This window comes from Budorcas taxicolor, chromosome 11 (genome assembly GCF_023091745.1).
Source record: "Budorcas taxicolor isolate Tak-1 chromosome 11, Takin1.1, whole genome shotgun sequence".
Classification (NCBI taxonomy): domain Eukaryota; kingdom Metazoa; phylum Chordata; class Mammalia; order Artiodactyla; family Bovidae; genus Budorcas; species Budorcas taxicolor.
This window is the reverse complement of record NC_068920.1, coordinates 26,220,777-26,292,865: the sequence shown is the minus strand read 5'-3', so window position 1 is coordinate 26,292,865 and position 72,089 is coordinate 26,220,777. Positions and strand designations below refer to the sequence as shown.

The 72,089-nt window shown below is 37.9% G+C and overlaps 1 pseudogene; it reads right to left on the bottom strand.

The window, feature by feature from the left end:
* Positions 1–12,142: 12,142 nt before the first annotated feature.
* On the bottom strand, positions 12,143–58,222 carry LOC128055514 (regulator of nonsense transcripts 3B-like; annotated as a pseudogene).
* Between the last annotated feature and the right edge of the window lie 13,867 nt (positions 58,223–72,089).

Below are 72,089 nucleotides of genomic sequence, written 5' to 3'. Positions count from 1 at the left end.
TAAGTTTTGGTATCTTATATAGTTCATTTTTTACATGGAGACTACAGACATCAAGGAAATGTGTGAGCAATAATCACGATAAAGACACTTATGTGTATGAGAGTTGTTTTAGAAAGGCAGGCTTTAAGAAAGGACATCATAAATATAATTAGCTCCAAATATTTTTTTAAAGCACGGTAGGAGATCAGTCAAGGTGGAGTAACAGGACATGCGATTCACCTGCTTCCATGAACAACTTTAAAAATACATCTGCATGTGGAACAGTTCTCACTGAAAGTTAACTAGAAACTGTCAGAAAGACTCTTGTACATTGAAAGCTGCAAGAAAGATTCACACATAATCAGGTATGAAGAGAAGAAAGGCAATACAGACAGGACCTGTGCCCCTGGGGGGAAATCTAAAGAAAAGAGAGAGTATGTGAGTGGAGATGCCCCTCTCACCCTCCCCCCATCCCCGCTACCCTCACCTCACTGTAGGAGTGAACAATGAGAACCACAGATTGAGTGCTTCCATCCTGGGTTCCTACACTTGGGAGAGGAGTCACTTTTTTTGGCTAGAGGACTAACAGGAGGGCTGTGGGAAGCTGGAGGAGTGTGTGGGGGGCTGATTTGCCCCTGAGGCAGAGCAGAGAGGGTGGTAGAGAGAGGACTGCTCTAGAGACTCCCTGGTTTCTGCCTACCACCTCAACAGAAGCCCCACCCAAAGCCAAGTAAATGCTGCAGCCCTGCTCATTCTGCATCCTAGCGCAGCACTGGATCTAGGGTGGTCAGACTGGGGAGAAAGCCAGCCCATGGGCTTTCTCAGCGGCAACTTGATCTCTTGGGGGCTGAGCCCAGGAAGAGCAGCTATGGCCATTGTTGGTGCTTATTCAGAAAAGTCATTCGAAGCAGCCCAGAACTCTACTATGACTGATCCCCCAATGTATGCCAAGAGTTGATGGGAGCCCCACCTGCCTTACAGCATGGCTCCACAACAGGGCAAGGGTGGTAGAGGCTGGGCTCAAAGATTGGCTGCAAGGAGCAAAGGGAACTTGCACTCAAGGCTCTGTCTGAGAAAAAGCAGAGAAACAGCTCGGGGCACCCGCATAGGCAGTTGCATCAGAAAGTGCTCAGGCCTCTATCTGTGGCTGATATGAGCAGATAACCTGCATGGGCCTCCTTGTTGAGGTTCTCCCACATCTGGGGCAAGGGCCCCAGTGCTAGGAAAGGGAAAGGCATAAACTTAAAGGGAACAGAGCCACCGTGCATGGGCTCCACACTCAGGGCTTCTTCTCCAGCAGCTTGGGATCAGACCCCACCCCAAAAGGGTAATGAGAGCCACTGAGCAGTGGGGAAGTTCCACCTTACACCTGTCTCTGCTCTAGCCCCTACATCTCCAGCCCCACCACCTGCCAAGGTGATACCTGCCGGGATACCCTGCGAAAAGATGTGACTTGCATCCATGTCAACGTAACTCTCCCACCAGAAGCATGAACACACACAGTCCGTGTCAGGACACCCCTTCAAGACCATGTTAGGTAACTGCTTCACCTAAATTCATAGAGGCAGAGAAAGTTAAACAACATGAAAAGGCAGAACCATTCTCAGTTGAAATAACAAGAGAAAAACCCTGGGGAAAAAAATAATGAAACAAACAATTCATCAGATAAAGAAGTCAAAGCATTGGTAATCAAAATGCGAACTGAATTAGGGAAGGGAATAAATGAACTCACTGAGAATTTCAACAATGAACTCGAAGAAAGATAAAAGAAGTCTCACTCAGAAATGAAGAATATAATAACTGAATATATAATTATCTGAATGGTCCCCTCTAGAGCAGTCCTTGGTCATCACGGTAACCTTGTGAGAAGAACATTTTAACACCTGAGAGAGAAGACTGAGTAAAATACTTAATTGAAAGAAAAATATAAAGAACCAGCATTTGCTAAATTAATATGTTCAATTGTTTTTATTTATTAATACACTAGAGTCTTTATATTTAGTATGATTCTGAATATTTAAAAGAACCCAACACAATTACCAATAACTGCCTATGGATAATATTTCTGCGTGTGCATTTGAACATGGGACATAAAGCATGTATAGCATTTAAGTGTGTGGCTTAGCTAGTGTTTTTCAGGTTGTTAGTATGTCACCACAAAGCAACTTGAAGACTAAAAGACAGAGCGATAATAGTTTTCATCAATGATGTTCACACAGTTCAAGTAAAGACACAGATGGAAAACATTCCAATTGCAAAATGTTAACAGGCAATATTGAGAGGAGAAAGAACAATTAAATTGAGCAATGAGCTATTTATAATTTTGGTTGCCTTAAATCCTGAATTTTCTTTATTACCATGAGGCTGTGGTTACTTCTTGAATGAGTTTTGGCCTGAAGTATCCTAAAAGTAGGTTTTCAATTTGATGAGAAAAGTTTGTTTTTGTAAAAAATAAAAATAATAAGGTGCCATCATTAGTATAAATGATACAGGGTCTTTGTTATCCTTCCATTCTTCCTGATGCCCTTTTTATACACTTTTTTGCACAATGGCTGCAAGTCCATCATCTTAGTCAAATGTGACAGTCAACAGGCCAGAGTGATGTGACCAAACGAAGTTCCACTTTTAATATACTAGATTATAAGCTTCTTGAGGGCAGGGACCAGTCAATCTTATTTGTACCTCCAGTATCTAATATACTGTCTCTCAAATAGTAAAAGATAATTGCTTTTTTGAATGAATGCATGATATTTATATGATTAACTAATATTCATATATACACAGAACACTGTGAAATATACATACAAATAATATTGTTCTGTTTATTTTTTATTCTGTGATTCTGGAAGTGTTAGGATGTGATTTCTAGTCCTGCCTTGACAGTGTGAACTATAGTAGTTACAATGCCAGATTTGGATTATTTTGGCTTTTGATTATTTGGATTCTTGATAGATATTTCTAAATTGTAAGTTATCTTGTGATAGTTTTTTAAAAGCCTTAGAAGCTTTTTGAATTTTCTTCATTTTCCTTTAAAATGCCTTTTTTTTTTTTTTTAACATGGTCTGGGCTTTGAGAAACATCTCTATCAGTAATTAATAAAGACAGAGACATATGAAGCAACTTTTTCCACAAGAGTTATTATAGATGTATCACTTGTGACAGCTATTTGGGTCCCCTATAAATTCCTGTCTCACCAAAAGAGTTATCAATCTCACACACGTCATGAGACTCTACCAAACTCAGATTGCTATGTTTTTGTCAATTTAAGCTTATTTATAGAACAGCAAGCACTGTGGGCTAAAAAGAAAGCTATCCCACAGGGAGGATCTCTTCAACTGAAGAAACCCTGTTTCAGCATGACTTTCCATGGTCTATCGAACTGAAATAGCTTAGCAGTAGCTATACATGTCTGGTGTATCCTTTTCCTTCTAAGACTTGCGTTTTAGGAGAACAGAAGAGCTTCTTTTAACATGAACTTTATCATAACCAATAAAGGATTAATATGGGGGAAAGAAAGCTACTTTGTGGAATGAACAATTAACAGTGCAGCATTTGTTCTGTAAATATTTATGGACAGCCACTCACATGTCAAGAAATTTGCAGCTAAACGATACAACATTCACCTTTGGGCCACACATCGCATGAAAAGTAAGTAATATGCACCTATAATTGTAACCTACTAAATGGGATTGCTTCTTCCCCATGGTATTTTTAACCTTATCTAGAAGCAATGGGATGAAGGGGTCTTCATTCTGATCTTTCTTCATCATTATAATTCTATGACTTTGACTTCTCTTGTTGTCTGTGAAACACTGGCTCTATTAGGGTGTGAAATCCTCCATGATAATACTGGAAAACTCTTAATCTCTGCAACTGCAGTTTGTCAACTGTCATTCCTACAACCTTTATACCTCTATTAGTCACAATTCCTCACTCGTATCATTGTGGTAAATCTTTTGATTCCTAATTGATTCTGCCTTACATCTAAGGCATGTCGGTAACCACTGAGAGTTACAAAATCTTTTCTGTATTTTGAAATGTCTGTATAAGCATCCCAACTTCAAGTCTGTGATGTGTAGAGATTTATAAATCTCCTAAAATTAAGATGAAATAAAAATAACTCTTGAGATGAAAGCTCAAGGTCATTTATCACATAGTTTTCCTTTGATCCAGTAGAAAGGTCACTTCCTTCTTCACTGCTTCCCAATTCCATAGTCTTCTTCAACTGCAGCTGCAGAAGTTAAAAGACCAGACCATCTTGAAACAATGCTTTTGTACTTATATATAAAGCAAGCCCCCTTCTCAGGTCAGTTTCTATTCACTAATTAAGGCAAAAGATTTCTTCTCTATAAGGCTATCAGCTAAACCCCAAAATGTGTAAATTTTTAAAATGTGTTTTCCATAACATTTATTGGAGAAGGGAATGGCAACCCACTCTTGTATTCTTGGGTGAGAATTCCATGGACAGAGAAGCCTGGCAAGCTACAGGTCATACAGCTCATGGGGTCACAAAGAGTCAGACACAACTGAGCAACTAACATTTTCACTTTCATAGTATTTATTCATATTACCACTAAAGCACTTACCATATTCCACTGTTACCTAATTCTGTGTGTCTTCTTCAAGAAATTATACCTTCCTGAATCTTGGTGGCTCAGATAGTAAAGAATCTGCCTGCAATCCAGGAGACCCAATTTCGATCCCTGAGTCAGTCGGGAAGATCTCTGGAGAAGGGCATGGCAACCCACTCCAATATTCTTGCCTGGAGAATAGCAAGGACAGAGGAGGATAGCAGGCTACAATCCATGGGGTTGCAATGAGTCAGCCACGACTGAGCAACTAACATTTCACTTTTATTTTGTCCAATAATTTATACCCTTCTTGAAAGCAGAGGGGATATCTCTGTATTTGCCTTCCTTTTGCCCAGTTCTGTGACAGATACATTGTAGGTATCAGTAATAGGACTTATAAAAGAAATAAATGAGTTAATTGAAAACGTTGCTTCCTGCAAAAAAAGTATATATATATATATATTGCTGGGTTTTGCAGCTTAACTTTTCATCCCTTTTACCTAAGGGATAATTAGCAACTAAAAGGGAAAGGGCAAATGCTTATTTTTAATTTAAAAATCATGCTGTGATGAAAGATACGAGAAAGCAATTTGACTTTGAATATCACTGTAGGGCTCAGGACACAGACACAGTTCAGAAAATAAAATGTCTTCTTATTTTCTACCTGGCATTCAAGCAAATGTGATACCTAGATGACCGAATGCCCCACTTCCCTCAGCTCCTGACAAAATTGTCCAGATCACACTGCCATGGATCTACACAGACCCATCCAAGTTAACCAGTGACAAAATGATCATCTGCTTGGTCAAAAGTTGGTAAGCACATGGTATGCTGCTGTCCCACTGATAGCCTTTACATTGCATTGATTAAATCAGTGCATTTTTAAAGAATGTATAATCTTTTCCACCATTTTCCTCATTCTTACAATGTGTTGAAAGATACCTGACTTGGCATTTAAACCTATCTAAATATGGTGATGAATAGTTTGAAACAAAGAGTCAATGTAATATTGCTTGCAGCTTGGGATAAATATTTTCTGCAAATATGAAATCCTACTTCAAGTGGGAGGAGGATATTTTAGAATAATGTCAGCTGAGTTATGTTGGCTGATACTAGCTTTGTTTCCAACTGTGGACATAAATGAGCAGAATTAGTCCTTCTGTCACCAGTACCCTGACATAAGACATAATGCTCCATGAAGAACTTAGCACTTGGAAGCATGTATTTTAGAATAATAATATTAAACCTTATCTTTAAGGATTTTATAATACTTGGAGGTTTGTGAAATGTGTGACTCTGGAGGTATATGAACATACTGAGAGCTCTTCACATCATGGGCACTGACGGGCTTATGTCTCACTCACAGTTCAGTCCACAAATAGCAAAACAAGTGCAAAAGAAATCTCCAGCACCAGTAGATACCTTTTATGGCAGTCTTTGGGCAGATGCTATAAATATATTTTAAATATATTTACTGCCTTTGGATTCTGAAGGAAATGTTTAAGCAGTTTTATATTTTAATAGTTTTTGTGATTCATATATGGTTGTTTTTTAAATCCTCTCTTTGCACTTTATATATAAACAGTTCTACCTATGTACCTATTATAGACTGCTAGAAATAAGAATAGGCTGGTCTTGGGAACAAGCATAATCTTCAAGTTGGGAAGAGTATTATTATTGATGCTTGAATCTGTGAAAATTAAGTTCTAAAGAGTGTACTAAAAATGTATAAAGGGAAAGTATCTGAAGGGCTTTTCAGGTGGCTCAGTGGTAAAGAATCGGCCTGCCAATGCAGGAGCCACAGGAGTTGCGGGTTCTATTTCTGGGTCTCCCATGGAGAGAGGAGCCTAGCAGGCTACAGTCCATGAGGTGACAAAAGAATCGGACATGACTTAGCGAGTAAACAACAGTGTGGAGTGCAGGGTCTTAGTTCCCCGACCAGAGATTGAACCCACACCCCTGCACTGAGAGTGCAGAGTCTTAACCACTGGACCACCAGGAAAGTCCCAGTTTGAGGTGTTCTTGACTTTTTTTATGAAAATGGAAAAGGATGTTTATCTATAAAGAATGACAATGAAGGAGTCAAGTAGAAGATTTGAAAAGAGGTTGACTAGTTGATGGAAAGAAGAGGAAAAGGAGCTGATGAGGAGAGAACTGCTCATTGACACCCAAGTCCAGGTGGGATGCCTTAGAATGGTGGCTAGGCATAGAATTCTCAGGCTAGGCTAGAACTCAGATCTTACGTCTAGGTTTGGGGAGGGGTCTAATGAAGATGTAATAGAGCAACACTATTTGTCAATTTATGTGAATGTCAAGATGCTTGGAACCGTTCTGAGGGCCAGAATCCATACCATACCATGTAGCAGAGGAAACACCCTGGGATAAGTGGTTAAGAATTTGGACATTGCTCCTGTGGAGGAAACCATGTGTCTTCCACAGTAGAGGCATACTCAAATGATCTCAGAAGAGTTATGGCTGAGTATAACCTGGCTACCCCTCCTAAGACACATGGCACACAAGCTTTTCTTAGGAAATATCCATTGTTTCTACAGGCAGGTAAGGACCATTTGATCTTCACCTCAGCGAGTTGTTTATCAGCATCATATTAACTCATGACATCTGGTCTAGTAATATTTTAACTTTGAGGATAAAGCTTTGTAAAAAATCATTTTTCACTGTGTATCAGTCTTCTAGTCAGAGATGTCTGAATACTCATATATACCGGGTTGTACATTTCATTTTCTGTTATGAAGTTATACTTCAAATTTGTATTTTTGTCTGCTTTTCTTAAGCACATTTATAAAATGTATTACACTCACCTTTTTCTTTTTCAGCAAAAGGCAGTATCCTTGAAAGAGACACGAACAGAGAACTGAAGTCTAATTTAGCATCCCAGTTCTCCCATTTACAGTAGATATTGTCTTATCAGCCATGTAACTTCTCAAGCCTCAGATTTCTTTCTTACATAGAAAAGCAGGTTTGGCTATATATTACATTTTCCAGTTCTAAGATTCTTTATAAGAGAGAAATCTTACTTCCTCGTGGTCAATTTGAAGTGTAGCATTAAAGTCAAACAGCCAAGAACATCTGCAATCAGTGTAGGTAGCAGGCTGTGCCCATGTGTTCTAGAAGCCTAATACCAACGCTGGAGTTTTACACTACAGCAGCATAATCATTCCTACCAGCATGTTCCATTAAAGCTTGACTTACTGCCAGGGAATTCACCTGCTGACACAGTAAAACTCCTAACTGGAAGCATTAACATTGCAATGTCAGATGGGGAAAAAAATTGTTCATAAATTCCACAAACATGCACTGCTTTATTTGGGGTCCTGGTTGCAAACTCATTATTTATGCTGTGTACAGTAGGCCATCAACATATCCCACTGGGAAATTAGTTTGCAATTTAGAATCGTTTCAAAGTACAAGTGATTCTCAAGTCATTTTCTGAGGTTAAATGAGAACTCTTATTGCTTTCCGTGGGCTCTGAGGGAATTTTTACTCCATGTGTTCCCTCCTCCCCCAGCTTCTTTATGTCTTGATTTTACTTTCTTAAATGCACTTTAGTGCTAAACCTCTTTTTTTTTTTTCCTCAAGTTTTGAAAGCCAGGAAATGGAATGGTATTTGTTGCATTTTCTTGCTTGCGGGGACAGTTTAAGTACCTCACTTTGATTACTGCTTTTATTCTTCAAAGACCCCTCCTGAGAGATTTCCAAGTTCTCCATGAACATTGAGTAGCTAACATAGCAGTCATGGGGGAAGACCGGATGGCATCCACTTTGGTGCATTGAGTCAGAGTCATGGTGCCACTCCCATTTTGGCTCCTCACTCTGGGGGCCATGCCATTGGACAAGCCTGAATCTAGGCAGATGGGCTGGGAGCAGGAGGCATTAGTCTCAGAATTCCAGGTAATGGACACTGGAGGTTCAACCTTGCTTATGGGTTTATGAGCCCATAAGGGTGGAACAAATTATTAAGATAAAAAGCATTCATTCCACTGACCCTTTTTATGTTAACACACCCTTTATTTGATTATTTCCTTTAGAACCTCCTTAAGCATTTTTAAACTTTATTTCACTGCTCAGTCAGTTCAGTTCAGTTGTCTCTCAGTCGTGTTCAACTCTGCAACCCCATGAATCGCAGCACGCCAGGCCTCCCTGTCCATCACCAACTCCCGGAGTTCGCTAAACTCACGTCCATCGAGTCAGTGATGCCATCCAGCCATCTCATCCTCTGTCATCCCCTTCTCCTCCTGCCCCCAATCCCTCCCAGCATCAGAGTCTTTTCCAATGAGTCAACTCTTCGCATGAGGCGGCCAAAGTACTGGAGTTTCAGCTTTAGCATCATTCCTTCCAAAGAAATCCCAGGGCTGATCTCCTTCAGAATGGACTGGTTGGATCTCCTTGCAGTCCAAGGGACTCTCAAGAGTCTTCTCCAACACCACAGTTCAAAAGCATCAATTCTTCGGCGCTCAGCCTTCTTCACAGTCCAACTCTCACATCCATACATGACCACTGGAAAAACCATAGCCTTGACTAGACGGACCTTAACTGAGGGCACATCCTCTGTCTTATCTACAGCCTATGAGACTTGATCTCAGACCATCTAGTAAATCATTTGCAACCTAATCTTATCCTTGGGGAAATACATAGCATTACTTTAACTGTACCATTTTAGCCTTATCATTCCCAGAAAGTAGCAAATAATCCATAGTGTGGAGGTCTTGTCAAAAAATTGTTTTCTCCTTTCTGAAATGCCAATATTACTAGTTATTAGGCTGATATTATTAGCTATAAAGAACAAAAATCAAAATCGAAAATAAAGCAGAGTTGTTAAGCCACATCAAAGAGCTCCTCTCCTCCAACAAGGAGCTCTAGAGTTTATCTGAAACCAAAATTTCAAAATCTCTCTAATGCTTTGGGAGAGTCTTTCCATAGGCCCAGACCAGAAAGTATACAAACCAAAGAGATTGAGTGTTTAGTTTAAAAACACATGAAATCACCAGTTTAAACACAGACACTACACACAAGGAGTGCAAAGAAACAATGAAAGCCAGAGATCAACAGAGTAAATATCACCTGGAAATACTAACAGTCTGAAAGGTCAGAAATCCTTAGTTAAACAAAAAGACCCATCCATTAAAAACAATCAATTACAAGATAACCTGAGAATAGCACACTGAGTTCTCTTTAAAAGCAGATGTTACTCTGCGAAAAGCTATTAGCTATGTGTTTTAGAAGTAAGTAAATAGAGCAGGTAACAAATAGAGACTGAAGCTTGAAGAAAAGGAAACCAAAAATTAAGTGCATTTGGAACTGCTTAATATTGAACAGCTAAGGCATTGGAGAAAATCTTTGCTCCATGGGTATAAATCCATGAGTGTCAGTATGCTCAAGCTCTGGTATTGCATGGAAAAAACAAAAAATGATTCACTAGTTACAATATTTTGAGTTAGCATTCCTAGCTGAAATTGTTTTAAAAGGTCTTCCTTGATTATGGATAATTCAAGTCTTTCTCTACTGCTATTAGAAGATGAACATGCATCCAAAATAATCCCCTTTTCCTTCAAGATTTGAAGGAAGCATGTTTTGGTTGGTTTTCTAGTGTTTTTGGTGGTTTTTTTTTTTCTTTTCTCTTTCTAAATGTTATATAGACTTTATAATTTGTTAGCACCTGTATTCAACTCAGGGGTTTCCCAGGTGGTGCTAGTACAGGAGTGCCCAATATAGGAGGTGTAAGAGATGCAGGTTCCTGGGTTAGGAAGAACCCCTGGAGGAGGCATGGCAACTCACTCACAATTCCTGCCTGGAGAATCCCATGACTAGAGTTGCCTGGCGGGCTACAGTTCATAGGGTCACAAAGAGTCGGACACTACTGAAGAGACTTGGCAGGCACACACACATAATCAACTCATCTTGGCCTTTGCTTGGTAAAATAACAGGTTAGACAGATATGATACTTGGCATATTGAAGCTTAACATCTCTTAATCTGTAAGAAATCTTGAGTGGATGATATTATAAAGACTTTTGTCACCAACAAATTCTTTTTTCTTAAACTTTCATATTATTATTTCAGATAACACTTTCTGATAACATACTGATTTCAGATAACTGCTTTCAGATAACATACTAATTATTTATCATTAAAGCCCCAAATCTTCTTATATTTATGGAGATAGGCTAAATCCTTTGAAACTTTCCAACTCTCCAGGGTAGTATCTTATCACTGGCAAATTCAGACATTCTTACGTGTTTAATGTTTCATGAGATAAGTAATTTATTAATAACATCATCAGACAATGTGGCAAAAAAGCAGTAGGATACACTCTGTGGCTTTTCTGTTTTCATAACATTTGAGCAAGAGAAGAACTCATTCTCTAGAAGTCAGACTCCACTTCCAGCTTCTCAAAGCTGTAACCTACTTTGATTCTGTAATAGAGCCTTTCTGGAAGATGTATCATAAATTACCAACAAAAGGAGATTAATATATATTTTTCTCCTTTCTCCCCAAAGTGTTGTTTTGCTGAGATGTCTTTCTTTCTTTCTTTTTTTTTTTTTTTGTTGAGTGTTGTTGATATTTACTGACATCAATGCAAGACAAGCTAAGTTACTATTTAACTGAAACAAATACTGGTGCAATTTCCCTCCTGGAGAAGGTAGACACTCAGCTCATGAAACTAAGGTCAAGCAAAGATTGGATTGTCAAGCACCAACTAAGGGTTAAATTTCATGAATATAAAAATCGCTAAAGGCAAAAGGTTATGTTTTTTAAAAAAAATTTATACTAATCTCAAGTAATCAAACGAAGAACTAAAGTGAAAGTGAAAGTTGCTCAGTGGTGTCCGACTGTTTGCGACTCCATGGACTACACAGTCCATGGAATTCTCCAGGCCAGAATACTGGAGTGGGTAGCAGTACCGAAACTAATCCTAAAATTTTAGGACATAAGATGTTGACATGACATGACTGTTTAAATTTCTGCATAAATGAAAATGTGTTATATCCTTCACTGTACTTGTATTACATGCTTCTTGCTTCTACACTACACAAAGTCAACTGTTATCACCAACAATGACTATAACTAGATCTGAATGAGACTTCACAGTGACTCTGCTCCATTGAAATTTAAGAAAATTCAATCAAGGATTAACAAAACCTTTAGATTTTAAAGCCAGTTCTCATGTCTTCTTCTCATGTCATACTTAAATAAGTCCTCTCATGACATTTCTTGCCTGCAAACTGTGACGCATGTCCTCTCTCCATCAGCTTTATCTGACATTTTAAATTTAATTTGTAGAAACTGCATAAAAACATGAAAATTGTACTTCCAGTCTGAACCTGCAATCGGCTTCCTGCCTTGACACAAAACATACTCCTCTTCAGTGTTCCCCACCAGCACAGCAACGCCTTTTCTCTCTCTCTCTATTCCTTTGCCCCGAAGGCACTTCAGGATTGCTTAATTCCATGCTTTTTGGCTGCAGACAGTCAGGACACCTAAGGCCATTTGGACTTATCACTGCTCGCTTCCTTCTTTTCTATGGTTAATACCACTTTCCTGCTTTATTTCTATGGTTGAGGCCATTTGGACTTATCACTGCTCGCTTCCTTCTTTTCTATGGTTAATACCACTTTCCTGCTTTATTTCTATGGTTGAATCTCCAGTCCTGGTGCTGGTCTCAGAGGGACAGAGTCGATTTCGGCTTCTAGCTCCTGGCTGGTAAAGCTGCATTGCTGGGCGATCCTTGTTTCTTATGCAATATCTCTTAACCACTTCTTTCTTGTCAGTTTTTTTTTTTTTTTTCCCTGAGTTGCCATCAGGCTTCTTTCCTTTATCCCGAAGTGCTTCTTTCTCTTTCTTCATTTCTTTTTCCTTTCTCTTGCAAGCCTTCTCCTCCTCATAGCACTCCTTCTGCCTGTGGATCTCTTCTTCCTGCCACTTCAGCCTCTCTCTCTCCCGCAGGATGAGCTCTTGGTCTCATCCATAATCCCGCTCCCTCTCCCTGCATTCTCTGCCACTCTTATCTTCAGGTCTTTTAGGCTTTTCATCTTTAAATTCACCCTCAGAACTCCTGGGCAGTGTACAACTTTGCCCACTGGCTCTTTCATCACTCAGATTCTCTTTGTCCAATTTCTTGAGCTTTTTTGTCCAGTGCATTTTCATCTCCTTTTTCTGGCTTCTTGAGCAGCTTAATCTTTGGTTCATCCTTTCATTTGTCCCTTTCTGGAACTCTGTCTATCTTCTTTAGCTTTTCTATATCTTTCTGCTTTTGTTTCTCTTCTTCTTTCCACTTCTTCCTCTCTCCTCTTTGTCTTTCTCCTTCTATTTCTCGCCAGCTCCTTTCTTCTCTTATCTTCTGCTTGTTTCTCAGGAAGCTCAAAAGTGGAGATGCCTTTTTAGCTGTTAGTTCTCTATTTTTTGCTTCTATTTCCTCTAGCAGTGTCTCTGGAGTAGATGTCATTTTCTCATTATCTGCAGCATAGCTCTCTAAAAATTTTCTATATTCTGGATCATCATCAATAGTCCCAATTTTAGTATCTCTTTTCTTAGTCTTCTTTTTTGCAGCTTTTTGAAAAGGTGCAAATTCTAAGATGGCAGGATATTCCTGACCTTTATTGTCAAGGAATACCCATCATAACCATCAAAATGATCCCTGAACAAAATAATGTCCTCTTGGCTTTAAAAGCTGATGTATGCTCTTGCAAACATGAAGATACATACTAATATCATTAGAAAAAAACTCAAAATAATCATGCTCAGGCGTAGGCTGAAGATGTTCCTGAAGTTGCTCCTTGGTCAAAGTAGATGGTAATCTCTGAATTACCACCTTGCTCAATGCCTTTCTTCTCCTTGTTCCAATCTTGCTTATCTTCCCTTTAGCGCTGTCTCCTGAAGCCCCACCACTGCTGCCAGTAGCACTGTGGCAGCTCGGCCTAAACACTGGCTATGCCAGTCACCTATGCCTCCCAGCCTCTGCTGAGAAGTCTTATTTTAAACCATATGCCAGAGGATGCTTCCTCTACCTAAATTAAGATCTGAAGTACTGTATAACTGAATCCTTGAAAATAATTCCATGGAGGCAAAATCCATGGCAAAACCATGTTTTCTAGGTCACTAAAACCTAATGTTCATGCTATACTTGCAGGTGAACTTTTGCAAAATGCAAGCGTAGTATTGAAATCAATAAGAACCCAGTGACTGCAGGGCAGCAGAAAGATTCCAGGGTAGATATTCTTGTGTCAACAGGTTGGGGGAGGAGCTGAAGACGCTGGTGAATTCAGGAATCCCCTTCTTTATAGGAATACCTATCTGACTCTAATCCTAAACCTAAAGCAGGGATTGAGGACTGCTCTGGTTGTCCAAGGGCTCATACTCCATGCTTCCAGTGCTTGGGGTCTGGGTTCTATTCCCGGTCATGAAACTAGATCTCATAGGCCATAGCTAAGACCTGGTGCAGCCAAGTAAATAAATAAATATTTAAAAAATAAAACATAAATCCAGGGCTGACCTCTATGTTCATTAACATTATAATCCCCTCCCTCTATTCTCCAAGCCAGGCTTCAGAAGTACGTGAACCATGAACTTCCAGATGTTCAAGCTGGATTTAGAAAAGCCAGAGGAACCAGAGATCAAATTGCCAACATCCGTTAGATTGGTGAAAAAACAAGAGAGTTCCAGAAAAACATCTACTTCTGCTTTATTGATTACACCAAAGCATTTGACTAAACTGTGGAAAATTCTACAAGAGATGGGAATACAAGACCACCTGACCTGCCTCCTGAGAAATCTATATGCAGATCAAGACGCAACAGTTAGAACTGGACATGGAACAACAGACTGATTCCAAATCGGGAAAGGAGTACATCAAGGCTGTATATTGTTACCTTGCTTTATTTAACTTATATGCAGAGTACATCATGCGAAATGCCAGGCTCTATGAAGCACAAGCTGGAATCAAGATTGCTGGGAGAAATATCAATAACTTCAGATATGCAGATGACACCACCCTTATGGCAGAAAGCAAAGAAGAACTAAAAAGCCTCTTGATGAAAGTGAAAGAGGAGAGTGAAAAAGTTGGCTTAAAATTCAATACTCAGAAAACTGAAGTCATGGCATCTGGTCCCATCACTTCATGGCAAATAGAAGGAGAAATAGTGGAAACAGTGGCAGACTTTATTTTGGGGGGGGCTCCAAAATCACTGCAGATGGTGACTGTGGCCATGAAATTAAATGACGCTTACTCCTTGGAAGAAAAGCTATGACCAACATAGACAGCATATTAAAAAGCAGAGACATTGCTTTGCCAACAAGGTCTGTCTAGTCAAGGCTATGGTTTTTCCAGTAGCGTATGGATATGAGAGTTGGACCATAAAGAAGGCCTAATGTTGAAGAATTGATGCTTTTGAACTGTGTGTTGGAGAAGACTCTTGAGAGTCCCTTGAACAGTAAGGAGATCCAACCAGTCAGTCCTAAAGGAAATCAGTCCTGAATATTCACTGGAAAGACTGATGCTGAAGCTGAAGCTCCAGTACTTTGGCCACCTGATGTGAAGAACTGACTCATTGGAAAAGACCCTGATGCTGGGAAAGATTGAAGGCTGGAGGAGAAGGGGACAAGAGAGGATGAGATGACTGGATGGCATCACTGATTCGACAGACATGAGTTTGAGCAAACTCTGGGAGTTGGTTATGGACAGGGAAGCCTGGCATGTTACAGTCCATTGGGTCACAAAAAGTTGGACTCAACTATGCCACTGAACTAAACTGAACTCTATCATCAAACTCTGAAGCTAGGAAGATTAAGAAGAGGAGAAGAAGGGGGAAATGAGATGGTTGGAGGGCATCACCGACTCAATGGACATGAATTTGAGCAAATTCTGGGAGACGGTGATGGATAGGGAAGCCTGGCATGCTGCAGTCCATGGAGTCACAAAGAGTCAGACACAACTTAGTGACATAACAACTACACTCAAACATTTTGTTCTCAATTATTAATGTGTAATTTTGAGGTTTTATGTATTTTCACATTAGATATAATCACACATTCTGAAAGTTTGCTTATCGATCCTGAAATGTTTATGAAAAAGAAAACAGGACACACACCTCCTCTGCCTAAAACATGAATTTCTTGGGGTCGTGCATTTTTTCCCTAGTGGGTCCCATGGTCAGGTCTCTGGAGCAGAGACATGGTACACTAACAGTCCAGTTCTGAGGTTCTCAATATTTAAAGTGATATTTTTAAAAGCAACATAAGCAGCCTCAAAACCTGTTGTTTGGACACATAAACACATGGCCTTGGATCTGGAAGAAACAATGAGATTGTAACATATTGTGAGGCAAATTGTTGAAGCCAGGAGTCGAAAGAACACAGAGCGTCCCTTTCTTCAGCTGGTTTTCACAAGTTTATCCATGTCAGCAACTCAGACTGGAGACAGTCAAAACAGAACCCTTGGGTTGACCTCATTCTCTTCAAAACCTGCCACTCTGCTGCACAGAGATCAACATTTTTTGGTGAGTTTTTTAAAAGTCCTGTTTCTGAGCAGCAAGAATTCTCAAGGACAGTGTCTTATTATTAAGACAACCTCAGAGCAGAGGGGAGACATAAATGCACTGCCACAATGATTGGTTTGGATTTCTTTCTTTTGTAAGTTTCTTAGAAACATAGTGGCCCTCCCTGTAAAGATCTTGAAAGATCTTCTGTCTGGATGCCCTTAGAAAATTGGAAACAAAACAAAGCAACACCAAAAAACAAAGTCTATGCAACAGATAGCCAGATTTGACTTTAAAAAGTTCCTAATTTTGGACTCACTTCTCTCCATTAGGGCCGTGAAAGAATTATGCATGCAAGGCTGAGGCTTTTCTCTGCTTAAAGAACATCTGCAGTCAATTAGAAATAAGCCCGAGTGTAGTGTTAATTCTGCAGAACCAAACAAAGTCATTTTTGTTTAAACTCTTTCAGTGCTGTGAGAATGAGAGGTTACAGGAGGAGGGAATAAAATAAGCAATTGAACAAAACTGCTGTGTGGCCCTGGAATGGAGCTGAGGGGGCAAATAAGACATTACATTTCTTTGAGAATACAGACGTGGAAATTTTTTCCAGGAGAATTCTATTCTAAACTATATCTCTCTTGGGGCATGGCGGTGGGGAGCAAGCCTACGCTTTCTTCTAAAAAGGCAACATTTAAAGTAATGGAACATCTTCCAGATTCTCTCAAAATGAATCTGACCAAATAGTTGAAGTGTTTGGCAAATGAGTAGTAGTATTTCATTTTTTATTTTGAGTCGGGCCAAACAAATCAAAACTGTATTTATAGACCATTGTGTATGTTTCAAATCACTTTCAGGTTATTAATTGTGATTGGTGCTCGGAGCTCAAATATATAAAAACAGCTATTTCTATTGAAACACATCTTGCCGTGAATATCAGCGTCTGTGTCTATCTTTTGTTAACATAAGTGGTACTGATTCTACTGGAATTTGAGTTTATCTCTCTAAAGAAATCTGTGGCTAACCCCAGGGAGAATTTCCAAACAAGTACAGTAGAACTACATGTTTTTAAGTTTGATTGTCTCTAAATTGAAAAGAGGAATTTCAGTTATTCCTTTGGGCTGATGCTTTATTTCTTCTCCATACCTTTTCTTAAGGCTTCCCAGCTGGCTCAGCTGGTAAAGAATCCGCCTGCAATCCTGGAGACCTGGGTTTGATCCCTGAGTTGGGAAGATCCCCTGGGGAAGGAAATGGCTACCCACTCCAGTATTTTTGCCTGGAAAAGCCCATGGACTGTATAGTCCCTGGGATTGCAGAGAGTAGGACACAATAGAATGACTTTCACTTTCACCTTTTCTTAAGATTTTCACCTTTTCTTAAGATTAGGTCTGATTGTAGATCTGATAAGAGGCAGGAGAAGACTCTATCTTTGTTAATAGTTTTGAGGAATATGATTCAGCATTTAATCTGCAGTGCACAATAGCTGCACTACATGTTTTTTCAGGCAGGTGACAGTGTTTAAGTCTTTATTATTTATTCCTTTTCAAAACATGAGTGATAGCTAATTGTTTCTAGATATAGACTGAGAGATTCCCTGGTGGTTCTGTGGTAAAGAATCATCTGCAATGCAGGACATGAGGGTTCAATTCCTGGGTCACAAATATCCCCTGGAGAAAGGAAATGGCAACCCACTCCAGTATTCTTGCCTGGGAAATCACATGCACAGAGGAGCCTGGTAGGCTACAGCCCACAGGATTGCAAAAGAGACATGACTGACCAACTAAACAACAGAAATATGTTTGATGAGCATGCTAAACATTTATTCTTTTATATATTTTAACTATTTTCCCTAGTGGCTCAGATGGTAAAGAGTCTGCCTGCAATGCAGGATACCCAGGTTCAATTTCTGGGTCAGGTAAGATCCCCTGCAGAAGGAAATAGCAACCCACTCCAGTATTCTTGCCTGGAAAATTCCATGGACAGAGGAAACTCATGGGCCAGAGTCCACGGGCTCTCAGAGAGTTGGACACGACTGAGTGACTAACACACTTGTATCAAACTAAAGAGCTGGGCATTCAGCCACAATATTTGATATTTTAATTGATTTTCACTTAATTGTCCATAACTTTATATCAGTTGTCTGTATTAAGAAGCACCATCAGAAACAGTCCAATCAAATTACCACTATACTTACCATAGGCATATTTCTATTACATTATTCAATACTTTATGAGAAGTGATGAGAGAAGAACTTCAGATTTCTACTTTTGTATTATTTTTTCCTCAATTACTGTTTTATATTTCTTTTTCATTCTGAAATCTTAGGAACACTGTGATTCTTATAATTGATACTAGTTCCCTTTTTACTTAAGCTGCTAAAAGCTTTGAGGCAAAATTTGTGGCCTACTTTTTTAACTACACTATATCTATTACATATATTTACACTTCTATATGTCTCCAGTTCACTTCAGTTTAGTTGCTCAGTCGTGTCTGACTCTTTGCGACCCCATGGACTGCAGCACACCAAGCTTCCCTATCTATCACCAACCCTCAGAGCCTACTCAAACTCATGTCCGTCGAGTTGGTGATGCCATCTAAACACCTCATCCTTGTTGTATCCTTCTCCTCCAGCCTTCAATCTTTCCCAGCATCAGGGTCTTTACTAATGTGTCAGTTCTTCGTATCAGGTGGCCAAAGTATTGGAGTTTCAGATTTAGCATCAGTCCTTCCAATGAATATTCAGAACTGATCTCCTTTAGGATGGACTGGTTGGATCTCCTTGAAGTCCAAGGGACTCCCAAGAGTCTTCTCCAACATCACAGTTCAAAAGCATAAATTTTTCAGCACTCAGCTTTCTTTAGAGTCCACCTCTCACATCCATACATGACTACTGGAAAAACCATAGCCTTGACTAGATGGACCTTTGTTGGCAAAGTAATATCTCTGCTTTTTAATATGCTGTCGAGGTTGGTCATAGCTTTTCTTCCAAGGAGTAAGCATCTTTTAATTTCATGGGTGCAGTCACCATCTGCAGTGATTTTGGAGCCCCCCAAAATAAAGTCTGTCACTGTTTCCATTGTTTCCCCATCTATTTTCAATGAAGTGATGGGACAGGATGGCATATCTTTGTTTTCTGAATGTTGAGTTTTAAGCCAATGTTTTCACTCTCTTCTTTCACTTTCATCAAGAGGCTCTTTAGTTCTATATGTCTAGGAGTTCAGGAGAAGGCAATGGCAACCCACTCCAGCACTCTTGCCTGGAAAATCCCATGGACGGAGGAGCCTGATAGGTTGCAGTCCATGGGGTTCTGAAGAGTCGGACACGACTGAGCAACTTCACTTTCACTTTTCACTTTCATGCATTGGAGAAGGAAATGGCAACCCACTCCAGTGTTCTTGCCTGGAGAATCCCAGGGATGGGGGAGCCTGGTGGGCTGCCGTCTATGGGGTCGCACAGAGTCGGACAGGACTGAAGCGACTTAGCAGCAGCAGCAGGAGTTTGTTTAAATGCAGCCCTCATATTTGCTTTACTCTGTCTTTCTCTCTCTCAACTATTTTTTTTCTTTTTTTGTTTATTTCTTTAGGCTCTGACAATTCATTTGTGATATAAATCAGGTTGTTTGTCAGTGCGTAAATAAGTAAATCGAAGTTAAGCCCTGCCGTTGAAGTGTTAGTCTATTTAACCTAAACCTTCTCCATGAATTTTGCTATATAGTAACTTTGCTAGAACATTTAATTTTTGGTATAACTTGTATACCATACAGCTTTTTAATTGCATTCAAAAAATTTTTAAAGTGAGTAAGATGAAGTAAATGGTTTTGAATATGTACAAAGACACTCGACTAGAACATCTGAAATGATTACATAATTGGCAAAGGGGGCAAAAAAGAATGTAAAAGAAGTTAAGTTTACTTGACTAAAGGGGGGAAATGATGATAATAAAATTAAAATACAATATTCAAAGTAACCATCTTGACAACTGTTTTTATTTTTTTCTTTACCTCTTTAGAAAACAATCCTTAAGGAAAAATAAGAGGAATTAAGTTAAAAAATTTGAAAAGAACACTATTAAAATGGTCTATGTGCTTAAAAAAATATATTTTAAAGCATTTTTATTTTATATCAGAACATAGTTGATTAACAATGTTGTGGTAGCTTCAGGTGTACAGCAAAGTGATTCAGTCATATACATGTAACTATCCTTTTTCAAAATCGCCTCCCATTTAGGTTATTACAGAATGTTGAGCAGAGTTCCCTATGCTATATAGTAGTATCTATTTTAAAGACAGTAGTGTGTATATGTCAGTCCTAAACTCCCAATCTATCCGTCCCCACTACCCTTAGCCCTTGTTAATCTTAAGTTCATTTTCTTCTTGAGAACTTTACACAGGAATTTATGTTACCTTCTGTGCTATCTGTGAAAGTTATCTAGGAACCCAAATCAATTAAAACAATGTCTTTCCCCAGAATTTAAAAAAAAATACAAATTTGAAAAAGTAAACATTTTAACACCTAACTAAAATGATCGAGAAAATTTATATTAACCTCATTTTTGTTTTTTTCTCATGTGACCATTGATAATTGAAAGGAAAGAGTATATTTTGCTACCATTATGACCATATCTATATGGCTTCCCAGGTGGTGCTAGTTGTAAAGAACCCACCTGCCAATGCAAGAGATATGAGAAATGGGTTCGATTCCTGAGTAGATCTCCTGAAGAAGGGCATGGCAACTCACACCAGGGTTCTTTCCTGGAGAATCCCATGTCAGAGGAGCCTGGTGGGCTATGGTCCATAGCATCACAGAGTTAGATATGACTGAAGTGACTTACCACAGCATATAAGTACAAATGAATCATAAAACTGATACACGGAGTTAAAGTGTTAAAATGATTCCACTGTCATCAGATATGAAAAAGGTAGACCTGTCTCTTGACTATTGGTTGAAACTGATTTTTGTTTTCTTGGTTTTCAGGAAGATGAATGTAATGGTGATGTAAACTTTAGTCTATGTAGGAAAAAAAAAAAGAAAAATGGCTCCATTGTTTATACAGTGTCTTTAGATTTTAGGACCAAAGTCAAAAGCAAAGGGATATTTTCATATTATATTTTAAAAAAGGAAGTAAGGGCAGAGATGGGGCTACAACTCAGATCCACACCACAAACTCCCACTGACCCTCTCTTTACTAGACATATTTTCATTTAGCAGTAGGTACAAGATGGAGAACTTGAGCGACAACTGTCTACAAAGCCTATGTAGACAATAAGAAAAAGCCATAGGATTCCGCTATTTTGTTAGAACACAAAAAATTATTTTATTGTTCACTAACAATTCCTCTGTCTTCCTACTATCTCATGATAGTTCATTAAATGCTGAAAAAGAAAAATCAAAGCAGAGTATCAGTCATTTCGCTCTTTTCAAAATCCAGACATGCTGCTCCTCAACTCCATTTGTATATGACATAAATGAATTTTTTGATAAAGAAATAATTGTTGTATAAGAGGAGCTTCCCTGGTGGCTCAGAGGTTAAAGCATCTGCCTCCAATGTGGGAAACCCAGGTTCGATCCCTGGGTCGGGAAGATCCCCTGGAGAAGGAAATGGTAACCCACTCCAGTATTCTTACCTGGAGAATCCCATGGACAGAGAAGCCTGATAGGCTGCAGTTCATGGGGTCGCAAAGAGTCGGACACGACTGAGCGACTTCGCTTTCTTTCTTTCTTTCTAAGAGGAGTCATTGCACATCTTAACATGGAAAGTGATTTTAATAATTATTTAAATTGAGACTTTCCTGGAGACCTAGATACCCACAGTGATCTATCATGTAAATGATTTATTTTATTTTATATCAATCAACAATTATTGGGTAATACTACCCAGTCATTGTGTTATGTCCCCTTATATTTTTAAAGAAATATTTATATTTCATCACAAATCCATATTAACACAAAAATTTTCCACTGAAGGAGAAGGTTAAGAAAAGCAGGGGGAAAAAATTGGGAGCCAAAGGACATCAAATCTTTCATGTTTTTCCTATTTTTTTTTTTTTCCATGCATTGCTCTACATTTGTCATTATTTCCCACATAAGTACTACCTGGGTAAATTATGGCTCACATCACCCTCCACTTGAAATGAAAAGCAGATTGTATTGCAGACTTGATTTATCCTCCAATATTGTATGATATATGATCAATCTTCATGGGAAACTATTGTTATATTATATTTCATAGTTATAATTTCCAAGGTATCAAACTTCTCATTATCTTCCCATGCTAGCCAGCAATAAATGCCAAACACTCTAGTTTCCAGCATGTGCTTTTTGAAACTTATAGTGCTGTGTTCTATGTATGTTTAGCATTTTATGGTGCTACATAATATAGGAATGTCATAATACTTTATCAAAAGCCCTATCTAGGCTATTGACAGTATAGGTTGCATTTAATTCCTGAAGGCAGCAGACATTTTTTTTTATATTTCCTGGATAATATAATAAACACCAAAAGCAGTGCTTAAAATGAATATTTAAAAAATCAATCAGGCTTGAAATTTAATTTTATATAATTGGCTTGCTATATGCTAATAAAATTGAATGACACAAAAATTTCACCTCCTTTATATACTTTTTTATTTTCTATAATCATAAAAATAGATTCTTCTAAGGTCCTTTCATATCATCTTTTAATTTACTAGGTTAATTTAGCTCTCTCTTAAACAGGTTGAAAAAAGGGTGTATTATCATCCCAGGATAATAATCACACGTGCAATATAATTTTATGTCTGCCATTCTATTCATGCTTTGCTTCTATAGTAGATCTGAGACAATCAAAGTGTTAAAGAAGTCTTTGGTCTAGATTGAAAGGGCTATTTTTTGTGTGTACATTTCTGGAATGGAGTGAGCTTTAAGAGGATAGACACAAGCTGTCTCTTCTGCTGTCCTAGACTCTTCTGGAATTAGGCATCCTACACTGATTCATCCTCTGACAGAAAGCAGCCATAAGTATGACTCATACCACAGTGAACATTTTCAGTGCCTCTGGGAAAGAACAAGTAGGTCTTAATGGAACCTATCAAAGCAACAACAGCAGCTGGCTTATAAGCAGACAACAGTAGGGAAATATATTTTTTACATACACTCAGTATGTCTGGTTGAAAAATAAATATAAATATATATAAATGGAAGAATACTCATGTAGAAACCCCAAAGGAGTATGAAGCACATGTTTGTTTCTGATTAGCTTACATTACTAATTTAGTACACTGACTTGGCTGTGTTTCCATACACAGTTAGGGCTTCCCAGGTGGCATGGTGGTAAAAATCCACTGCCAGTGAAGCAAGAGACATGGGTTGAATCCCTGGGTCAGGAAGATCCTCGGGGGCAGGACATGGCAACCCCTTGCTTGGAAAATCCCATGGACAGGGGCGCTTGGTGGGCTACAGTCCATGGATGTGGTTACAAAGAGTCGGACATGACTGATCAACTGAGCACACACACAGCACCATACACAACTGGGTTTATTGAGTTTGCTCTTAAAAAGAAATTTCAGAGGGAAATGAGAAGAGGGAAAATATGTGCAAGGTAATCATTTGACCTTATGGTAAAACAGCAACAATAAAATTGTTTCAGTGGTATATACGTTCCAGAATATCATTACTCAAGGCTCTTTTTAACATCCTGATTAAGCATATGTATGCAAATTAGGGATGGATGAAAACAAGGTTCAGCATTCTTCCAATAAATTTTCTATCACTGTTTAATGTGGCCCAGCCAATTAATTGCCTGTCACAAGGAAGAAGGGTCAGAATGCTTTTCTAAGAGTGAAAACTTCTGTGATGAGACGGACAAACTAAACAAAATGAGTTTATGGTGCTGAAATTATGGCCTTAAGGTGTGCTGATTCGGCAAGTTTTGAACATATGACTGGACAAAACACTTTGAGAGACAAAATACAGGACTACCGCCACCCCTCAAAAAAAGATTTTGCCCTGACCATCATCACCAGAAAGTCTAAGTGTCCCTGTTTTTTATTTATTTTATTAAGGAATATTATTAAGTATAAGGATGAATTTTTTGAATTAAAAATTATATATATAATGGAAAAAATTAAGAAGAGGCCTGAGTATGAAAACTGTTATTTTCTCTCCACTGACCTCCTGTAGCTGTTTTTGAACTAACTGGGAATGTCTGAGTTTTACCCGGGTATCTAATTCACTTTCAGATTAATCCTACAGTTGTGATTTACAATGTCCTGGGTTTTATATTTACTGCTAGTGCAAACTAATAAGCTCTCCCTGGACCAGCGCCATGACACCAGGTCAATGCCTAGTTAATCACACCATTGTTTTTCCAACCATGTTGCCCTCAGAATTATCTACAATGATAATTGATTAAAAACACATCTTGGATGATGTCATTTTTTAAAAACAAACCGATTCAATTTTTCGAAGAAAGCTTGTTTCAGCTTTGTACAAGACCCTTTTTGAACATCTTAAATCTCTTTATTATATAGATTTTTGCATTCATCAAAATGTATATATTTAGAATTAGCATTAATCACCATTAAAGGCTCTTTGAGTCTCCATTTGTAAAGCCGCAGTACTTGAGTTCCATATTTGAGTGAAAACTAGAGCACATCATAGAGAAATGAAAGTATGGTGACAGTTTTATTTCAATGTGTTATTTCATACTACATAAATCCATTATTTTCTACATTTTTATTGAGAATAACAGTTTTTTTTGTAAATTATATTAAAATGCTCAAGATAACAGGATTAAAGCATAAGATGTTATAGACACTACTGATTTTTCAGTTCTGGGACTAATTTTTATTAAATCTCTCCATATGTAGCATGTACAGTGTTTCCTTAAGAGAACACCTCATCTTTACAATTTCTGCTATCCATATAGAACTATATTCAGCAAAACTTAAAAGGAGAGAGTCACTTTTGCACCATCTTTTCAAGTAATCTGAATCATACCAAATGCTGCAGATGTGTAAAAATAAACTTAAAGATAGTGCTAAAATATTAAACCAGGAAGCATAAGGTTTTATATCTATTTTTGATTTTGTGCATACTGACCTTAGAGTTGCTTGCTTTTCTGTCTTATGTTCCTTGGAGTAAATACAATGTCTGTATACTGACAATCACAAACATGTTACAATATGAAGTTTTAGCCACTGACTGCCAGAAACAATCAAATCCACAAGTATTGTATGCTTTGCATACTGAATTTGTATTGATTCAGTTCAGTTCAGTTCAGTAGCTCAGTCGTGTCCAACTAGTTGCGACCCCATGAATTGCAGCACGCCAGGCCTCCCTGTCCATCACCAACTCCCAGAGTTCACTCAAACTCACGTCCATCATGTTGGTGATGCCATCCAGCCACGTCATCCTCTGTCGTCCCCTTCTCCTCCTTCCCCCAATTCCTCTCAGCATCAGAGTCTTTTCCAATGAGTCAACTCTTCACATAAGGTGGCCAAAGTACTGAGGTTTCAGCTTTAGCATCATCCCTTCCAAAGAACACCCAGGGCGGATCTCCTTTAGAACGGACTGGTTGGATCTCCTTGCAGTCCAAGGGATTCTCAAGAGTCCTCTCCAACACCACAATTCAAAAGCATCAATTCTTTGGCACTCAGCTTTCTTCACAGTTCAACTCTTATATCCATACATGACCACTGGAAAAACCATAGCCCTGACTAGACAGACCTTTGTTGGCAAAGTAATGTCTCTGCTTTTGAATATGCTATCTAGATTGGTCATAACTTTCCTTCCAAGAAGTAAGCATCTTTTAATTTCATGGCTGCAATCACCATCTGCAGTGATTTTGGAGCCCCCAAAAATAAAGTCTGACACTGTTCCCACTGTTTCCCCCATCTATTTCCAATGAAATGATGGGACCATTTGCCATGATTTTCGTTTTCTGAATGCTGAGCTTTAAGCCAACTTTTTCACTCTCCTTTCGCATTTTCATGAAGAGGTGTTTTAGTTCCTCTTCACTTTCTGCCATAAGGGTGGTGTCATCTGCATATCTGAGGTTATTGATATTTCTCCTGGCAATCTTGATTCCAGCTTGTGCTTCCTCCAGCCCAGCATTTTTCATGATGTACTCTGCATAGAAGTTAAATAAGCAGCCTTAATGTCCTCCTTTTCCTATTTGGAACCAGTCTGTTGTTCCATGTCCAGTTCTAACTGTTGCTTCCTGACCTGCATATAGGTTTCTCAAGAGGCAGGTTAGGTGGTCTGGCATTCCCATCTCGTTCAGAATTTTCCAGTTTATTGTGACCCACACAGTCAAAGGCTTTGGCATAGTCAATAAAGCAGAAATATTGCTTTTTCCAGGATCCAGCGGATTTTGGCAATTTGATCTCTGCTTCCTCTGCCTTTTCTAAAATCAGCTTGAACATCTGGAAGTTCACAGTTCATGTATTGCTGAAGCCTGGCTTGGAGAATTTTGAGCATTACTTTACTAGCGTGTAAGATGAGGGTAATTGTATGGTAGTTTGAGCATTCTTTGGCATTGCCTTTCTTTGGGATTGGAATGAAATCTGACCTTTTCCAGTCCTGTGGCCACACATGGCACACAATTGAAAGGGGGGAAAAAGAACAAATCCGTATTCTATTGGCTTAGGGGTCTTCAGGAGAGGCTTGAGCAAATAGTTTTTAAATCAAAATAAAGAAATTATTTTGGGAAAGCAGATCAAGCATGAGGAAGATGGGAGATAAATTAAAATGTGCATATAGAGAAGGTAATCTATCAAGGCAGTAGGAAAAAATTCCATTAGTAACAAGCGTTGGCTTCAGTATTTGCCCTCAATCTTTTCTTTTTCTGCATTATGTCCAAATTCTCATTCACTATTGCTTATCTTTGTATGGGCTGAAGTAGTGACTATCAGCTTTGGATATGCTAGCAGTCACAGGTAGATTATGATTACTGGTAATTGAGTATACAGTGGCTCAGAGGTAAAGAATCTGCCTGCAATATTTGATCCCTAGGTGGGAAGATCTCCTGGGGAAGGAAATGGCAGCCCACTCCAGTATTTTTGCCTGGGAAATCCCATGGACAGAAGAGCCTGGCAAGCTACAGTTCACAGGGATGCAAAGAGTCAGACACAACTTAGCGACTAAACAACAACAAGGAATTGATGACTAGCACTATTCTATATGAATGGCTCTGTGTACTATCCAGTGCCATTTCTATAGCAAACCTATTTCATATTATAAAAGCATTTAATTTGAGTTTCATCGTATATAACCACATACTTCACCACCTAATCAACATTTCTCTTCTGCTTTTTAAGTTCTAGGTTAGCTCTTCATCCTCACTGAAAACTGGGCAAATGCCTCTCCATTCTGTCATCTTTCCCCTTAGTCCTACAATTATTCTACAATCTTAATTTGCCATTTGGACCATCTCATCAAAAGGCTAGTTATTTCATCTCTGAGAAACATTACCTAGAGACTTAAGTTTTAGTAAGTCTGGGTTCTAAGATTGGCTCCTCTGCTAAGTCTATGGATTACTTAATATTTACAAACTTCAGAGATTTCTTAATCAGTAAAGACAGCAAATTGGGTTAAATGATGGCTAAAGTCCAGTCAATTTAAAATTGTGCTGATAATATTCTTTGTCAATACTTGTCTTTGTTTTTTCATCTCCATTTTGAAATATGGCCATACCACTCATAACCATTCCCATTCACATTAAAAATGTAACATCTCCCTTTCTCATTCCCTACAACAAATTCATCACTCATTTGATTACATTTCCTCCCAATCATAGATAACTTTGCTGGTGGCTCAGATGGTAACGTATCTGCCTACAAGCATCTCCTGCCAAACAGGAGACCCGGGTTCAATCCCTGGGTTAGGAAGATCCTCTGGAGAAGGAAATGGCAACCCACTCCAGTACTCTTGCCTGGAAAATCCCATGGACAGAGGAGCGTGGTAGGTTACAGTCCATGTAACCTATGTCACAAAGAGTCGGATATGACTGAATGACTACCTATACATAAAATAGTTATGAGTCAATGTCTCATACTAGGTTCAAATGAAGAGACATAGGTCCAGTTTGTGTCCTGGGCCAGCTCTGTAGTTGTTCAGTTGCTAAATTGGGTCCAATCCTTTTGTGATCCTATGGACTATAACCCACCAGGCTCCTCTGTCCTTGGGATTTCCCAGGCAAGCTACTGGAGTGGGTTGCTGTTTCCTTTTCCAGGGGATCTTTCCAGATCAGGGATCGAACCCATGTCTCCTGTTTGACAGGCAGATTCTTTACCACATGAGCCACTCACCTAGCTCTAGGGAATACACTAATCCACATTGAGCAATTGACCTGCTTTCCACAACCAGCAGGGTCCAACGAAAGGCTCCAAATTTAAGAGTTAGAAGAATGCCCAAGTAACTTCTGAGTTTCAAAGCTGCCCCAGCATCTCAAATCTAAATGTCATTGCTCAATCCAGCTTCCAGAGGGCAGTTAAAATAATAGCCTTTTCCTTCTAAACTTTGATGAATTCAACTAACAGTGAATATTCAAACGATCCCTTGGGTTTTATTGTGAAATTCAAGAGTGTTTAGCAAACATGGCTCAAATATCCCTCTTTCATGAATCGTGTCCAACTCTGTAGGAATCTCTAAGCTTTACTTCACTGGTCCTAGCCAAATCACTTCAGCAGAAACTGTCCTCTAATGTAAACATGAATAATGTTTTTCTTTTTTAGTGAAGAATCATTTTAAATTCAGCAAGTCATCAGTTCTTATATTTGCTCTAAAGCATAGGAAAGCCCAGCTGAGAATTGGACATAAGGATGGCTTAATCCACTGATAAGACCTTTGGGCAGACTGCAGAATAAGTTAATCAGCAGAACATCATAGTCTCTGAGACTTTCTATTTTTTGCCATTAAAAATCTTGCTCAAACCAAATATTTTTGACAAGTCATTGGCATAGCTCTTTCTGCCAGCTTCTCAAGTTTCTGTTAGCCATTAGCCTGTATCAGTGGTTTCAAAACCTGTTTATTTGAAAATCCCACAGCAATTTCCAAGTCCTCAGGGATCTAATTTCACTCATGGAACTAGAAACTTTGAATTAATCCAAGCTTGGCTACCATCAATCTTCTGTACACTTCCAGAAATGATTCCTACTCCTTAAGAGACAGGGTCTTTTAGAGCTTGAGTTAAACACTCCCAGGCAGCAAATGCAGGAAGGAGTACTTAAAAATCACTTCTTTCTGGCAGATCTTGTACAAGATCTGCTTTCTCTGGAAAATACAGTTCCAAATAGCACATTCTCACTTGTACAGCAATTTTGACCTCAGTGTAAACCCCATTATGTCTTTTTTCCCCCTCATGGTTGTTGTTGTTGTTTTTTTTAATGTGTGTGTGTGTACATATATATTATATGTTTTGTTTATATTTCTGCTTTTTGAAGGCTATCATGGTTCAAGAAGTTTGCCAATCCCACCCAAACTTTTTTTTCTAACAAATAGGTACCACAATACTGCACAATCCATGATTGCTTGAACCCAAAGATGCAGAAATGTGGGTTCAGAAAACCAACTGTATAGTTATATGTGGATTTTACATGGTGTGGGGTTGGCACTCCAACCCCTGCATTGTCCCACTGATAATTATATATTGTGAAATCATCACTATAATAAGTCTAGTTAATATCCATCACACTTTACATTGTTATAAATAAGTTATTTTCTTGTGATGAGAACTTTTAAGATCTACTCTCTCAGCAACTTTCAAATATGCAATACAGTTTTTATTAACTATAGTCACCATATTATACATTGCTTCCCCATGATTCATTTATTTCACAACTGGAAGTTTGACTTCGCAGATGGCTCAGTAGTAAAGAATCCACTCACAATATGGGAGATTCAGGTTGGTTCTCTGGGTCAGGAAGATCCCTGGAAAAGGAAATGGCAATCCGTTCCAGTATTCTTGCCTGGAAAATCCCATGGACAGAGGAGCCTGATGGGCTACAGTCTGTGGGGTCACAAAAAGAGTCAGACACGACTTAGTAACTACACAACAACAAACTAGAAGTTTATACCTTTCAACCCCATCACCCACTTCTCCCACCAACATTGAAAACAGTTAAAGAAAACATAAACCACTGAAACAATATCCAGTGCTCAGAGATTGGAAGACAACATTGTTAAGATAATACTCTCCAAATTGATATACTGGTTCAATACAATTCCTTGTAAAATCCCAATTTTTCTTTTTATTTAAGAAATTGACAAAGTGATTCTAAAATTCATATCCAAAGCCAGAAACCCAGAACAACTAAACTATTTCAAAAAGGAAAAAGGGGATTCACACTTTTTGACTTCAAAACTTACTAGCTATAGTAATTGAGCCAGTGTAGTACTGACAAAAAGATAAATAATAGATTCATGATAGAATGATTGATCAATTGATTGAGAGATAAATTCATCAGAGGAATAGAATTGAGAGTCTAAAAATAAAGTTACACATTTATCATTAATTCATTTTGACAAGAGTCCCAGAACAATTCAAGGGAGAAAAATCCTTTTAATACATGGCGCTAAGATGCCTAGATATTCACATGTAAAGAATGAAATTAAGACTTTTACTTCACACCACACACATAACTTAACTCAAATTGGACCATCCACTGAAATTAAAGAGATAAAATGATATAATTCTCAGGAGAAAATACAAGAGTAAGTTTTCATGACTTTGGATTAGACATCCAAGGACATCTAAACAACAAAATTCAAAAGAAAAATTTAGGAAAATTAGACCTTATCTAAATTAAAATGTTTTGTGCTTTAAAGGACACCATCAAGAAGGAGGAAAGAAAACTCATAGGATGGGAGGAGATACTTGAACATCAAATATCTAATTAGGGACTTGTAACCACAATACAAGAAGGCTAAAGGCACAAGAATAAAGAGACAATAACCCAATTTTAAAAGGGATAAAAGACTTGAACAGAGAGGTTTCCAAAAATTAAAAAAATATATATTTGTTGACTAAAAAAAGATGTACAACGTGAAAGCTGTGAGTTAAGTTTTATTTGGGGCAAAATGAGGATTGTAGCCTTGGGGACAATACCACAGATAGCTCTGAGAAACTGCTCCAAAGGTGTAGTGGCTGGGGGGGAGATCAATATATGTGATTTTGGTGAAGGGGGAGTTCATACAATCAAGCACTTATCTTGCAAAATGTTTTCTGCTAAACCCAAGGAGCTGATGTCACCATGAAGGGATTTAGTGCTTTTCTAGATATGAGAAGATGCAAGGATGAGGACTGTGAAATTAGTCCCTGAAAATATCTATCTAAAGACCTGTTCCACCAGTTTTCCTGGAGCAGAAAGTGCCTCACTCTCCCTGAATTCCTTTTAGGGCATGTTGAAGGTCATAAACTGCAGCAATCCAAAATTCAATCCCTGGAGAGACAGATGGCAAATGCCCTTGGAAAGTGTCAATTTGTCATTGATATACTAATGGTCAAGACACACATTAAAAAATACTCAATTGTAGTCATTAATGCAAATGAAAACCACATGAAATACATCTTCATACTCACTAAGATGGCAAAAGTTTAAAAACAAACAGATAATAACAAGTATTGGCAAGAATGTGGCCAAACTGGAATCCACATGTGCTGTTAGTAGACATGTAAATGGCACAGATCTTTGGAAAGCTTTTTGGTGCTTCCTCGAAATGTTAAACCATATGATCCAGAAATTTCACTCCAAAGAGTTACCCAAGAGAATTAAAAATGTATGTCCACATGAAAAGAAAACTGCACATGCAAGTCCATAGCAACCTGTTATTCATAATAGTCAAAAGAGGAAACAATGAAATATTCATCAAATGAAGAATAGAAAAACAAAATGTGATATATTCATATCATGAAGTGTAATTCATCCATAGGAAAGAATGAGATAACGATTCCTTCTTCCTCATGTATATATCTTGTAAACAGAATGTTGTTGTTGTTCAGTTGCCAAGCCATGTTTAACTTTTTGCAACCCTGTGGACTGCAACACTCCAGGCTTCCCTGTCCCTCACCATCTCCCAGAGTTTGCTCAAGTTCATGCCCATTGAATCAGTGATGCCATCCAACCATCTCATCCTCTGTCACCCTCTTCTCCTTCAACCTTCAATCTTTCCCAGCATCAAGATCTTTTCCATTGAGTCCAGCTTTTCCCATCAGGTGTCCAAAGTATTAGAGCTTCAGCTTCAGCATCAGTCCAATTTCCTTTAAGACTGACTGGTTTGATCTCCTTGCTTTCCTACGGACTCTCAAAAATTGTCTTCAGTGTCACAGTTTGAAAGCATCAATTCTTTGGCTGTCTGCCTTCTTTATTGTCCAGCTCTCACATCAGTAGAGGTCTAAGGGAAAGACCATAGCCTTGACTAGATGAACTTTGTCAACAATGTGATGTCTGCTTTTAAACATGCTATCTTGGCTTGTCATAGCTTTCCTGCCAAGGAGCAATCATCTTCTAATTTCATGGCTGCAATCACCATTCACAGTGATTTTAGAGCCCAGGAAGAGGAAATCTGTCAATGCTTCTACATTTTCCCCTTCTAATTGCCATGAAGTGTTGGGGCTGGATGCCATGATCTTAGTTTTTTTAATATTGAGTTTTAAGCCAGCCTTTTACTCTCCTCCTTCAACCTAATCAAAAGGCTCTTTAATTCCTCTTCACTTTCGGCCATTAGAGTGGTATCATCACGTATCTGAGGTTGTTGATATTTCTCCTGGCAATCTTGATTCCAGCTTGTAACTCATCCAGCCCAGCATTTTGAAAGATGTGTTCTGCATATAAGTTAAACAAACAAGGAGACAATAAACAGCCTTGTTGTACTCCTTTCTCAATCCCAAACCAGTCAGTTGTTCCATTCAGGGTTCTAACTGTTGCTGCTTAACCTACATACAGGTTTCTCAGGAGACAGGTAAGATGGTCTGATATTCCCATGTCTTTAAGAGTTTTCCATAGTTTGTTATGATACACACAGTCAAAAGAGCATAGTCAATGACACAGAGGTAGATTTTTTTCTGGAATTCCCTTGCTTTCTCTATAGTCCAGTGAGTGTTGGTAATTTGATCTCTGGTTCCTCAGCCTTTTATAGACCCAGGTTCAACATCTGGAAGCTCTTGGCTCACGGAATGCTGAAGCCTAGCCACCTTACTAGCATGGGAGATGAATGCAATTGTTCAGTTGCTTGAACATTTTTAATACTGCCCTTCTTGGGAACTGGGATAAGGAAAGACATTTTTCAGTCCTGTGGCCACTGCTGGGTTTTCCAAATTTGCTGACATATTGATTGGAGCACTTTTATAGCATCATCTTTTAGGATTTTAAATAGCTCTGCTGGAATTTCATCACTTCCTCTAGTTTTATCGGAAGCAGCACTTCCTAAGGCCCACTTCACTTCACATTCCAGAATGTCTGGCTCTGAGTGAAAGACAATACCATCATGATTATCCCAGTCACTAAGATCCTATTTTTGTACAGTTCTTCTGTGTATCCTTTCCATCTTTTCTTGATCTCTCCTGTTACACTCAGTTCAGTTCAGTCGCTCAGTCGTGTCCGACTTGTTGCGACCCCATGAATCGCAGCACGCCAGGCCTCCCTGTTCATCACCATCTCCCGGAGTTCACTCAGACTCACGTCCATCCAGTCCATGATGCCATCCAGCCATCTCATCCTCGGCCGTCCCCTTCTCCTCCTGCCCCCAATCCCTCCCAGCATCAGAGTCTTTTCCAATGAGTCAACTCTTCGCATGAGGTGGCCAGAGTACTGGAGTTTCAGCTTTAGCATCATTTCTTCCAAAGAAATCCCAGGGTTGATCTCCTTCAGAATGGACTGGTTGGATCTCCTTGCAGTCTAAGGGACTCTCAAGAGTCTTCTCCAACACCATAGTTCAAAAGCATCAGATTTCATGTATAGAACATCTCCAGAACATGTCTATAGAGAAAGAAAATATTAATATGTTAGTGTTTGCCAGGGATTGGGAGGAGAGAGAAATGAAAAAATAACTGCCATAACTGCTATTAAGCGTTGAATTTCATTTGCAGGTGATGAAAATATTTAAAAATTACACATAGAGTGGTGTTATATAACTCTGAATGTATTATAATAACTGAATCATGTCCTTTTTTTTTTTAAATGTGAACCATTTTTAAAGTCTTTATTGATTTTGTTATGACATAGTTTCTGTTTTCTGTTTTTGTTTTTTGGCTGTGAGGCATGTGGTATCTTAGCTTCCTGACCAGGGATTGAACCTGCACTCCCGGAATTGAAAGGCAATGTCTTAAGCACTGATACTAATAGTGTACTTTAAGAGAGTGAATTTTATAATATATGAAATACATCTCAATGAAGCAATTTTTTAAACACTCGATCGTATGTAGATCATTGTCTTTTCTGGGCTTCCCTGGTGGTTCAGATGGTAAAGAACCTGCCTGCAATGCAGGAAGCCCAGTTTGACCTCTGGGTTGGGAAGATCCCCTGGAGAAGGGAATGGCTACCCACTCCAGTATTCTTGCCTAGAGAGTTCCATGGACAGAGGAGCCTAGTGGGCTACAGTCCATTGGTTTGCAATGAGTTGGATGTGACTGAGTGACTCACACTTTCACTTTTTTACTTTTTTTTTTTCCTGAAACACCTTGTATCATGTTATGCTTATTTCTGTAATCATTGTATCATTGGATATCTTGGAAGATTTTGCTCCTCAAGATCAACTCTATGATTTCTACTGCTCTATGCTCCAGGAGGCTGAATTATATGGACAACATCAAGGACTCCATGCCCGCTAGCTGCCTGTTGAGTCTGCTGGTGGAAGACTCTGACAGAGGTTGACAGACAGGAAAAGAGGGAGGTAGAGGAGCTATTATCCTAGTTCATTCCTGCTGGGTCTCAGTGATTGCTGTCTCTCTAGCAAGTGCCACAGCCTGATAAAGTCTCTCTTTGCAGACCTGATTTCTTTCATTCTGGTTAACTGTTTCCTCCCATTGCCTTTTAGGCCTATGAGTGGAAAAGATCCCTGATGTTGCTAGCTCCAGGACCTAATTTTATCTTGCTGATGTCCCTAAATCTGTCCATATGTTTTTTTTTAAAGAATTTTTTTTTAATGTGAACCTTTTTTTAAAGTCTTTATTGAATTTGTTCAATAACTGCTTCTGTTTCATGTTTTGTTTTTTTGACCCCAAGGCATGTGGGATCATAGTTTTCTAGTCAGAAAGATCGACTAGAAAGATCGAACCCACACCTCCTGTATTGGAAGGGAAAATCTTAACCACTGGACCATGGGGGAAATCTCCTGTTCATACATTTTAAACAGCACTTTTATTGACTCACCTGCTTTTACCATCTCCTGCCACCTTGTTGATGTACTGTGCCTGGTTTAAAACTTTTTCATCTCAGTATATGATTTAATTCCAGTTTCTTTGTTTTTTCAGTTTCTTCTATTTTGCAGTAGGGGCTTTTTCAGCTTTGTTTTCAGCAGGGACTTTCAAGATAAGCATTCTATTTTTAGTTCTATTTGAGATTAGCTGAATATCTTAACACCATTCTTTGAACCACGTTAAAGGACCAAAATCTATTAAAAAATATATTTTTTTCTCTTTCTTCAAGATAAGGGATTTGGCCTTTTCCTTACCTCTCTTTCTTTCTCTGTGTTAGTTAATTTATTCTGGGTTTGTAAATTCTTTCTTCATTTAAAAACATTTCCTTTGTTTATTTACTTTATACTGGGTCTCATGGATGTTTATTATTCTTTGTTTCAAGTCTTTGTCAAAACCCAGATGATGTAGTAACACTGTCTGAATGTCAATAGGAACTAGTTCATTTACATCAGAGGGTGTTTAGGTGCTTTCAGGTCAAAGAGAATGGGAACGTGCTTAATTTACCAAAGTTAAAATAATTTGGGGTTTTCTTAGTAAGCATAACCAGGTGGCGCTTATGGTGAAGAAGCTGCCTGTGAATGCAGGAGGCTTGTGTGTAATCTCTGGGTCAGGAAGGCCCCTGGAGGAGGACATGGAGCCCACTCTGGTATTCTTGCCTGGAGAATCCCATGGACAGAGAAGCTTGAAGGCTACAGTCCATTGGTTCACAAAGAGTTGGACACAACTTAAGTGACTTAGGATGTACACTCACACAAGAAAGAAGAAATAAGATGAAATTGCTATAAAGCTTGGCCTTTCAGAGACTTTTGAAGGATGTGCATTTCTGGTAGATCATTCACATAAGTCTAGCAATTTAAATAAAAGCTGTAATTATTGTCATATTATGATATTTTCAAGAATAATGATCCATATTTCCCTACAGTGCAATTCAGTGACTTGACTACGGAATGTTTTTTATTTGATAATTTAAATTTAACATCATTCTGTGAGTCTATTGGCTATAGACATTTTGGCTATCCAACCCCGTTGCAAACAGAACAATCCTAGGATTCAGCCAAAGAGTGGGTCTCTGAAGAAGTATAAATATATATACCTTGAAGGGCAACATTATTCTCCACAGAAAAGTTTTCATGAAGTTGCCTGTTAAGCTTAATTCAAATGATAACATTTTTTATGTTCCTGGTTTGGTTCATTTTTGTTATTTATGATATTTCTTGAGTTATTCCTTTGGAATTGCTTTTCAAATTCTGCTTTATTATTTATTTTCTATGCAATTATCTTATCTCTCCAAATTCATTTAAGCTTTTTGAGACCACAGACCTTTTCATTTATATTTTATATTTATCACACACCTAACATCTCAATGCTGGAGATGCAGAGATGTTCATAAATATTTCTTAATTTGATTTATTACAGCTCTTATTAGTTCTGTCTGCTCCGTCTGGTAGTACATTCCCTTCTGTTTGGTATAAAGCAGACGGCACTTGATATACTTTGAAATGCAAGCCAGAGTTAATAATCTCTGGGAAACCTGATAGGCTTTTAAACTTCCCAGATCTCTTGTTAGAAAACTCAAGAGATTTTAAGCATTGACTTTTCATAATCTGTTAGCTCATTTGGTGTATATTCATATCTCCAGCAACATCACGAGGTGAACAAGGGCTCCACAAATCTTTGGATTTGTTTTAAATTGGCATTTAATATATATGTATTTTTTCTTTTTAAAAGCTTTTGGGGAGAGTTCAACTGCCAGGTCCCTTGAGCAAAATGGTTTTCTTGACACTGCTTCTGTGTTGTCTCACAGCCATATATCTGGCTCTGGAACTTGAAAACAGGAAAAGGAGGGGAGAGGGGGAGGGAGAGAGACCTTCTGTTCATTCCCAGTGGCAATCCATTGGGATTCCGAGTACTCGAATATTTTCAATTCACTGGGAGGCTGGAAGCCATACTGGAAGAAAACGATATTTGGAAATTCTAAAATAGTAAATCAATTTCATATAAATCATGTTTTCCAAAGGACAGAGGTTGAAATCACATTCTTTCTTAATAGAGGCTTAATTGTATAAATAGCTCTTCGGGATTATATCAGTTCATCTCGCCTGCAATCTGAGGCTGTGTCTATACAACTCATATAAAATCATTGAAAAATATCATTTTGTCTGGATATGTTTAAATTACCCAGATGTTTGGCAGCAAGTAAAACAAACCCGCAGGTAATTGGTTAGATTTTTAAATATTTCTTACAAGTCCTGACAAAGACAGTAAAGATGAAAGTCAGTTACCAGATAATTTCAGGTTTAAGGATCTTCTATTAATTAAAGAACCATATCCACAAAGAAAAAACCTTAAAACTTTGCTCCAAAATTATTCCTAAATATACTAAAATGCAGAGAGGCTGTTCTCTCCTCTTTTTGCCCCACCATGAAGGATACCCTAGAAAGCCAGTCTGATAAACAGATGAGTGAAGAACTGTTTCTTCTGTAATTTCTGGGAGTGTACTTGTGCTGCAGTGACATCCTATAGTTGCTGTGCTAATAAATGCTATAGGATTGCACCTGGATACCCAGAGATAAGAAGACTGAAAGGATATGAATTCCAAGTGGTAGCAATCTCTGAGGTCATTTTGCTTGAAGTCCCTTAAAATGATTGACTGTTTAATAGATAGAGCAATCCTAGGAACTGCAAAAAGTCTATTTAGAAGCCATTTATTGTTTGAAAGGAATACTTTATTTTCATGAGGATTATATTTGGTATTACTTTTTCTGTATAGTGTATCCCACTGACTTTTACAGTAATTGGGAGTATTAATTGATGGCATGGATAGGACTGTCAGAAAACCTAGTGACAACAGACAGTCAGGACTCAGAATGCTATTCATATCACGAAGTGTCTCTGGTTTGTCACCATTCTTTCTCCATCTCAGACTGTAATTTTCCAATGACCTTTATACAGACTGGCCCATTGTTTCACAGTTGTCACTAAAAAGGCCCTCATTTGGTGGGATTATTTAGGGAATTATGGCAGGTAACTGTGAAATAACAAAAGAATGGTACCATTGATCACAGTAAAATTTTTTCCACTGTTTTCGGCCACATGATAAAAACAGGATGCTTCACTCTCAGGGCCCAGTGGCTGGCAGAACTTATCAAAGCTGCCTTTTCCCTTTCCTCTGACTTTCCCCTTTGTTTCCTTGAGGGATGTAGATGACATCAAACTGTTCAAAATAGCTCTGTCCTATTATAGATGACCAAAGAATTATTTGCTTTATTTTGAAAAGAAAAAAAAAAAATAGGCTTAACCTTTTGTTTTGTACAGAAAACAAACAGGATATATTTTTTTCATTGTCCCCAGGTTTTATCTCATCTTTTCCTGGTCTTTGAAATAAAATAAATCAGTTTTAAAAAGCAAAAAAGAATAAATACATTGTATAAAGAGAAGGTGCATTACGATTTTCCTAGTAAAGTTCCAGTGACATCTTTCTTACACACAGGAATGAAGATATTATCCCAATAAGTGACTGTGTGTCTAAATTATAATTATTTTAAAGACACAGGAAGAGAAAATGGAAATATCTCACACCTGTAAGCCAAGTGAGTTTCTCTCAAAAATGTTAACATTCAGCAGTGAGTTCAATTTGCACAATGTCAAATCCTGGGACTTGGCCTCTTTTAAGATCCTCTTTCAGCTCCTCTGAGTAATGAAGTCTACATCTAGTAATACAAAGGCAATTTCCCCACAGCTATAACCTCATAATTGAGAAGAACCAATTCTTAATGCCCTGCCCAACTTGGAAGCTTCCTCAATCATATCACCAAAACCAGCTTAGCTGTCCCAAGAAAGACATTTCATCATTTGTATGGTACAAATTCTCAATCCTACCTTAGAAGGCCATCCTGAATAACTCTAGAATGTTCCTCTACCTCCCCTGACAAGAAGAGTATTTGATTCTATGTGTATGGGTTTAACTGTGGTATTCATATTCAGAGCCCTGCTATTCAATTGAAATGTCTACAACAGTGCGATTTTTTTTTAATTTAGTTTTTTTTTTTAATTTTTATTTTTACTTTAGTTTACTTTACAATACTGTATTGGTTTTGCCATACATGAATCCACCACGAGTGTACATGCGTTCCCAAACATGAACCCCCCTCCCACCTCCCTCCCTATAACATCTTTCTGGGTCATCCCCGTGCACCAGCCCCAAGCATCCTGTATCCTGCATAATATTTGCATTGTTTAACATGGTAGTCTCTAGCCAATTATAACTCTCACATACTTGAAACATGGCTAGTGTACCTAAGAACTAGAATTTTTAATTTTATATAAGCTAATTAATTTAAATTTACATTTATATGGCTACACGTGTCTAGTGACTACCACAGTGAACAATGCCTCTTCAAAATTCCCCAGAATGCACTTTCTAGCCTTGAACTCCTTAAAGTATATTTAAGTAAGTAACAGTAATTCTGATCCTTATTTTGCTAAATGCAAAAAGTAATAATAAGCCTCTCTCCTCAGACTGGAGTGATAAGAACATTTTAACAGTTCTTAAATATAATCTATGAGAAGTCTAATGTAGGATCTTTCAATCTGAAATTCCAAAGGTAATCTATAGATATATCATTTTACTTCCCACTTATTTTTTTTGACATAAGTATAAACCATATACAATGTTATCATCAAATATTGGCAGACATAATAATGTTTCAAAAAGTTGTTTGCATCAATTCTCAGACACTAGTCACCTCTAGGTAAATGAGGGTAGGTAGAGAGGAAAATTTCCTAGTGTTATTTCTGGAAGGGGGTGCTTAATTCAAAGTCTCAGGTGAACCACATTTTAAAGACAGTGCTAACATTTTGGGAAATTTTTTTAAAATAGTGGTTAGAATAAGTTGGACTATTCTGAAACTCCTCTTGTACATGGAGGGTAGAAAAGTATTTGATTTTAGGTAATTGAAAATACTCTCGAGGACATTTTCTTAGGAGAGAGTGAGGCTTTGAAACTCTCCCAAAGGGAAGGGACGAAATCTTTCATCTGTTCCTTATCCCATGTCTGGAACAAGGCTTAAAAAGAAAAAAAAAAAGTTGTATAATTGCTTTACGATGCTGCATTAATTTGTGCGGTACAGCAAGGCATAGCAACTATATGTATACATTATCCACTCCCTCTTGAGCCTCCCTCCCACATACCCTCGCCATCCCACTCCTCTAGTCATCACAGAGAACAGAGCTGAGCCTCTGTGTTATACAGCAGCTTCCCACTAGCTATCTGTTTGACACATGCTAGTGTGTATATGTCAATGTTACTCTCTCGGTACATCCCACCCTTTCCTTCCCCCATGGTGCCCATGAGTCATGAGAACAGGGTTTTAAAAGAAATCACCAAAATGGCTCCTGCATCTTCAGAAACCCCACCCCACCCCCACCAACTGAACCCAAGGAAATTGCAGAAGCCTGGTGACCATGTCATCCCAAAGGTGAAAAGGATTGGCAGAGAGATAGTACCTGTTTGTGAACTAATTGTATCCCCAGAGACTGTTAAGTGAAGGATCTAGAAAAAAACTTCCCTTAGGTAAACTCTTGAATGCAAGAGAACCACCTGGCAGAAGGACACTGAAGTGTCATGGTATTTCTAGGACATTTACCATACTCAAGGGAACAAGACTCGAAACTTCCTTAGATGAGTGGAAGTGGGGTGTGGGGGAGACACACAAAGGTCTCCAAAGAAGTCACAAATCTCAGGGCAAACGAATTTAACCCCTGCATGCCCCTAGAACAGTAACACAAGTGCAGGAGAGTTTTTGATGATTTGAGGGTTTCCTGCCATCCTTTCTTCACTGCTTCTCCTGTGTCCCAACCCCAGGGCTCACTGCAGAACCACCTGAAGACAGGGAAGCTCTGGAGGTAGTGGAGAGGTGGAAAGAGCCCACTTGTTCTTCCCTTCATGGCCATCTTTCCCATGTGTGGAGGCCTGAGCTGGGGGCACAGGAGACATTTTCAAACCAAATCAAGTTTGCAAATTTGTTTTTGATAATAGATGGGATATTTTATTCATGAAGTAAAGTTTTATTTTGCAGCTGAAAGCAATGAGTAAGGTTTAAGAACCAACCTCTGCAAGTTTCCATCCAAGGACAAGAGAAGAATTAGAATCGTTTTTTTCAATTAATTTTTGTTGAAATATACTTGTCTTACAATATTGTGTTCATTTCTACTGTACAGCAAAGAGGAGAAGAACTAGGATTCTGAATACAAAAAGGATGGTAAGAAACAAAAACACAATAGTTTCAAGATTATACTCCAAGTACTATGTCAGTTGAACATAATGATTACTACTGTCGTGGCATAGACATATAAAGGGGGATTGTCTGGGAGTTTGGGATTAGCCAATGCAAACTGCTAAATATAGAATAGATGATCAACAAGGTCCTACTGTATGGGAACTATATTCACTATCTGATAATAAATCATAGTGGAAAAGAATATATATATAAGAATATATATATATATATAAAGAATATATATAAGAAAAGAATATATATATATGAGTCACTTTGTTGTACATCAGAAATTAACACAATATTGTAAATCAACTAATCTTCAACAAAACACATTTTTTTTAAAAAAGAAAAAAGACTATTAAGACTTTAAATAAAATATCATTATCTTCTCCTACTTCTGTGAATAATAAAGATTGCTAGGTTCCTCAGCCTAATGCATTTTCATCATGCATGTTGTAAACTGATGACCGAAAAGTCACATCAAGCTTGAAGTGAAGTTTTTGTTGGTGTTGTTCAGTTGCTTAAATCATGTCTGACTCATTACGACCCCATGAACTGCACACGCCAGGCTCTTTTGTCCTCCACTGTCTCCTGGAGTTTGCTCCAATTCATGTCCACTGAATCCGTGATGCTATCTAACCATCTCATCCTATGCTACCCACTTCTTCTTTTGCCTTCAAACTTCTCCAGCATCAGGGTCTTTTCCAATGAGTCAGCTCTTTGCATCAGGTGGCCAAAGTACTGGAGCTTCAGCTTCAGCATCAAAATTTCAGTGGATGAACACTTCCCTTTTTGGATCCAGGTCTTTTTGAGGGGAATTATGGGAAGTGAAAAGTACCTTTCTCCTCATCCACATGAATAAAGACAACTTAGAGTTAAGACTTGATAAACAAAGGGACTGATTTTGCTAACCAATACATTGGTTAGGAATACCTTAAATGATAATACGTGTTGGAGGATTCAACTAATAATATTAATAATTCAAAACAGTTGTTACTTCATGTATATCTTATTCATTAATTCAATAGCATATATTAATGCCTATTGTATCCTTTGTGAAAAGCTTTGTTCTAGAGCTAAGTTTTAATTTTAGGCTAAACATATCCTGTATTTTCCTAATGGAAAACCAGAAAAATGCCAACCTATATGAAACGGTCTGCCTCAGACAGAAGTATGTCTGACAAATGTAAATTGGGTTCTGATCCTTGGGTAAGGGATGCAAATTTCTTGAAATGTAAATCATTTGTATACTCATAATTAGGGTCTATTTAATAGTTGATTGAAGAATCATCAAGCTTGAATGGACTTTACAGCTTATTTTGTTCAACAAATTTAATAAGAAAATAGAGTTTAAATGGCTTGATGAAGCTCACAGTACTCAGAAACAGAGTAAAGAACTAAAGTCACACTTTGTAACTTCTGATCCTGGATGTGTCCTTTAGGAAATGACCTTGGTCATCTAATTTACCCAACAGTCTCTTTAGCTATAATGTTTCTTAAACTTGACTTCGACTCCAATAAATATGTGTGTCAACTTTTGTGTTCATTTTAAATATGTATTCAGATTATTATACCTCAGAACACAATGCTACAGAAATAATCCATTAAAATTGTCGGAAAATTTGAACTGAAGAATGAGTCAGTTGAATCTCCTCTTCCAAATTCTTGAAAAGCTAGTATTTAAAATACCCTAGAAAGCAAAGTGGCATACTATTGCAAGTTAAGAATTTTTAACTTTTAGTTTCTTATTTTTGTTCTTAACCCACAAGCTAGATGAAAGTTGACAGCCATCAGTTACATAAGATTAATTTAAACTACCCCAGGTCATGAAGTGCCTGACTACATAGACCATTAGCTCTCTTGATTAGCTGCTGATGAAATGTTTTGACCAGCAGCTTGTCTCAGAAGAACCAGATTGGTTGGGAACTAGCCCATTGATGAAATGGTTCTTTAAATAACTCTATTTAGCCTTTTTAAAAAGTCCAGAATGTCCTTTTTTTTTTCCCCTTCTGAATACATTTATCTCACCTAAATATAGAGCAGAGCATTGGGAATGTTGAATTCCCCAAAATATTAATGTCTCTCTGGTTTCTTTTCTTCTAGCTATGTCTTCTCTTATTTCTTATTATTGAACATTTTTTCCCTTCTAAGTTTATTTTGGTATATTTTAAGGTAAATAACAGAAAGTCTCTCTCAATTCCAATTTTTTCTGACACTATTTCTTATTATCATATTCCCTAACTAAATTGTTGAAGGCAGGTCTGAGGAAGAAGCATACAATTCCAAAATACTTCATTTCAAAATTATTTCAAAAGTGAGGATAGACTATTTGTTTGCTTCCATGGATGCTGTAGTTGTGGAGGGCTTCCTTAGTGGTTCATCAGTAAAGAATCCACCTGACAAGCAGAAGACATGGGTTTGATCCCTGGCTTAGGAAGGTACCCTGAAGAAGGAAATGGCAACCCACTCAACCCAGTATCCTTGCCTAGGAAATCCCACAGAGGAACCTGGTGAGCTACAGTCTGCAAGGTTGCAAATAGTTGGACACAACTGATCAACTAAACAACAATAACAATGGCTAAACAACAGTTGTGATAAACTTTCTCAGAAAAACCTATAAACTATCTGGACTTGGCACTGGGCAGACATTTTCCGGCTCCTTAACATTCAGTCAAACTTATTTTTGACTCTTAGAAGATAAAAAAGAACAATAAAAGTAATTTTATATGAGGGGCTGGCTTAAAGCCATTCATTATGTAAAAGGTATCTTTCTGATTATTAATTCATCTAGGCCCAAGAGCTCAAGACAAATCAGTCATCACACGTTCTTATTTTCATCACTGACACTGGTTTCTAAACTTCAAAACACAAAGCCATTATCTTCTGTTTAAAAACCTGTTTAGTCCTGTAAAGTTGGACTGCATTATATTAAAAAGGACAAATAAAATGTAAAATGGTTTTAGTAGATAAATCAATAAAACTTCTCTACATAAAAACAAGCAACAATATACTCCAGGCTTTTTGTGATGATTCTAGTTTCAACTACCTGGGTTTTTTTTTTCCATAATTATAAATAATTCCACCAACTGGAAAAATAATACAGCTTGCCATAGCTAGTACATATTTTTTGACTGTTCTTGAGGAGCTATGTCTAACTGGAAAAGGGAAAACAAGAGTTTGGGAAGCCAGCCAGCAGGTTATTTCTGAAATCTAATGGGAAGACAATGACTTCTGAATTGAGGAAGTAGCAACAGGGAGGTAAACAAGGGAAGAAAGCACAAAAAATTAAGACGATTCAAGAGTTGTTTGAATTGGGATGGTGAGGGAGGAAGATTTATAGGATTTCTAAATTGGTTAGCAGTAACCTTAACTGAGATGGAAAATTGAAGAGCAATAATAGTTATAGGGATGGGAGTAGATAAGGAAAAGAAACTCAGTTCTGGAAATGCTGACTTCTCAACATTTTCGTTTCCAAATCTAGAGCTTGAGGATAATAAAGGGTTGAAGTTTGTTTGTTTGTTTGTTTGTTTTTTCCAATTGGGAATCATCCTTGTATGGGTAGTAATTAAAACCACAACATTGCATGGAATCCTGAGGATTCATTTACAGAGTAAGATGATTGGAAAGATCCAGGATGATAATCAGGGTATGTATTTAGAAAGGGGGAAAAAAAAAGTACAGAAAGGAGTGATCCTAAGGAGTTCTGAAAAGGAGATGATGTTACAGAAACACATTGGAAATGCTTGATATCATATGCTTCAGGGCTTTGTTCAGATAAAATAATATAATCTTGAGTACTACATAAAGACTTGGTTAAACCCTGGTTGTAAATTACCAGCTCATTGTCACTATTAATTGGAAGTATTATCAATACTTTTGCACTTTAATCTTTTTGAGAGTTATGTATCACATAGTTTACAGATGAAAAAAATGAAAGCTCATGGAAATAAGTAATTTTCATGTAAAAAGTGATTAATGAAAATAAGTAATTTTATCTTTTCAAAGATAAGAAATGTATGTAACTGAGTTTTGGTTCTTGTCACTTCAAAATATGAGTTATTAACTGATAGGGTGTTTTGCCTCCTTTCCTATATTTTACCAACATACCTTCCATTTGATGGAATAGTAATCAGTTTGGATATGTGTAATACCAATTAGCTGTTGAGAGATCTACTGAATTCCTTTCACCAGAGTTTAGAAAATGCCTCTGTTATCATAAACATTTCTGTGACCTTGTGGTATGGTATCGTAAACCACTTCTTTCTTTGAATTGGTCTTGGCTCCCTGTCTTTCTTTAAACAGCATGTGAATGAGAGAAAAACTATCACCCTTGAAAAGTTCTGTGTGACAAAGAACAGATGGGGCTTGGAAAGAATGAAAAGTAAAACAGAACTGAGTTAAAGCCAAGGTTTGAGGAATTAGAGCCATGAACTGCACTTGAAGATCCAAAGTCCCAGTCTAAAGTCTCCAAGAGTCTTGACTTGGAGATATTTCCTGTATATACACAAGAAATCTGTTGAACTGAGGAGGCTCATGGATGGACTTCACAGAGAGGTTAAGGGAGAAGAGAGAACTATGAACTTCTGCAAATGTATGTGTATAAATATTTTTGAATGAATGCATATTTCTGGACAGATTATCAACTGCTTTCTTCAGCTATTGAAAGTGGCAATACACAAATAAGTTTAAGAAATACTAATATTATATATTTATTTATAATCCTTTATTATGAGGAATTTCCCAAGTAGCTATCACCTAACTTTATTTTTTTTTGCTTTAATTTTTTTTAATTTTTTTATGTTACTTTATTTTACTTTATAATACTGTATTGGTTTATATATCAACATTTTGTCAATTTTATTTTGTTATCTGTTCCTTACTACTTTCTGATTTTGTATTGTGTTTTAAAGAAAATAATATGTGCTCTTCATAATGCATAATAGATTGTGCTTTAGCTCCTATCTCTAGCTTCTCTGCCTTCCCATCATTCAGCGCATCACTGCTGAGTTTTCTGAATGCTCCATTCTCATCACTATCAAAAACTTTGAAGATACAGGGCTTATTGAGCATCTGAAACTTCTAAAGCCACTTCCAAATAATCTTTCCATTTTCTCTCATGGGAATACTCTAGAACCTTGATTCCAAACAATTTGTGTGATCCCTGGAATAGATCTTAAATATTTGCATGTTTAGGACTAGAATTATCTAGGACTCCTTAAAATGTCTTTATTCTAGGCTTTTCATCTAAATTTAACCACTTCTCAAAATATAACTGAAATCTCATTGTGCCTTTGCAAACTATCTCAGAGAGCTGGAAGGGCTCTGAGTGCTATGAAGTTCTCAGATACTCATATATTTTGCATATATATTTGTCATTCTGACAGTACAACTGTAAAAGGCTAAATATGCATTTTAGAAAGTCTTTTAGACATCTTAGAAAATATCCTTGAAGGCTTTATTCTAGAAAGTCAGAAAGAAGTTGGCTTTATGTCCACTTTCTGTTTTCTGGCAAGTTAAATACAGGCTAACATGTACTGGCCAAATATCACTCCATGGGTATTTTTCCCATATGCTTGTTAGCCTGAATAGCCTAAATAAGTTCTAAAGGTTTACTTGAGCCTCTTATTTGCTTTCAGTCCCAAATATGAGTAAAGAAGAAAAAATTAATGGCCATTCAAGGCAGAAACAATTGCAGAACTTATTTCCAATACATTTTGTTAATCCCCATCACAGTGTAATAAGGCAGGTATTATTTTTGTTATCTTCATTATTTTTGTCATGATTGATGTTAGAAATTTTTATATAAAGAGACTGACAGAAAGAATAAAAGTCCTATACAAAGTTATATAACTTATAAGAGGGAGATGAAGACTTTAAAACCAGCTCTATCTGATTAAAAGCAGTCTCCCTTGTTTCATTAACACCATTAGTCGTCACAGATGCTGAGATGACAACATACATTTCTCCTAAACTTAATCCAAACCACCTATAATCCCTTCATTCTATCCCAGACCTACTTTCCAGGTCAATAATAGCCAAATAATCAATATTTTAATTAGCTCACCATATTATCAGATGACAGAGATAAGATAATCAGTTCTGATGCCTGCTTTGTAGACGACTAAATCATTGATTGATATCACCACTTAAACTATAAGATTCTCTTTTCAGATGCTAAATAGGTTTCTCAGTGACCCATGGGTGGTTACAGTCCTTGTTGTAGGGTTCATCCTGAGATCAAATTGCCATTATCTGTTGGATCATCAAAAAAGCAAGAGAGTTCCAGAAAAACATCTATTTCTTCTTTATTGACTATGCCAAAGCCTTTGACAGTGCAGATCACAACAAACTGTGGAAAATTCTGAAAGAGATGGGAATACCAGACCACCTGACCTGCCTTCTGAGAAATCTGTATGCAGGTCAAGAAGCTACAGTTAGAACTGGACATGGAACAACTGACTGGTTCCAAATCAGGAAAGGAGTACTTTAAGGCTATATATTGTCAACCTGCTTATTTAACTTATATGCAGAATACATCATGCGAAACACCTGACTGAATGAAGCACAAGCTGGAACCAAGATGGCTGGGAGAAATATCAATAACCTCAGATATGAGTATGACAGCACCCTTATTGCAGAAAGTGAAGAAAAACTAAAGAGCCTCTTGATGAAAGTGAAAGAGGAGAGTGAAAAAGTTGGCTTAAAATTCAACATTCAGAAAGCTAAGACCATGGCATCCAGTCCTAATCACTTCATGGCAAATAGATGGGGGAACAATGGAAACAGTGACAGACTTTATTTTGAAGGGCTCCAAAATCACCACAAATGGTGACTGCAGCCATGAAAATAAAAGACACTTGCTCCTTGGAAGAAAAACTGTGACTAACCTAGACACCATATTAAAAAGCAGAGACATTACTTTGCCAACAATAGTCAAAGCTATGGTTTTTCCAGTAGTCATGTATGGATGTGAGAGCTGGACTATAAAGAAAGCTGAGCATCAAAGAATTGATGCTTTTGAACTGTGGTGTTGGAGAAGACTCTTGAGAGTTCCATGCACTGCAAGGAGATCACTGTAGTCAATCTTAAAGGAAATCAGTCCTGAATATTCATTGGAAGGACTGACCCTGAAGCTGAAACTCCAATGCTTTAGCCACCTGATCAGAACTGCCTCATTGGAAAACACACTAATGCTGGGGAAGATTGAAGGCAGGAGGAGAAGGGGACAACGGAGGATAAGATGGTTGGATGGCATCACCGACGCAATGGACATGAGTTTGAGCAAGCTCCAGGGGCTGGTGATGGACAGGGAAGCCTGGTGTGCTGAAGTCTATGGAGTCAGTCCAAAGAGTCAGACACAATTAAGCAACTGAGCTGAACTGAATCTGAAAACTTCATTTGCATATTCAAATTGAAGTCAATCAAAAGAACTGATATTAGTCACCAATTTAGTTCTAGACAGAAATATATTCAGGCCAGTGTGTCCCTGTCAAACACACAAAATATAAACAAATAGCACCTCCTACTTCTCTTAGTAGTGTACGTGATAACTGGTCCTTTAACATTTTTTGCATAACAAACCGTAAGCGAAGTGGGAAGGTTTGCATATTAATTTGCAGAGGGTTGAGTCCAGTTATAAATGAATACTGCAAAGTATATTTTGACAACTTATTAAAAATTTAAATTTGATTCCAAACCCTCAGGCTACTTGATTTTTGAAGTTAAATTTTCTTCTGAAATACTGATATATGATGCCTGTCAAAAACCCAGAGCCATAATAGCTTTAGGCTACTTTCCAAAAATAAAATAGCAGGCAGTATCAGTCAGCAAAGAGCTGGTGCCTTGCTGTACATGGCCTCTTTTAATAGCTGATAACTCTTGCAGTTGAAATTTGCCTGCAACTTGTCTAGAAAAGACTGGCTCTGTGCTAAGAACATGAAACAAATTATGCCTTGTCCATCGAGATGACAAAACAAGAATGGACAGCCTGCTTTTGATAAGCAAATGGATAAGAAAATGACATACCCTTTCCAAATGAGCAATAAAGTCATAACCAAAAGGTTTCAACATGAAATGTTTCCTTACTTCACTTCCTCTTCTTGGAAAAAGGGACATGAGGAAAGAAATGCAGTGCTCATTGAACACATAATCTGTGCCAGATATTATACAAATTTTCCTGTTCTGATAAAGTGGTTGATACTTGGAAACAGGGATTTTTCTTAGCTTGATAGAACGTTGAGGTGGGCAAAGGAAGATATGTACTCTTCTTGATACTTCTCTTTCCTCTTTTAAGAAAATATACTTTTTAAAAATAATTTCAGATCTGTGCCCCTAAACCAGAGTAGCACTGTTTACCCAGGGAATGGTTGCAAGCGTGTGTGTGTGTGTGCATGTGTGTGTGCATTTGTGTGTGTGTGTTTTGGGAGGGGAGGTTGTGCTTGGTTTCCCTAGTGCATCAGGGTAGGGATATTCCTGGCATTTTGTGGGCAGGAGGCAGGGATGCTGACTTTCCTGGGTTGTACCAAACTGTCCACCCAACATGTCAACAGTACCACCTCTACTCCATCATCTCAGTCAGAAACCCTTATCTCCAGCATTGGAGGGTATTTATTTTATGTAAACATTGAACTGGAAGGACAACTTTAGCCTTACTGTTGCAAATATGGAGAGAGCAAATATCACATATCTGTGATCTTATTGGTGGTAATATAACACGAATATGTAAAAAAGAGAAAGGATTTATGGTATTTTCTTCCCCAGTGAATCAGATAACCTCAGGGATCTGCTATTATTAGTGCTACTGCTATAAATCCAATATTCTCAGTGATTGGAATAGTCTTCAGGAAATAGAATATTCCTCCCTTGAAGACATTACCTTTCTTCCAGAAAAGGTATAATTTGTGGCTCAGCTGACCCTTCCTAAAGGTAAGCTTCTTGCCAATACACAGCACTGTTTGTAAATGATCATCTTCATTTAATATTTTTGTGGGAAAACAGTCAAACGATGCATAATGGTATGTAGAAGTGACATGTAATAGTTCAATTATCCATAAAATAATATAGATCCAACCCCAAATAAAGTAGAATATCAAAAAAAAAAAAAAAAAAAGAAAGAAAGTAGGATATCATCCTGCATATGGGGACAGGTGCCCTCCCATTTGGCAGCCTTATTGATAATTTCAGACAGACCTTGAAAAGGAAGAGTGCTGGTGAGAATATAAGGAAAGGGAATGGTGTGAGGTCAACTTGAAATTTCTAATCATTTACTTCATTTCTCTTTCCTTTCACAAATACTCTTTCCTGGTTCATAAACCACCAATTTACCCTTTGCAGGCTGCCAATAAAACCAGCCAGCTGGAAGGTGTTTTCTCTTATTTTCTTTATCTTTTTTCCCCACCAAACTATATTTATTTGATATAAAAGATTTCACCACACTTCATGAATAGTTCCAGAGCCAGGCTACTCCAACTCACAGAATATCTTCAGCAAATTACTGCCAACTCTCTAATCTGTTTTTCAGTGAGGATTGTCTCTTTCGCTTTTCTTTAAATTTTTTTCTCTTGTTTTTCTTTATGACTCTTAAATTATGTCTATAAAGCATTTTTATCCCTGCCAGTTCTCTAGCTTTATTGAAAGTGAAAAAGTGAAAATCAGTTCAGTTCAGTTCAGTCGCTCAGTCGTGTCTGACTCTTTGCAGCCCCACGAATTGCAGCATGCCAGGCCTCCCTGTCCATCAGCAACTCTCAGAGTTTAACCAAACTCATGCCCATCGAATTGGTGATGCCATCCAGCCATCTCATCGTCTGTCATCCCCTTTTCCTCCTACCCTCCAATCCCTCCCAGCATCAGAGTCTTTTCTAATGAGTCGACTCTTCATATGAGGTGGCCAAAGTACTGGAGTTTCAGCTTTAGCATCAGTTTTTCCAAAGAACAGCCAGGACTAATATCCTTTAGAATAGACTGGTTGGATCTCCTTGCAGTCCAAGGGACTCTCAAGAGTCTTCTCCAACACCACAGTTCAAAAGCATCAATTCTTCAGCACTCAGCTTTCTTCACAGTCCAACTCTCACATCCATACATGACTACTGGAAAAACCATAGCCTTGATCCTCCTCCTAAGTCACTTCAGTCGTGTCCGACTCTGTGCGACCCCATAGACGGCAGCCCGCCAGGCTCCCCCATCCCTGGGATTCTCAAGGCAATCACCCTGGAGTGGGTTGCCTTGATATTGGGTATTAAATAAAATTCCTCTCTTAACACTTTCAAATCATCAAGAATATGTAGAAATTAGTGAATTGGATTATCCACTTGTGTCTGATAGAGCCTTGGAGAACTGTATAAAGTGCTCCAAGTCAAGATGATGTCATTTGCCTTGGTAGCATTTCATTCATTGCTATCAATGTAAGTGAGCTTAATGTCAAGGTCACCTTAATGTCCCTTTCTCACATGCATGAAGATATCTGGTGAACCATGTGATGGTCACCCATTTTAACCATTCATGGAAGTGACCAAAATTTTAAATTTACTTGTCATTCATAACTTAGAATTTTATATCATTAGAGTCAGTACTGTAGTCAGGAATTACTGAGGAGTTAGAGACCAGAAGAGTAACAGGCTACAGCAACAATCTCCAGCCTTTTTCACAACCGAGACCAGTTTTCTGGAAGAAAGTTTTTCCATCACTTGTGTATGTGGAGTGGGGTGGCAGTGGGAGATGGTTTCGGGATGATTCAAGCACATTACATTTATTGTGTGCTCTATTTCTACTATTATTACATCAGCTCCACCTCAGATCATTAGGCATTAGATCCCAGCAGTTGGGAACCTCCAGATAGGATCCTAAAAGGAAGAAAGAGATACTTCTAAGGAGAGATAGAAATCTGCAAGATCATCAGCATTGTTTTCTATGGCCTGGAATAAATGTCCACACTGTACGCTCTCTGTAGATGAGTTATCTGACCAAGAAATTCTAAAAAGACTCATACTTATACAACATTAACTGCTATGTCTCGTTAAGGAACATCTAGAAAATGAATGTGTGTATATGATGTGAATAACTAGCTCTTATTTATGTCCTAAAATTTGGATTTTTCTTGACAATTTTGTTTAATGAAACAAGTCATTCTTGAGGAGCTATTTATAAAGCAAACATTTATATCAAGTGGATCCTGTATTTGTTTTGTTTTCCATTCCTCACATACAATTTTAGGACTTATTCCTTGACAGAAAAAAAAAAAATGTAATCCAAAGCCAAACATAAGGGTAGCTGACAGCATGTGCCTGGCCTCTGGCAGAAGGAAAGTCTCAAGATGGATTAGCTCATAGGAAAGCATGCAGAGAGTGCAAGGGTTGGGATCCTGGGGGACCCGTGTCCCAGACCTGAATATTTGAAGATGAATATGCCCTCCTAGGTGCCATATGGAGCAATAACACTAGCAATAATGAAGATAGTAATAGCAATAATAGTACTATTTTTGAGCATTCATATTCTGCTTAAGTGTTTTGTATGTATTTGATTGCAACAGTTTCTTCAGGAAAGTATTATGATGGTTGTCACTTGCATTTTACCAAAAAAAATGTCGTAGCATGTTCTGACCAAATTACAGAAATAGAGGCTGCAAACATTCAGTACTTCTGAATATTGTGTGTGTGTTGGGGGAGAGGCTGCCCACAAATTTATTCATGATATTGGTGTTGTATCTTTATTACCATGACTAGGAAGTACCACTAACTGGGAGACTTAAAAATACAGAAACCTCCTATCTCAGAACTTTGGAGGTCAGGACTCTGAAATCAAAGTGTAGGTAGTTCTATACTCCCTGTGAGACCTGAAGGGAATCCTTCCTTATCTCTTCTAGCTCTGTTGGGTTGTCAGCAGCCTTTAACATTCCTTGCCTTGCAGAGGCATCACTCTAATCTGTCTTCATCATTACGTGGCATTCTTTCTGTGTGTCTTCACATAGTCTTTCTTCTCTGTGTGCCTGTGTCCATTCCCCCCTTTTAAAGGGAAATATAATCCAGTCATATCTGGATTAGCACCCACCTTAATGACCTCAGCTTTCCTGGTGGCTCAGGCGGTAAAGCATCTGTCTACAATGCGGGAGACCTGGGTTCGATCCCTGGGTTGGGAATATCCCCTGGAGAAGGAAATGGCAATCCACTCCAGTACTATTGCCTGGGAAATCCCATGGACAGAGGAGCCTGGTAGGCTACAGTCCATGGGGTCGCAAAGAGTTGGACACGACTGAGCACACTTTCACTTAATAACCTCATCTTAACTTGGTTAAATATGCAAAGATTCTGTTTACAAATGTCAACTACAAATTGGCATTTGCCATTGGCACTTGCCATCTACCCTAATTCTTGTATCTCCTCATAGCTAGAAAAGTACTAAAATCCTTCATGGTGATATCTGTTCCTCATAAGTAGCAGTAACCTTCAGAGGCATAGCAGAAACTTCTGCAAACAATATGTGCTTAATTGCATGTACTACCCCTTCAACAAAATCACAAATACACTGACCTTCCCCCCGACTCTGTTTCTCAGAGCTACCTGACATTCTGTCTCCCAGGCTATAGTCCTCATTTTGCCCCAAATAAAACCTGACTCACAACTCTCATATTGTGCATGCTTCTAAGTCACCACATTAGGAGTATGGTGATGAGGACATCAACATGTTTTTTTAGTTCAGGATGGGAATGGAGATGCAATTCAACCATAACACTTGGTATTGTGGTAAAGGAAAGTGATACGAAGATGAATTGGATACCTTTCATGCCATTAAGCATCTTACCGTTAACTGAGTAGCCATAAAAGTAGATGGAAATTATACCATAGGGTGTCAAATATTTTGGTTAACCGAAGTTCAGCATACTTTGAAGGCTTTACAAAATTTGTCAAGAAAGACAAGCTGAAGAATGCCTAGGTAAGTCATGAAAGATAAAGATGATCTAACAAGTGAAAAATAATACAAAAAGACAAAAAGTGAGAGTGAGTGAACATGATATACCAGGAAACTTTCAAGAAGTTGTGTGTGGCTGGAATTTAGGGAGTGGATACAGATAAGAGAAGAATAGATGTGATGAGAAATAAAAATGAACTCATGGGGGATAAAACTGGGAAGGGTCTTGTGCCTCATTAAAAGGAATTTATATTTGCTTGCCTATGGTAGGAAATTATAGATATGTAATATAGAAATTGGCATAAAAATGTGTGCAGGGTTAGATGTGAGAGTTATTAAGGAAATAAAAATGACTAGGATATAATGACCAATAGATATGATGGAGAGAAAGGAAACAGTGGAAAGGATAATTCTCAATCTTTGGACAACTGATTAGGGAACTGGGTCAAGCTCAATATTCAAAATTTAGCTGAATATCTACTTGGGGGGAAAAGTATAATGAGTTCAGTTTGGGACATTTCAAAATAGTTGGGATGCCTAAAATACCAACAGATTAGTTTGAAGAAGTAGTTGAATTTGCATGTCTGGAACGTGACTCACAACTACGTATGGAAGTCATCCACATGTTAGGGTTAATCACTGAGAGGGAGTTAGCAGAATGAGAAGAGGATCTTAAAGAAGACCGAACTCAAACCCTCATGACCAGCAGCTTCTTAAAGTTTGGATCACTGACTGCCAAACTTTTCAACATTATGTCTTACAGTGAAAAGGAGCAATTGTTTATATGGCACATGCCCAGAGTCAGCTCCCTTGAGATTCTTATTCTGTAGCATCACTATCTCTGGCACAACTGTAATCTATTTGTATCACACTGAAAGTGAGTGGAAGTGAAAGTCACTCAGTCATGTCTGGCTCTTTGCAACCTTATGTACTACAGAGCCCATTGAATTCTCCAGGCCAGAATACTGGAGTTGGGTAGCCATTCCCTTCTTCAAGGGATCTTCCCAACTCAGGGATCAAACCCAGATCTCCCACATTACAAGCAGATTCTTTACCAGCTGAGCCACCAGGGAAGCCCAAAAATACTGGGGTGGGTAGCCTATCCCTTCTCCAGCAGATAGTCCCAACCCAGGATTTGAACTGGAGTCTCCTGCATTGCAGGTGGATTCTTTACCAGCTGAACTACCAGGGAAGTTCTGGAGTGCCTGAAATGCCTATTGCAAATTTATCAGGGAAAAAAAAGTAAACTATAACAAGGTGGTCAGAGAGAAGAGCAAATTCAGGAAAGAGTGGTGAACTAGAAGACTAGAAAGAGATTCTAAAATGGGGAAATGTTTTACAGTATTAATACCTCAGAAAGTTCAAGATAATGACTTTAAAGTGTCCGTGGCACTTAGCAGCTAGAATCTTTGATGATTTTGACAAGGCCAGATTCTATAGGATGATGGATGCAGAAATGACTTTGCATCAGATGAGAAAATAAGACAAGATTAGAGTTGGAAGTATCAAGCTAAAATTACTCTTTCTAGTAGTTTTGTAATTCCAAGGAGAGAAATGTGTGCTCGTTACACAGAAAAATCCGAGCAAAATTTTAATTTGGGAGTGGTTTGAGTACGATTATATGCTGAAGGAGATAGCTGGGGGGAGAGAGAAATAGAGAAGTTGTTATTTTAGATGAGAGAAGAGACAGTCAATGAGTCATGAAGGAAGGCATTGACAGCCCCAGGTTTCAGGCGCAGTGATGAATTTTGGATGAAGGAAGAACTTCTCATTGTAAGATGTTAGAACAGGAGGAAAACATGCAAGAGGATGCAGATATATTAATAGGATTGGAAAGCAAGATAGTTTCTGTGAAATGGGAGACTAGTAATTTTTTGAGTCTAACAAAATCCCAGTCCTACAGCAATCAGAGAAAGAAATTAGTATTGGAAATCCTGTTGTGGGAAATTGTGAGTGCATGCATGCTAAGTCACTTCAATCATGTTTGACTCTCTGCGATCCTATGGACTGTAGCCATCAGGCTCCTCTGCCCATGGGGATTCTTTAGGCCAGAATACTGGAATGGGTTGCCATGTCCTCCTCTAAAGGATCTTCCTGATCCAGCGATAGAACCCACATTTCTTATGTCTCCTGCATGGGCAGGTGTGTTCTTGACCACTAGCATCATGTGAGAAGCCCAGTGGTAGCAAGAACTAAAAATGGGGCTAATAGGTAGGATGTGTGAAGAAGTGTGTAATAGGAAAGAGAAAACCATACACCAGGAGCCAAAGTCTGCATTGAATGAATCCCTTTAAGTCTATGTGATGGTTTTATTTATGCTGATGAATGGTTTTCCTGAAGTAGCTGAGAACCTAAGAGCCAAGAGGCCAATGCCATTTTCACTACAGCAAATTTGATCACACAAGTCTTTCTACCCTTTATGAATCTTTAGTTCATTGGTGATTTTCTAGCCTTAAAGTAAGTTGAAAGAGTTTAGAAGAATCATATTTTTTTTAGACACAGTGAAATATAGCAAGTGAATTCAATAGCGTTTTTTAGGAGACAGCCAAACATGTGCAAACACTCATACACACCTCGCACTGGATGTGTGTGCCTGCTGGTGGCTAGTCAAAGAGGAATGTTGTAAGAAGTACATGAACTGTTTTCAAGAGTGATTGCTTTGGAATGGGAAGCATTTTTACTTGTCCTTGTTCTATGTCTTTTTCTTTCTTTTAAACAAAGGAGAACTTGTTTATGCAGTTAAGCTGTATTTTGTAACACATCATTAAAATGATCCAAACCAGGCTGTTCACAAGAGCCCATTTTTTAGGTGATAATGAATTTCTGATACACAGAAGCCACACAGGTTAAGTTATTCTGCTGATTCAGTCAGGTTTGAAGAGGGCTGGCGTCTTTTATATATGTAGCTTTCTCTTGACAAAATTAATAAATTTAAAAGCACCTAAAGTGTAAAAATAAATATCCTAAACTCTAAATTAATGGGGATATGTCATTATGTATTTCTCTCTGCATCAGGGAACCTAAAATGATAGTGGTAACAGACTAAATGATGGTGATAATTTTAAAGAGCACTGTATACCAAGCTTAATTTTTTTTCCCCAACGTGTCATTAGCTTTAATAGTACAGATCATATTTTTAAAAATGATTTTGGGGGAAAACTGGCTATTTAAAGTATCATCTCTAAGTTCCTTTTAAATGCAAGCATTGCATGTAATAATAAAGAACACACACCCAGACATTTGCCATGAGCACTTTAACTCAAACATTTTCTGTCTCCAGTGTTTAAAAGAAATTGCAAATATATCGTACCTTGTGTACATTCTTTTTTCTCTTCCTGCCAACAGATGCAGTCTCCCTTCTGTTCCTCGAAACCAGAGATGTCATCAGCTGTTTTAAGAAAAGACAGGTTTCTAAATTCAGACCTTAAAGGAGAAAAGCTTTTTCTTTCACCTTTAGTAAGGATTTCATTTGTAAATGTTGCTGTCAATTGAAACATACCAAAGAAGACATTTCCTGAACATCGCAGCAGAGCAAGGTGGCAGACAGAAATTAGGCAGTGGCAGAGACTGGCAATGCTGGGATTTGCTGGCTGTGTAGACATGGATTCTTTCACCATCATAAATCTCTCTCACAATTCCATCACTGGGTAAAGGTCACCTACCCTTATGTATTCAACTCAGTCCTCTTTCCATTTAGAAAGACGGGACTGAATCACAAAATAAATGAGGATGTCTTGGAATACAACTAAATTAAATTTCACAAAAGACAGTAGATATAAAATCATGAAACCTCCTGAGGGAGAGAGAGGTTAAAGGCAGCTATCCAAGATCAACTTCAGCTTAGTCAGAATTTTGTTCTTAACAGTCCCTGCACATCTATTTCCATTGGTACAAGAAGAACTTGAGGCAGAGAAAGAAGCCCACCAGGCAAGAAGGGAGGGGCAGAGGAGGATCCTCTAAAAGATGTAAATGGTGGGTTAGAAATTGACCTGATTACTGAAAGAAGAGCTTTATTATCTTCAAATGAAGGAACACTTCTCTGATTCCTTTTTTCGTTAACCACACACATAGTCACAATTAGTTTCTTTCAGCTGTTGTTACAGAATTTTTGAGAATCTTCTATAGTCTTTCCAATATATGGAGCTGATCAATATTTGAGTCATATCTGCACTTAAACAGTTAATTTTTTAGACGCATGGTAAGATTTAATATTTATCTGATTAAAATTGATCTTGTTTTATTGAAGCCAGTTGCTATGTGTTTTTATTTCCAGTTTCACAGCATAAACACAGTTAAGTTCACTAAGAGAGGGAGGGAAAGGCAGAGGATGAAATGAAATATTTCAGATTTGACATTTGTATTGGGCTTTGAAGGTAAGAAGGATATGGAGAAATGAATGTCACATAGAAGGTTACATTTATTTCTTATTGTACTATACTTTGCATCACCTACTTCTCCATCACCCACCAAAACATATCTTACACAAAATGGTCATACCTGTGGGACAAGAAAAAGAAAAAGAAAATATTAACACCACCTCAAAGAGTCTAATAGTTATCATGATGACTTTATGTTGTAAGCTGTAGGGAATTTGAGAACTTGAAAACAAAGGAAAGTAAATTAATTTGTGAACAAAAATCCCATTTATAAATGAGGGAATACCAGGTGGATAATGGTTAAAAAATAGAAGTTCTCAATAAAGGTGATAACACCCATTTCATCTACTTCTATCCAATTAATTGCAAAAGATGAGGGTTCAGGAGAGGGCATTATTGTCAAGATAAAGATAAATGGAAAGTTGCAATGACCTTTGATGTCAAGAGCAAGAGATGGTAAACATCCTGCATATTTTCAGGCAGACTCAACAGAGAAGAATTATCCTGCTCCAAATGATAATAATGATTCCATTGTGAAGCAATGGCAGCTGTTAGATGATTTCTTCAAAACTCAGATGGTGTGTGCCAGAGGCAGGGCCCAAACTCTGCCTTGACCTCTTTACAAGTTCACTTCTTAAACCTTTAAAAGCCTTTACATTTTTGCAGTGAGGGTTTTTATAAACACTGTTTGTAGATTTCTTTTCAATTTCAGTGTTTTTTTTTAAATTTTCCATGTTGCTCACCCGGCAATTAACGTGTGATAACTAGTTGTATCTTGTTCTATATAAAGGAAATTAGGTAATGTTAGAAACCGAGGGTGCTAGAAGTTACTGGGTGTTTGGCAGTGGAACTTCTCAAGGATATAAATAAATGCTATGTCACTTAGTAAACTGTAGGAACTCTTGAGGCAAGTCTATGTCTATTGTTTTGTTATAACTTTATTGCCAAGCACCATAATCTGTAAGATGCAAGAATTTAATTGTTTAATCTTGAAGAAATAGGGAAATGTTTATTTGTAGGCCTTATTTGTAAACTATATATATTATCACCCTCTCTAATAAGATTAGTGAGTCTAGTGACAGGATTCTGGAGAAAATAGTCTTAGAATCAATCTTTACAAGCAACATAGATGCTGAAAAGTTCTGCAATACATGGATTTTGCACATTTGTTGGAAAAAGATATCAAATAAGCATATAGATAAGAGAAGCTGCTTCCTTTATAGATATATAATTTGGCTAATGATTATGCATATAAACATACTCCAAACATCAATATTTATGGCTTGTTTGAGTATCTGCCAAGGATTTGAAAGTGGAACTATATTTTGCATGCTATTTTTCCATGAGAGTTGGACTGTAAAAAGAGCTGAGCACAGAAAAATTGATGCTTTTGAACTGTGGTGTTGGAGAAGACTCTTGAGAGTCCCTTGGACTGAAAGGAGATCCAACCAGTCCATTCTGAAGGAGATCAGTCCTGGGTGTTCATTGGAAGGACTGATGTTGAAGCTGAAACTCCAATATTTTGGCCACCTGATGTGAAGAGCTGACTCATTTGAAAAGACCCTGATCCTAGGAAAGATTGAGGGCAGGAGGAGAAGGGGAGGATGAGATGGTTGGATGGCATCACTCACTCAATGGACATAGGTTTGGGTGGACTCTGGGAGTTGGTGATGGACAGGGAGGCCTGGCGTGCTGTGGTTCAGGGGGTCGCAAAGAGTCGGACATGACTGAGTGACAGAACTGAACTGAACTTTCCTTATTGATTAAACTGTGAGGTGACATTGGGTAAATCCTCATTTTCCCCATGAATCAGTGTCTTCATCTCCCCTAATACATTGTAGGAAACAGGAATATGGTAAGTTCTACTGGTGGATAATCAAAAACATAGTAATTTTTAGCTAAAGAAGACTTGAGTACTTTTATTATCAATAATATACCTTTGGGTATTTTTAAGAAGTTGGGGTTTATTTAATTCAGGCTGATTACTTTGTGTCTTCGTCCTCACATTATGAGTTAACATGCTGTGAGAACTGAAGTAACCAAGGAGAGTTTTCTAGATCAATTTTGTAGGCAGTTTTCCTACTACGTGGTCAATTCTCCTTTGTTTCCATTTGACCTCAAGATTTCCACAGGGATACTTGTGAGCCAAAGTCATAAATTTGGGAAGTATATTATTTTATTTCTGTGTAGGTCTCTCGTTAGTCACCTATACCAATGTCCCATTGGTCAAATTTCATTTACCTGGTGAACTGAATAGTCAGCTGTACTAGCAGGTGCATGCTATCCTGAGGGGATCCAGACATCATCCTGTCTTTGTTGAATTGCATATTAAACTGTGTTTTGGGCTTTCTTCTTTTTGGCAAATGATTTTTGTGAGTTTGTTTTTGGATTGGTATGGTTTTGGAAAGAATACAGGATTACCCGAGACTATTTTTAAAGAACTAACACTATCAAATGAATTTTAAGAAAGGGAAACAATAATGCGGGAAAAGACAATAATTGGAGTGACTTGTTGACCTCCTGGGTTCGCTCTGCCTTAACTGCAGCAGAAAAAGCCAGTGAAGGGAAGAATGGTAAGAAACTACAGTAAGTTCCCTGCATACAAATGCATTTCATCCAAGAGTGCATTCATAAGTCTAACTTGTTTATAAGTCCAATAAAGTTAACCTAGGTATCCAACTAACACAATTGGCTATATAGGACTGTACTGTAATAGGCTTATATTTTACATGCAAATAATACATAAAAACAAACACAAAAACATGAAAAGATGTTTAATCTTACAGTACAGGACCTTGAAAAATACAGTACAACAGCTGGCATACAAGGGCTGGCATGGAGTGAGCAGGCAAGACAAGCTAGTGACTGGAGGAGGGCGAGGAGGTAGGAGATGGTAGAGCTGAAGGATTGTCAGCAAAAGGAAACAGTGGGAACACTGCAATTGCATTCGTGCTGGACGTTGATGACACAGTTCTGGTTCCTTCCTGGATTCAATTCTATCTGCTTCCCTGATGGCTCAGACAGTAAAGAGTCTGCCTGCAGTGAGGGAGACCAAGGTTCAATCCCTGAGTCAGGAAGATCCCCTGGAGAAGGAAATAGCCCACTCCAGAACTCTTTCCTGGAAAATCCTATGCATGGAGGAACCTGGCATCCTACAGTCCATGGGGTTGCAAAGAGTCAGACATGACTGAGAGACTACACTTTCTACCCTTTGGGAAAAATGATCCAGCGATGAGTGGGTAGTAGTTCTTTTTTTTTTTTTTTCTTTCAGCATCAATGACATGTATCACTAGATTGCATTTTGAACAACTGCTGCAACTTTTGTGTACCGTTCTCTGTTTGAGTCCTATGCCTATAAGACCAGCAGTGCCCACTCAAATAAAGAAAATCTTCTTCCATTTCCTGTGTCATGAGTCCCTTTGGTTATTCAGTTATTTATTTGTCCTCTTGTCTCTTTTTTTTTTTTTTTCTGGGCACGTTTGCACTTTGAAAGTTCACAACTTGCAGATTTGTATATAAGGGATTTACTGTAAAGGAAAGTGAACATCACCTGTGATGTCTGGGGCAATTGAAGCTCATTTTGACAGAGGAAACTAACATCAGTTAAATTAGCCAAAGTAGTATCGGCTCCCATGACATTTTGATTAAAGTATCTACTTCACATATATGGAAACCCATCAGGGATATTCACCTGTAACCACTAGAAGACACTCAAGCCTGGTCTACGTAGCTAAGATGGCATTTTAATTTCAGGCAGTGAAGTGTGTAAGTGCTAAAGACCACACATCATGTTTTATGCATGGTTGGTGGTGAGGGGTAATCACTCAATATGTGAATAATCCCATTTCAAACAGAGAACAATTGGTTGGGACTCAGAAGGGTCGGGCAGTGATTCTTACATCAAGACTATCAGGAAAGTATGGTACCACAGCCTGTGCAGTAGACAAACTATTTTGGAGATAAGAAGGAAAGGCTGTGGATGACAGTGTAGGTTAGCTCAGGGACTGGGGTAATAGATTCATTTCTAAAAATGAAAGGCAATAAGGAAAGAAATGGTAAATGCAAACTTTCCTTACTTTAAAATTTAGCCTCCAGGTGGCCTGGGGTGAAGATTCTTTGAGATAATTATAAACTGCAGGCATTCAGAATCTCTGCGCAGTATTTATTATATTCCTGTTTTTTTAAAAACAAAACTCTATGCACTGAATATTTGAAATAGACCTTAAAATACACTAAATTCATTTTAATGTACATTAAATGTTGTACAAAGCCATCTCTAAAGTTTTATTCGTTGACTCATTGGCTCTCCTTTTTAACCCATATTTATGCACTCTAAGGGTTTGAGTTAAAATAGTATATGTATTTCTACTAGTATAGCTGACTGTTTTATAAATATTTAATTAGTCCTACATCTAGAATAAGTCCCATATATAGTTCCCCTACAAAGTTCAAGTTGCAAATTTTCAAAGATGTGAAAGTGTTCTCCATCCATGTCAGGTGTGAGAAAAATTGCAGCTTGCACTCATCTCCTATTGCAAATGATCCTTCAACTCTATCATCTCCCATCCCCTCTCCCTCCCCTAGTCAGTAACCCTTCTTGCCTGTTGACTGGATGCCAGCTCCTATATGCCAGATGTTGTACTGCACTATTGAACTTTTCAAAGCACTGTACTGTGAGATTAAAAATGTTTGTTTTATGTGTTTGTTTTTTACATATCATTTGTGAGAAAAGTATTATAAACCTATTGCATTACAGTACTATATATTGGACTGTGTTAGTTGAGTACCTGGGCTTTAACTTGGGTAGAATTTTGTTGGACTTGTGGACAAATTTGACTACAAATGCACTCTAGGAACAGAACTCATTCCTGTGTAGGGGACTTGGTGTATTCACTTTCATAAAGCATAATTTAAGAAGATGAAAGGTACTTACTACTGAATATATAGCAGGGTTGAGAAACCAGTCACTTTATATTAACCCAAGTTGCTAGCCAACATGGGAACTCTTCAATTATGGACACATGGATGATGTGACAGTTTTGTCAATGATGAAATTCACACACAGGAATTACACATCACTTTGAGCGAGGCTCAATGATGGCTACTTCAGAGAACTTCCCAATAAAAAAGTACTTAGTCCTTGACCTTAAGATAGTTAGAAAGTCCAAAGATTTTTAAACTATCCAACTAAGTCAAGTGGATGATTTGGGACAAAACCAGAATTTATCCATTTCCTTCTCTATTTTAAAATAAATGTTCAATGACTAATATTTAAGCATGTGGCTAACTTTTCACTGAGCAATTTGGTTAAATTTTCCCTTTGCAATTTCCCTCTCCAAATCTCCTTTTCAATTGCCAATTCCTTAATCAACATCCTGATACCTTTAAGCTTACATTACTTCAAAATATAATTCCTACCTGAGTCTATTTCTTCTCTTCCATCAGGCTATCTTAAAAACTACTTCCAATTGAATGTTCCATTTGTTAAAAATAAATTTAAAGTATTGTTTACATGTTGAAAAAAATAGCAGAATATAGAAAAGAAAAATAACGAAGATAGAGTCACCCAAAGTTTCACAGTGGAGAAAACCAGTTAATATTTGGTTTATGTCTGCTTAAACCTCTCTAAGAAGAAATCAACACTCAGAGAGATTTTTTACAAAATTGAAGTTAATTTGAATGTATTGCAATCTGATTTGTCTTAACTTGGCAATATATCAAGTGCATTTGTCATGTGTGAACGACCATTTAAGACAAGTTTTAATGGTTTTGAATTATCCCAGTATATGGATGTACTTTAGTTACTTAAAATTCTTACTGTTTAGATATAAAGATTGTTTGCAAAATTTCACTATTACAGTGAACACAGTAATAATCATATATGTACATAAATTGCTAATCTTTTTAAAATATGTTCTCTCAAGTAGAAATACTAGTTCTAAGTTTATGAACACGTTATGTTTTTAATCTAATGACTGCATTGCCTCTCAAAATTTCCTTCATGTTTCTTATAAATAACGTTTCTCATAGTTGCTATTATATAAAGATGGAATATCATCTTGCTTTGTAAACTGCATTGCTCCTGAGGGAGGAGACCATGACTACAACTTTGGTAATATCTCTACCTAATTACACTTATGGAGAAGGCAATGGCAACCCACTCCAGTACTCTTGCCTGGAAAATCCCATGGACGGAGGAGCTTGGTGGGGTACAGTCCATGGGGTCGCGAAGAGTCAGATATGACTGAGCAACTTCACTTTCACTTTTCACTTTCATGCATTGGAGGAGGAAACGGCAACCCACTCCAGTGTTCTTGCCTGGAGAATCCCAGGGACGGGGGAGCCTGATGGGCTGCTGTCTGTGGGGTCACACAGAGTCGGGCACAACTGAAGTGACTTAGCAGCAGCAGCAGCAGCAATTACACTTATAATACACTTATCTCACATAAAGACTGTTAAGTTAATAAAATTTTCTCTCAATAGTGATGGCACAGCTTTATTATTTTTCAGACAACCCTTCCTTTTATTAATAATAAGGAATTTATCCTCAAACTTGCTAAAGCAAATATGCTATAAAAAGAAATATTTCAACATAATTGTGCCAGAGATAGTTTACCTGACACAACAGGTTCTGGTTGAAGAATATTGCATGGAACAAATTTAAATTGTGCCCCGTGTTCAGATGAGTCTCAAGGTCAATGGTTTGTTTGAAGTTCTTTTGCCCAAAAGCCTGATCAAGGGAAGGTGTATGCCTACTTCACCCTTGCACATCGAGGTTCCTTTCTCCACTTTTGAAGAATTCTCATTTTGGAACTGGAGTCACCTTCAAGGTGCATTTCTGCACTATAACTCTATCTCTAAGTCAGAGTGCAAGATAGCCATGGCACTGAAAGGGTTAAAAAATATGGTGAAGAAATAATGTAGGAAAGAAACATGAGCATCTCACTTCCCTACTGTACCATCCACCACCATCCAGGAAGACTCTTCCTCTGAAGCAAGTAAAATAAATCTTCACAGTATTATATTTTATGTACAAAGTATGTTTATTTACCTCCAAATTATTGTTGATTACTTAGATTAACTTGTACTTAGATAACTTAAATTCAGTTGCTGACAGAATACTTTTCTGTCAGCAAAAATTTCCCAATAAAATGAAGAGAGCTAGGTTTTCATTGGGAGCTTTTGGAAATAACAGTGAGGCATTCAGGAAAAAAGTAATATATTTAGGGAGGCTTGACACATGAAATCAGGTGGAAGAAAAGTAGATTTCAAGAAATCTTTCTGAACATAATTTTTATGAATTATGCTTTTTTTAAAAAATGAAACATAAAATAATCAAATTTCCTAGAAGTAACTGATGTTTTAATCTAGGCACAAATACCTTAATTAAAAAATTTATTGTTGCCAGACTTTACCTGAATTATATAGGCAACTAGGATACACTTGTGGTCCTGATGGAAGTTTGCCCACTTTGGAAAATGTGATGTCCATCAGGTGCCCTTAGTTACAAATGTGACCCAGGTCAAATACTCTGGTTGCAACCAAATGATTTTCTTTTCTGAAGTGTTTCATACTAAAATTTTCTGAATAACTATTCCAAGTTTTAGCAAAGATTCTGACCATCTTTTTCAGGAATTTTATAGTATAGAAAAAATATGCTTTATACCCAAATTAATCCCCCATGAAAGTGTATAAATTAATAGATTCAGTATCTATCTTGATTTTCTCATATTTGTTTTTGCTGATGTTAGGAGGAATATTGCTGTTATCTCTAAATGCACAGATGTAGTCTGAGGTTAGACACTGTTTTGACAAATGCAAGCAAAGTAAAAGCATTGTCTTTCCTGATTAAAAAAAAAAACTTTCTAATGTAAACTATTGATAATTATAGTGATAACATTTCTGAGTTCATGTACATGATGTTGAAAAGCAATATTTGCAATTTTCTGTTTGATGCAATAATAAAACATTTCGTATTTAGTAGTGTCTTTCAAAATAAAACTACAAGCAAAGTTATTTGGTCAATTTTATTTATCCTCAGTGGATATTTTAAATAACTCACTCAATTTTAAGCAATTAAAAAAATCATCTCTTTTTAAAATGTGAATTAACTCCTTTTAGTTTTAGAAACCACAAATGTTTAGCAGATCTTTATAGCCTAACTCCAAACAAAACAGGAATTTTCACATCTTTTATTTTTGAAATTTATTTATTAATTACTAACAATGACTAAGTAACACATTTTAAAAAGATTAATTAAAAAAATTAATGTATTTATTTTAATTGGAGGCTAATTACTTTACAATATTATAGTGGTATCTGCCATGCATTGACATGAATCAGCCATGGATGTACATGTGTTCCCCATTTGAACTCCCCTCTCACTCGCTTCCCATTCCATCCCTCAGGGTCATCCCAGTGCACCGGCACTAAGCACCCTGTCTCATGCATCAAAGCTAGACTGGCGATCTATTTCACATACTGGTAGTATACATGTTTCAGTGCTATTCTCTCAAATCATCCCACCCTTGCCTTCTCCCACAGAGTCCAACAGAAGCAGAAGATATTAAGAAGAGGTGGCAAGAATACATTAAAGAACTATACAAAACAGATCTTCACGACCCAGATAATCATGATGTTGTGATCACTCACTTACAGCCAGACTTCCTGGAATGTGAAGTCAAGTGGTCCTTAGGAAGAATCACTATGAACAAAGCTACAGGAGGTGATGGAATTCCAGTTGAGCTATTTCAAATCCTAAAAGATGATGCTGTGAAAGTGCTGCACTGAATATGTCAGCACATTTGGTAAACTCAGCAGTGGCCATAGGACTGGAAAAGTTCAGTTTTCATTCCAATCCCAAAGAAAGGCAATGCCAAAGAATGCTCATAGTACCGCACAATTGCACTCATCTCACACTCTAGTAAAGTAATGCTCAAAATTTTCCAAGCCAGACTTCAGGATTACATGAACCATGAACTTCCAGATGTTCAAGCTGGTTTTAGAAAAGGCAGAGGAACCAGAGTTCAAATTGCCAACATCTGCTGGATCATCGAAAAAGCAAGAGAGTTCCAGAAAAACATCTATTTCTGCTTTATTAACTATGTGAAAGCCTTTGACTGTGTGGATCACAATAAACTGTGGAAAATTCTGAAAGAGATGGGAATACCAGACCACGTGACCTGCCTGTTGAGAAACTTGTATGCAGGTCAGGAAGTCACAGTTAGAACTGGACATGGAACAATAGGCTGGTTCCAAATAGGAAACAGAGCACGTCAAGGCTGTATGTTGTCAACCCTGCTTATTTAAATTATATGCAGAGTACATCATGAGAAACGCTGGGCTGAAAGAAGCACAAGCTGGAAACAAGATTGCTGGGAGAAATATCAATAACCTCAGATATGCAGATGACACCACCCTTATGGCAGAAAGTGAAGAGGAACTAAAAAGCCTCTTGATGAAAGTGCAAGAGGAGAGTTAAAAAGCTGGCTTAAAGCTCAACATTCAGAAAATTAAGATCATGGCATCCGGTCCCATCATTTCATGGCAAATAGATGGGGAAACAGTGGAAACAGTGGCTGACTTTATTTTGGGGGGCTCCAAAATCACTGCAGATGGTGACTGCAGCCATGAAATTAAAAGACGCTTACTCCTTGGAAGGAAAGTTATGGCTAACCTAGACAGCATATTACAAAGTAGAGACATTACTTTGTCAACAAAGGTCCCTTTAGTCAAGTCTATTGTTTTTCCAGTAGTCATGTATGGATGTGAGAGTTGGACTATAAAGAAAGCTGAGCACTGAAGAATTGATGCTTTGAACTGTGGTGTTGGAGAAGACTCTTGAGAGTCCCTTGGACTGCAAGGAGATCCAACCAGTCCATTTTGAAGGAGATCAGCCCTGGGATTTCTTTGGAAAGAATGGTGCTATGGCTGAAACTCCAGTACTTTGGCCACCACATGCGAAGAGTTGACTCATTGGAAAAGACTCTGATGCTGGTAGGGATTGGGGGCAGGAGGAGAAGGGGACGACCGAGGATGAGATGGCTGGATGGCATCACCAACTCAATGGACATGAATTTGGGTAAACTCCGGGAGTTGGTGATAGACAGAGAGGCCTGGCGTGCAGTGGTTCATGAGGTCGCAAAGCATTGGACATGACTGAGAAATTGAACTGAACTGATCTGAACTGATATATGGTCATCATTACCATCTTTCTAAATTCCACATATATGCTTTATTTTTAAATTATTTTTATTAGTTTTTTCATATATATGCTTTAATATACTGTATTGGTGTTTTTCTTTCTGACTTACTTCACTCTGTAATAATAGGTTCCAGTTTCATCCACCTCATTAGAGCTGATTCAAATGCATTCTTTTTAATAGCTGAGTAATGTTCCATTGTCCATATGTATCACACCTTTCTTATCCATTCATCTGCTGACGGACATCTACGTTGCTTCCACATCCTAGCTATTGTAAACAGTGCTGCGATGAACACTGGGGTACACGTGTCTCTTTCAATTCTGGTTTCTTCAGTGTGTGTGCCCACCAGTGGGATTGCTGGGTTGTAAGACAGTTCTGTTTCCAGTTTTTTAAGGAAATTCCGCACTGTTCTCCATAGTGGCTGTACCAGTTTGCATTCCCACCAACAGTGTAAGAGGGTTCCCTTTTCTCTGCACCCTTTCCAGCATTTATTTTTTGTAGTCTTTTTGATAGCAACCATTTTGACTGATGTGAGATGTTTCCTCATTTTGGTTTTGATTTGTATTTCTCTGATAATGAGTAATGTTGAGCATCTTTTGGTGTGTTTGTTAGCCATCTGTATGTCTTCTTTGGAGAAATGTCTATTTAGTTCTTTGGCCCATTTTTTGATTGGGTTATTTATTTTTCTGGTATTGAGCTATATGAGCTGCTTGTATATTTTTGAGATTAATTCTTTGTCAGTTGCTTCATTTGCTATTTTCTTCTCCCATTCTGAAGGCTGTCTTTTCACCTTGCTTAGAGTTTCCTTCATTGTGCAAAAGCTTTTAAGTTTAATTAGGTCCCATTTGTTTATATTTGCTTTTACTTCCATTACTCTGGGAGGTGGTTATAGAAGATCTTGCTGTGATTTATGTCAGAGAGTGTTTTGCCTATGTTTTCCTTTAGGAGTTTTATAGTTTCTGGTCTTACATTTAGATCTTTAATCCATTTTGAGTTTATTTTTGTGTATGGTGTTAGAAAATGTTCTGCTTTCATTCTTTTACAAAGTGGTTGACCAGTTTCCCCAGCACCACTTGTTAAAGAGATTGTCTTTTCTCCATTGTACATTCTTGCCTCCTTTGTCAAAGATAAGGTGTCCGTGCTGCTAAGTCACTTCAGTCGTGTCCGACTCTGTGCGACCCCATAGACGGCAGCCCACCAGGCGCCCCTGTCCCCGGGATTCTCCAGGCAACAACACTGGAGTGGGTTGCCATCTCCCTCTCCAATGCATGAAAGTGAAAAGTGAATGGGAAGTTGCTCAGTCGTGTCCGACCCCCAGCATGGACTTCAGCCCACCAGGCTCCTCCATCCTTGGGATTCTCCAGGCAAGAGTACTGGAGTGGGGTGCCACTGCCTTCTCCATTAAAGGTGCCTGTAGGTGTGTGGATTTATTTCTGGGATTTCTATTAATAGGGCTTAATTTTATATCATTAGATTTTTTTTCAAAATGATAAAGCTGCAAATACTTTTTTTTTTTTTTAAGCAGATAATATGGGTCAGGTTCAGTATAAGAAGGAAATACTTTGATATTTTAGTCATGGGTCTTCACTGAGTCCAAAGGTGGCCTAGTTTTTTGAAAAGTAAGGAGTGGTCAATTAAGATTTTTAATAATCATTTTAACAATAAGCTATAAACTAGTCTATTACCTTTGGTTGCATAGATTCTTTACAATGATTTAATAATAAAATTATTAGACCATGTCTTAGATTCCTAGGGCCTTCCCAGATAGCCCAGCTGGTAAAGAATCTGCCTGCAATGCAGGAGACCTGGGTCAATTCCTGGGTTAGGAAGATAACCTGGAGAAGGGATAGGCTATCCATTCCAGTACTCTTAGGCTTCCATGGTGATTCAGACAGTAAAAAAAAAAAAAAAAAAAAAATCCACCTGCCATGCAGGCAGGAGTCCTGGGTTCAATCCCTGGATTGGAAAGATCCCCTGCAGAGGAAATGGAAACCCACTCCAGTATTCTTGCCTGGAAATTCCCATGGACAGAGGAACCTGGCAGGCAACAGTCCATGGTGTCCAAAGAGTCAGACACGACTGAGCGACTAAGCACACACATTAGATTCCTATTGCCTCTGTACCAAGTCAGCACAAATTCAGTGGATTAAACCTAGAAATATTTATTAATTCACAGTTCTGGGTGTCAGAAGTTCACATGGGCTTCATCAGTCTACAGTCACGGCTTTTACAGGGCTGCATTCCTTCTGGAGGTTGTAGGGGAGAATTCTTTGCCCTTTTCCAGCTTCTAGAAGCTCCTCTCCTTCCTTGGCTCTATCTTAAAAAACCAGTATTTGTATCACTCCCTTTTCTTCTGTTGTCACAACTCCTTCCCTGCCTTTGACTCTTATGCCACCCTTTTTATTTATGGGGCTTGAGTTTGCAATCATATTGGTGCTATGCAGTAAATCTGGGTTAACTTCTGAAGAATTTTAATTTAGTCACAATCTGCAAGGTCCCTTTTTGCCATAGAAGATAGCATAGTCACAGATTCTAGGAATTTGGTCATGGACATTTTTGGGGAGACATTTTTCTCCTATGTCAAATGTTTTTTCATTATGAACAAACAACATATATCTACTGAGTTTCTGTCAAACTGGGATTTTTCTTTGTCCCAAGTATTTTGAACATTTTGACTGACTGCTATTTTCAGCCAACTTGAATAAATAAAAGAAACATTAGAGATACAATGAAACATAAATGGGTCATTTGAACATAAAATTGTCGCAATGAGAATATGGATAAAAATACTTTATTGGTAGTAAGTTTAAAAGCATTCCAGTAACCTTTGATCAATCACTTTATTCTGGAAATTTTGACCTTTGATGGTGTTCCCTTCTCATTCCAAGGAAGTGAAAAAAAGT